Source organism: Homarus americanus, unplaced genomic scaffold (assembly GCF_018991925.1).
Source record: "Homarus americanus isolate GMGI-L3 unplaced genomic scaffold, GMGI_Hamer_2.0 scaffold36426, whole genome shotgun sequence".
NCBI lineage: Eukaryota > Metazoa > Arthropoda > Malacostraca > Decapoda > Nephropidae > Homarus > Homarus americanus.
Genome location: NW_024741106.1, coordinates 718,005 through 790,093, shown reverse-complemented (window position 1 = coordinate 790,093; position 72,089 = coordinate 718,005). Strand labels below are relative to the sequence as shown.

Genomic DNA, 72,089 nt, shown 5'->3' with positions numbered 1-72,089 from the left:
ACTTAATTATTATGTACTGTGTTTAATTATCATAAACTACTTAATTATCACATAACTTTTCATTATCACGTACTGTACTTAATTATCACATAACTTTTCATTATCACGTACTGTACTTAATTATCACATACTATATTTACTCCTTCATACATTAATTGTTCGTACACACTCACATTATACGTCTTTATTACCTGGCGACTTTGGTTAAGCTTGTTAGTGAGGTTTATGACTCTATCATCCCTGTACTAACCTTTATTCTTCAACCATTATCTTATTATCAATTACATTATATTTCTCTTGACTTTGTTTTATTCATTCTATTAATATTTTTATCTGTATTCCTCTGCTAGAAGTAAAATATTAAATTGGTGTGTAAACAATGATTCAAATACAGGTAAAGGTACATACATTTACAGTAACTCAAAAAAGTATCTCTACTTGGGGGTGATCGATGAATTTCAGAATGAACACTGCGACTCCTCTTGTCTCGGATGGGTTGCCAAAATCATTCGTGTCATATTTTTTTAACATAATTTAGTATAGATAGTTTCTTTTGAGGTGTTTGTACAGTAACTCCCATAAAAAAGTAGTATTTTTACCTAAACGTGAATATACAAAAAAAAAAAAATTAGAATACACCAAACAATTTTAACGAATAATGGAAAAAATATATTTCTTAAATCTATCTAACTTACAGGTTTTTTGAACACGTCTTAAGATGCGAAAAAGTAGACAAGGCTTCACCGTGTCTATATTTTTCGTTCGGATATATATATATGTTTTTTTTTCGTTCGGATCATAATAGTGTTCGTCTAATGGCTATCGATGCATCAGTTTCTCTCGAGTACGTATTTTTCAAGCCTTATCATCCTCACTTCATCAATTATATACAAAAGGAGATAGTTTAGTGGGTTCGAAGTTGGTACGATGCTGTGTGTGTGTGTGTGTGTAAAATAAAGACAATTAACGTATATTTATGAACCTCTAAAAAACAGTATCAAATGAACTCTAAACCCTTGATGAAGCATTGAAGCCTTGAACTCACCTTCTGGACACAACATTATTAAAAGCTTCGAACCCCCGAATAAGCTCTCTTAATAATGCCACACTCACTTACACTGGAAGGAGTATTATTATCAGTACACCTTTTATAGAAAGACTTATATATATATAGTCTAAAAGTTGCGTGTTAATGGAACTGAACCGGCTGAAGGGTGATTAATAACCCTAGCAGCTGAACCACTTAAGTAACAACAGCAATAATACAACGACAATTACAATAACAACACAACCTCCACCAAAATACAACCACAACAAAACAACAAGTGACAGGTGGATCTTTTAATAGGTAATATAATTTTAATTCAGTATTTTGCTTGAAGAGACTCATGAATCTAACGAATATTGACGGTACTTATTGTCCAGCTGTGTCCTCCACTTGACCTTGTTATCAAATCAACCATGAACATGTTGCTTGTAAGTGAGAGGCTCATGACGGCTTTATCTACACACGTCCATGATAAAGAGAAAATAATAAATTATACCCAACTGGCCTCAAAGGATGGAAAGTAAAAAAAAATAATAATAATATTCCTTTTGTCGTTTTAAAACATTTCAAAACATCGTGGCATCGAATTAGCACTATTGCACATAACAAATATTTAATAAAAACAACTTGGTAACTTATTTAGGTCAGAGCCAATCTGGGTCTCTCATTGTCAAGACGTCATCGGTCTTATCAACGTCCTTTTCTCTAGTATAATAGTTATCATTGGTCAGCCACTCAGCGAGGATGTGGCGAGCTTTCATCACTTATTAGCGGATATTCAATAGCGTCTGAAAGAGCCCAGGTTGAGAGCGTGTGCAAGATCCCCTCTTTTACCCGCCCATGACTCGGCCGCTCACCAAAACAATGGAATGTGATTACGCCAGAGGCTGAGGCAGATGCCCTTTGAGCTGGTAGGAGGAGGAAGACCAGACGAGCGAAATTTTTTGCAAACGAGGTTAATGAATTTGTCCCACTGACCTGTGATCTCTGTCATGATCCGTGACCTCTGCCCTGTGGGTGTTGAGGGATCTTGAGTCTACGGAAAGAGAAAATATATTAAACAAGAAAGTGGCATCAATAATAAAACTGGAATATATTGAAATTTCTCAAAATATTTGGGTAAAATAGTTAGTTTCACAATTTTCGACGCGTGAATCAGCTGTTAAGAGGAAACCAAAATAATCTTTAATGATAAATTCTCAAACCATCTTACATCTTACAGAGAAAACAAGAGATAATAACAACTATTGTACAGCAAGTTTATATACTGTACAGCTGCAAGATCACAATGTAATCTACTGAAGGACATACAGGAACTTTACTCACAACATTAATACTTATTTATTTTAACTAACAATAAACACTACATCACTTCCTCATGTCATGTAGTTGTATATATTATAGAGGTATCGAACCCTGGTCTTTGAGTCCAGTTTAAAGTAATTGTGACGTTTTCATCCACCATGTCATTGTGAGAAAAAAAAATGGTATCTTAGCTCTTGATAACACTACTGACTGTCACCTTCCTATATCATCAACCAACCTTCCACACCGGGTAAGGACTGTCACTAAAATATAATTAGAAATACAAAAACCAATCCACATACATACATACATACATACATACATACATACATACATACATACTCCAGTACAAATACGAATATATAAGTAAAAAAAATAGAGATTTCTTTTAAAATTGACGAACTAGAAGAGGTGTATGTTTTTCCAGACAAATATAAACACCTGCCTGATGGTGGGGTGGCCGTACAGGAGGTTACACATGACCTACTCTTAAACACCATCAACAGCTGCTCCGAGATCACAGGGTTTAGTTAGTTCAGTGTTGTGGAGAAGTTGGCAGTTTTCTATAAGGTGGTGGGGGTCACTTGGGCCAGTCAGGGGTGGGGGGTGGTGGGGGTGGTGGGGGTGGTGGGGGTCACGTGGGCCAGCCGGGGGTGGGGATATAATGAGCCAGTGTGTACAACCGTTTACCAAGAGGGATTAGTTAATGTTTTAAGGTCGACGTTGCACACACACATATATATACACAGTTAATATGCCTCTCTCATTTGTGTCTCAGTTTCCATGTTATTTCTCAGATGTAGAACGATATTACGAGGTGGTATTTCCCATAGTTTAGTGTCGTCTGGTTTACAGTGGCCATTATCATCACTCAGAAGCAGAATCATTAATTTTATCTTTCGTGTGTCTGTGTGTGTGCATGTTGGGGGGGGGGGGGTCATTCAAACTAATACAAATACTTAAGATTCAAAATGGGATACCGTTCATTTTTTTTATATTTCTGATGCGATTTCCGTAACATATGTGAACAAATCCAAATAAGGATGAACACACATTCATTAGGTATTATTAATATAAATATACTTGGGGTTAGGTTGCCAGACACCGCAGGCTACGATACCTTAACACAGGTCAAGTGTCAAAACGTTTTCTCCCGGTAATTTGGTACTGATTTTAAATTCTTTTCTGGCCAAAACTAAACGTCCAGTGAGGTAAACATTACTCACATTTACTGAGACGATTCGATTTATGTTTTTCACTTGAATAGTCAGTGATGAAGTGGGGGGATGCCTTACCTGCCCTCACCTCAAGATGCACCTGTCAGATATACACCTGATAATAGACCACAGTTTAATATTACACAGCTTCAAGTCTGTGATTTTTCTTACATCGTAAACGTAATTAATTGAATTTTCTTCCCCGCAGTCGTGAAGAACAATCATCTTAACTCATACAGGAGAGATAACCTGTGATGGAGATAATATTTAGTAACACACCTTGAATTACTGAACACCAAACACCATGTGCAGGTGTCATCAACACGAAGATGACATCCACCTGTGTGTGTGTGTGTGTGTGTGTGTGTGTGTGTGTGTGTGTGTGTGTGTGTGTGCGTGTGCGTGTGTGTGTGTGTGTGTGTTACAAAATTCGTTCAGTTTAAGGGTGGTTAATCTTTAGGTGAAATAATATGGGGTGCAATTCTTCGGGTGATTCCTTGTGATCAAAAGGTGTTTCTCTTCAGTTCACTCCCCAGGCACGAGTCTTTGATGAAAAAAAGCCGTAATCAATGATATGGCCATTAAGACTCAGAGTCTTGACGATAGTTCTTGAGTCTTTGTACCGAGTTTCTCTCTCCTGGCGAGAAGTACTGTTAGAAAAGTATGATAAACAGGATGGCCACACCGTCTGTTACGTTTATAAGAGAGAAAACGACCCAAATAAATATAACTTAATAAAAAGTAGCCTCGGGTTTTGGGGTCAGTTTATTTATTTATTTTTTTGTTTGATACGCAAACTGTTTGGTGATAGAGTTCGTTGTACATTTACAAAATAGTATGTTTGGTCTCTTCTCATTCTCAGGCAGGCGCTGTGACTTCGTTGAGATGACGAGAAAAAGACCGTCAAGTGTAACTTATCAAATTTGACTTAAAACACGTTAACGCTTAGTGTTGTGTTGCGAGAGTGAAAAAAGTCGGGCTTTTACACTCACACTGGGATTTTAGTCGGGACTTCTCGGGGAAATAACTGGTTATATTACCGCTTCAGTCATGATCGCTGTCGATGATAGCGATATGTACAACACAGAGATGTTATCTACTCTGCCGATAAGAAAAAAAAAGCCACAGGAGGAATACCATCCACGTCGAACACTGGACACGCCGCTGCAAGTCATTTGTTTATGTGATCCAGAGGATTGGCGCGTGCTGGTGTTGACGCTGTTCCACTCAGTGTACACACTCCCTAAAACTGGTATTGCGCAACCACTCACCGCCGCACAACGACGTATGGGTAAACAGTACGTCAGGAACTGGAATAAAAATTACTAAATGGTAAAGTAACAGTAAATACCTTCATGAAACTTGGTAACTTTCATGAGTATAAAATTTCAAGGAGTGCTGAGTTGAAGAATATACGTTCCGACTAAGTGGAGTCTCTCTGTTGTCACTCGGGATATATAAGCGACAAGATGAAGACAATCCACTGATCCTACAAACTACGCTGACAGCCCACAGATAGCGACGGTCAGTATATACGGTCTGTTACTGTCAGGAATGCAGGTGGTGGGAGGCTGTACGATCATGTAATCACAATATTCAGCGGTAAGAGGTAAGTGCCCAGTAACGCCATCTTGCAGGTGAGATGTGAGAGGTCAAATATTAGCGGTGTTTAAGAGTTCTGACTTTTAACACCGAATACTGGAAGTATCTTGGGGTCAGACCCTTACTGCAGAGTGTTGCCAGTACACTAATCTATACTTTCTAACGTCGAGTGTAAACATGACAACGATGCCCGTAACCCTCACTGTTATGACCAGCTCAAACAGGTTCAACAAAAAGCAATATTAAGAAGAGTGAAGACAGAGTCGTAACGTCCAGTGTTTATGAATACAGAGTTGACGATAACCTTAGTAATCAATACTGGCGATAATTAACGGCCAGTATCTAAAGTCGAAAGGGGTGCAGAGACCAAGTGGATACAGCTGTCTCCTCCTGTCCGTAAGATCGCTGGTTGGCGCACAGGGCACCTCATCACCCAGCTGTGAATGAGTAAGAGAATGCTTTTAAGCTCAGTGTCAGTCGCGCTTCCTCTTCTATCACCGAAAAAGTCTTTGTTTACGTACAATGTGCTGGCGAAGTTTTAGAGGTAAGTAAGTTTACATTACGTTTTAACCAACATTAAAATCCAAAATTTACTGTCGAACAATTAAATTCATCGACTGTGCCTTACACGTCGAATACTGAAAAAAAAACGAATGAAAGCCTAACCCTTGTCATCTGGAAATAATTATCAGGCAAACCCATACTGCGAGGAAAACTTTCCAAAGATAAAATCAACTTCCTCCCAACTTTCCTGCAGGTGTTGTTGTATACATGATCACGTTCCCTGCACCTGTGAGTGTTTCGCTCTCAGGTAAACACCTGCTGGCTGGGCTTACCTGCCTGCGATACTTGCTACTTCCACTTAATATTGTTATTGTATGTTGCGAAATATATTTTATCATACCTTCTGATACTCTTTTACTAATAGTATTCATTAAAGTCAACAATTCGTTCCTGCTCATAAACTCGTACCTTTGCCAACATTATTTCCCTGTGGTATACTGTTTGCCAACACTTCCCTGTTGGGATAATTTCTGTTTATCACACCTATTCACCAACTCGACTAAGTTTGTACTGACACTTGCTCACCTGTGTAAATATACTTTCAGGATCGTATATGATAACCAAACAAAATATTTTTCTTGCAGTATCTCACCTGTTAAAAATACTTTCAGTTTATACTTAAGTCATCAAGTTTCCTCATTAATGGATTATTGACTTTTATATGAATACAAAATGATCTTCAAGACGTTCATTCTGCTACTTATGCATCTCTTGAGAGTAGAAATATGAGCGTATTGAGCGAAGAAGGTTAAGTCAACTATATTGAGAAATAGAATCATCATCATAAATAAAAAACGGAGTTGGGCCAAGCGATGAACCCAGCGGGACGCCACAAAGAATCTCAGGTGAACTGGATTGAGTTACACTTTCTATTTGACTATAGTGGCGAGTGAGTCACGAGCTCCTGCCACTCCCGACACACTTTATGACCGTGATGTGTACATTATACTGCATGACCGTGTTATGAGTTACGGTACTGCATGACTGTATTACGTACGGGTCATGATACTGCATGCCTGCATTACATACGGGTCATGGAACTGCATGACCGTATTACGGGTCATGATACTGCATGACTGTATTACGTACGGGTCATGATACTGCATGACTGTATTACGTACCGGTCATGATGCTGCATGCCTGTATTACGTACCGGTCATGATGCTGCATGCCTGTATTACATACGGGTCATGATACTGCATGACTGAATTACGTACTGGTCATGATGCTGCATGCCTGTATTACATACGGGTCATGGAACTGCATGACCGTATTACGGGTCATGATACTGCATGACTGTATTACATACGGGTCATGATACTGCATGACTGTATTACGTACGGGTCATGATGCTGCATGGCTGTATTACGTACGGGTCATGATACTGCATGACTGTATTACGTACTGGTCATGATACTGCATGCCTGTATTACGTACGGGTCATGATACTGCATGACTGTATTACGTACAGGTCATGATGCTGTTTGTTTAACTGTCATGTGGGTATTACATGGTATGACTACTCTTGGTGCCATTAAAGGAGACATAATAATCCACCATAATCCTTCTTCAACAACCAAATTCCTTAAAACAATTCAAGCTCAAGAGAAGGAGTTGTTTGGCCGACACATTTATCAGTCCTGGCTGTAATAACTTTCATGTTTATAGTTTAACGTCAATTAGTTGTTTGTTTGTCTGTCTCTCGCAAATAATAATTATCAATCGGTCAATAAATAAAATATCGAATCGTAAATATGTTGCATCAGAGACAACGATATCTAACACGCTAAAAATTAACACCTCTTAACACGACCATCTCAAGACGATGCCAAGAACACCAAATGTGAAGAACACGGACAGACATACAACCACACACTAAATAACTCCATCTTGGTGTTTATAGAGCCTTTAAAGAACAGGTTTAAGAGTGTTCTGTGTATATTGGTACTGCTAAATACTCCTATAATATCTCTCAAGATTATATCCACATACTGTACTATGTCGATATATAAACCATTATGTACCAGCTTTTAATACACAGTGCACTGATAACACTCTGTAACATGCAATACCCTAATGACCTAATCCCTGGGGCCTAATGGACAACCTATGTGATCTGTGGTTTGTATTTTTTTCTGTTCTACCGTTCACAGGATAAGTATAGAGTGCACAATTAACTAGTTGTTGTCATTTGCAGTATTAAATTCAGTACTATAGACATCAGAACTAATATCTAACACACACACACACACACACACACACACACACACACACACACACACACACACACACACACACACACACACACACACACACACACAGTCACAACCCCACACACATACGTCGTAGTCAAAGCACGACACAATGTTGACACTGATCTCAAGGAGCCAAAACTCTCATCCAGAGGAGCACCACTACAAGGTCGGCGCCTCACCTCACCACCACTCTGCCCTCACACTCGGATATTGTGACCACCAGTGAGAACCTTTACATGCGGACTTATTTTGTGCGTCTCTTCGTTATCTAGATTACGTTGGCATGGGTTGGGTTGGGTTGGGTTGGGTTGGGTTGGGTCAAGGTAGAGTAGGTTTGGCTTGGCTTGGTTTGGTTAAGGTGGGGTCGGGTAGGTTTGAAAAGGTTAAGGTAGCGTAGGGTAGGTTGATGTTAAGGTAAAATTAGGTTAGGTTAATGCTAAGGTTAAATTAAGTTAGGTTAATGCTAAAATTAAATTAAGGTGGGTTTAGTTAGGTTAGGTTAAGTGTATTTTTAAAGTCATTTAAGTCATTTCATTAATCAAAATTATTGGGAAGAGTTACCATATTTAACTGTCTGGGATCTACCAAGCAATTATTTCAATATGATCATCTGAATTATGAGGAATTTGAAGTAAATTTCTCGTCGTGGTTCTTGAAAAGCCTTCAAAAGGTCCATCAACTATATATTAAAACTTACCCCAAAAGTACAAAAGGTGAATAAAATGGCAAAATTTATATTTCCGCAAAGAGAGAGAGCAAATTAAACACCTTATTTTAGCTGTCAGAATGTGCCGTGACGTCAACGTGAATATTTAATTTAGGTACTTATGCCCTTTTGACCCTAGTGGTCCACGGATGTTAGCTAACTCTTCATTTTTCTTTCATAAAAGTAGAAAAAGGGTAAAAAAAAAAGAAAGAATGGGAACTACTGAGTAGTTGTTATAAAAATGTGACACTCTTAAAGAGGTGAAGAGAGGGGTGGAGAGGTGAGGAGAGGGGTGGAGAGGTGAGGAGAGGGGGTGGAAAGGTGAAGAGAGGGGGGGGGGATGTGAGGAGAGGATGAAGATATAAGAAGAGGTGAGGAGAAGTGAGAAGAGGGGTATAGGTCTATACACGTGATGAGATGATATTGGAACTTACTCACCTTTCCCTCTTAATTAACAAAAGTAATAACAACAACAACAATCTAAACACCATCTTGAACTAAGCAAACACACACACACAAAAAAACTGATTTCACTCAAATTGTATTTTTTTTCCTTCGTTCTTTTTCTCTTAACAAAAAAAAAAGAAAGAAAAAGAAAAACCCACCACCAAAGACTGGACACCATCTTGAAGTAACCACAAAAATGTTACAACTTCCAGGAGGCGAGAAGAGGGATAAAGGTTCTCAGGTAGAGTCTTGAAGGTAACTCTTAGACGGTAAGAAAGATACAGGAGTTTGGTAAGTCAAGAGCAATGCTTACATTGACATTGGCCGGGTCAATATTTGGCACCCCCACTATTTTATCCCTTCGAGTGCTCAAAAATCCGCTCAAGTCTCATCGAATTAGGAATGAATAGGGTTAATTTGTGTATCCTATTCTGTGGGAGGGAGACGGCACAGGTAACCAGACACTTACCTGTACCTAATCAAGTGGTTAAATAAGTAGGTTGGTTTTATACTGAAACTTGAAGGCCTAGGTAAATATTTCGTGTTGTTTTTTCAATGTTGGTGTTTTGGTTTGAATGACTATTGTTCAGTGTGTTTCTGTATGTGTGTTTGTGTGAGTATTGTGACCTTTGGCAGAATTCAATTTGGTGTTATAAACATGATCTACTGATTATATTATATATACTGTAGAGAGAGGAGTAATGTTGCTCCAGAATGACAAAGGATGACAGGCACTCACCCAGACGAACACCTGTACAGACAGCTCCTCACTACACTACGTCAGCTGTCAACAGACATTAAAAAATCAGCAGAGCGTTAAAAACTGTCATCTCGATCCTGTGTTGAATCTTTAAAGAAACGCTTCGACTAAATTCCTCGAAGCGTTTGTTATCTTTAATCGACGGCTGAGGACAGCAGAATGACAGACTGACGGAGAGTTACGTAGACGGTAAAGAGCAGAGACAGACTGACAGAATTAAGTAGAGACAGGATGACAGAAAGTTCCGTAGAAGGTAGCGGCAGAGACAGGCTGACAAAGCTACGCAGACGAGAGGCAGATGCGAATTGAAGAACAAGTTGACAGGGATCACACAAACATACTAAAAGGAACCTCCTTGGTGGTGGTGGTGGTGGTGGTGGTGGTGGTAATGGTGGGTTGGTGGTGGTGGTGCTGGTAGTGGTGGTGGTGGTGGTGGTGGTGTGGTGGTGGGGTGGTGGTTGTGAGTGGTGGTGGTGGTGGTGGTGGTACTGGAGTGGTATGGGTGGTGATGGTGGTGGTGGTACTGGTGGTGGTGGGGTGGTGGTGGTGGTGGTGGTGGTGGTGGTGGTGGTGGTAGTGGTGGTGGTGGTGGTGGTGGTAGTATCGGATCACCAACAGCTGAAGACACACAAACACACTATCGTAATCTAAGAATCGTTGAAGTCTACTTGATGATGAACGAAAAAAATAAATAAAAATAAAAATTAAAAAAAAATTCAACAGGAAGAACCCAATATATAACTAACAACACGAACACATAATATACAAGACAAAATAAAATGAACCCAAAAGAAACACAAAAATGGGAAATACCAATAAAAAGAGAATGTAATGTAAGATAATTAAAATGAATAAAAAATGTAGAATCAATACTGTTTCATCATCTTCTTCATCATCCTGCTATCTTGTTCCTCTAGTTCACATTTCTTCTCTTCCTCGTTCTCCTCTACCTCTTTCTCCCTCTTTTCCCACTCCTTCACTTCATCCTGCACCTCCTAATCTTCCTCTCTACCCCTTCTTCTCTTACTCTTCCTTTTCTTTCCCTACCCACCCCTCCCTTATCTCCTTCTTTACCTCCTCCTCTAGCTCCTACACTTCTTCCTCTTTCTACTTCCCCTCCTCTACCTTTTATCCTTACTTCACCCCCCCCTCTTCCTCCTCCACCACCTACTCCACTTCCTTAATATCCCATTCTCCTTCACCCAATCTTCCTCCTCCTTCCCCCCATTACACTATCCATCCACCTCTTCCTACACCTTCTCCTCCTTCCCCCAACCCACTAACTCCCCCCCACCACCCTACCCCCCTCACTCCACCCCTACCCCCCCACTCCACCCTACCCCCCCACTCCACCTTCCTTCTCCTTCCCCTCCCCCCCCCTTCTACCTCTTCCTCCCACACCACCTCCTCCTCAAACGACGTCTTCACCACCGCTCTAAGTCTGGAAATAATCACCTCAAATTAGAGTAACAAGGCGATGCTTATTTTGGTAGAGCTGTCCATCAGTGGTGATCGTCAAAGGGTTCAAATCAACTGTATCATTCTACAATTTGCATGGCGGACTGACTCAGCAATCCTCCCCATGAAAAAAAAATGAAGCGGGAGAGCTGCAGCATCACGTAAGAGGGGGGTCTGAAGAGGAGGTGGGAGGAAGGTAGAGGATGAGGAAGAGATGGAGGTGAGGAGAAGAATAGAAAGAAGAGAGGGGGAGTTCATCTATGTTGTTACGGGGTGGCAGATTTCTTCTTCTTCTTCTTCTTCTCGACTTCATCCTCTCTTTCCTTCTTCAGTTTATCTTTACTCTTTCCCCCTCTTCATACCCTTCTTTCTTCTTCTCGCCCTCACCCTTGTGCGTCTCTTTTCCTATTCCGTCTACTTCTTCTCATATCCTCCTCCCCTTTCACCTTGTCCTTGTCTTCTTCCTCCTCCTATTCTCCTCTTCTTTAACCTCCTTCTCTTATCATCCCTTCTTCCTCTTCCTGCTACTCCTATCCTTCTCCTCTTTCACCTCGCTCTCCTCCTCCTCATTCTTCTCTCCCTTGTTGCTTGTTTTCCCAGAGTGTATGGAGACCTACTACAGTACCATAGGAGACAGGGAGAAGCGGAGATCTACAGTCAGTGCTATGTTTGTTTCTTCTCCTAGTGTACACAACAACCATGAGAGAGAGAGAGAGAGAGAGAGTATATGGACAGGAAGGAAATGGTCACGGTAAAAATAACAACATGGTGTAAGTTTAGGACACGACAAACTTGTGCTGTGAGCTTAGGACATGACCAACTTGCGGTGTGAACTTAGGGCCTGTAAAAACTTGTGGTGTGAGCTTAGGACACGACAAACTTGTGGTGTGAACTTAGGGCCTGTAAAAACTTGTGGTGTGAGCTTAGGACACGACAAACTTGTGGTGTGAGCTTAGGACATGGCCAACTTCTGGTATAAGCTTTATATGTGACAGACAAACTTATACTGTGGGCTTGCAACATGACAAAACTTACTGTGCGGGACAAAAGACATGACAGACAAACATTGTTACGTGGGGTTAAGAACATGACATCATTCACTTTACTATATTACCAAAAGACATGACAACCTTCCTCACGTCACAAGATTACGCCACCACTCCTTTAAGACGGTAGTGAAAGTTGACAAGTAAGAAGGAAACAAAAAAATGACAGGAATTTTCAATATAAGTCTTCAGAACAATGCTGTGAGGAAGGACATGAAGGAATGCTGAGTGACGGTCGACAGGTACAAGATCGGATAAAATGAGAGAGGTGGATGAAGGTGGTCTGTCTCTTACACGGAGAAAAGGCCAGAAGGAGGAGGAGAGGATGAGAAGAAGAAGAAGAAGAAGGAGCAGGAGGAGAAGGAGGAGAAGAAGCAGAAGCAGGAGAAGCAGAAGCAGTAGGAGAAGCAGGAGCAGGAGGAGAAGCAGAAGGAGCAGGAGGAGGAGGGAGAGCAGGAGGAGGAGGGAGAGCAGGAGGAGGAGGGAGAGAAGGAGGAGGAGGGAGAGCAGGAGGAGGAGGGAGGAGGAGGAGAAAGGAGTAGGAGAAGGAGGAGGAGAATGAAGAAACGAGACAGGAGGAGAAGCAGAAGCAGAAATAGCAGGAGGAGAGACAGGAGAATGAGAAGAAACCTTGAGAAGGAGGAGGAGGAGGAGGAGGAGGAGGAGAAAGACGAAAAAAACAAAAGGAGGAGGAGGAGAATTTCGTTTATCAAAACAAAATACCTTGTCATCATAGTCACAGCAATGAGTCTATCAAATTAGACTGCCAGAGATCCCACGAGTCACCGGAGAGTTATACTAGTGACCAGCACGAGAGAGAGAGAGAGAGAGCAGCACACCCCCGACTGGACACAGGTACACGGCCTACCCTCCATGTATGACAACAATCAAGCCTGAGTGTCATGTTTTCCTGGATCTGTCCTCGTACCTGAGAGCCGGGGCCGAATGTTGTAAATGTCGACCAGTTTTTGTCCAGGAGTGTAGCATAAGTAATTGTTGTGTCGTGAGGTAATACCATTGACAGATTAGAAAAGCGGCCATAGTCTGATTTACGAGAGAGAGAGAGAGAGAGAGAGAGAGAGAGAGAGAGAGAGAGAGAGAGGGGTACAGTTTTCCCCTCGCTGTCAACGTTTCCATTTATCAGATCTACCGACTTCGTATTCATCATATTACATTGCATTATATTTGATGACTTTTAGATGTATTGTGTAAATAACATTCTTCTTCTACTACTTTCAAATTACTCACGGCACTGAGCTGATAGATTAATTTTACCTCAGTTCCGTCTGGCTCTTATCAGATATTACTGTGCAAAATCTTCCTCGGGTCTTTAAATCGACGAGTAAATCTTTATGCATTAGACAGCAATTATTTTGTATCTAATCTTTGTCTTGTCAATAACACATAATATTTACCTATGAACTTTCCAGCTTGGGAGAAAACAACTTTCATGCGTCAGAAATTACAAACAAAGAACTTCCCTTCTGTATCAAGTTGAAATTTTCCCCCCACCAGACGGCTGTGCTTCCTAATGAGACGTCAAGGTAAGACGACACATTAAGTAATGGACCATTCACCTTGTCACACAGCAGCCCTCAGACGCTGCTTGGTGGTCGTACAAAGCGTTATTAAGGAGCATTCATTAACAGTTGTACATTAAGTAGGAGGTTCTATTAATTTCAATTTCACCAGACAAAACCACAAGTGAAGTAAATGTATTGCTATTGTAGTGAAATTTTCATTCACTGAGCTTCCTGCATTTAATGGATATGTTTACTGTTCCATTTATAAAGCCAAGTAATAGCATGGTAGAAGAACACATTTATAACTACTACTGTTAACTTAAATAAGATTCAGTTAGCTTCTTCCTCTCGGTAAATATTCACATTAGCAAATTTTCACTAACCTCTTATTATAAAACAAGTACATTTTGTTATCGGCATCTTAATTATTTGCAATTTCTAATCTTGTCGCCTCAGGCACTACAAGCGACTGAGGGTTTATTCTGGCATAATCTTCTCTTACTATTCCTTCTCAGGACTTTATCGTCTTCCTATCTTTCGGAATTTAAGTTTTAGTATTTGTAAACTGCCACACAAATCACCCCTTAATCTCTTTGTTACCAATTTGAATTATTTTTTATCAAAGGAAATGACGCGAACAACAGACAGCCTACATAACAGAACCCAAGAGATATGTAAATAGGACAAACTGCAATAGAGAGGAACCACTGCATCCTGTAGTCTGTTAACTGTGAAGCTCAACTGCTGTAAGACTCGATCGAGAGGAAATATGGACTCAGGGTGTTAAAGCCACTTAAGAGCTGTGGTTATGGAGAAAGAAACTGGAGAATCTTTATATTATCTCAACTATTTTTTTTCTTTATCGTTTTTGTTACCGATACATTTATATGGATATTTTGAATTTTATTGTTCTTAACGTGTATTTGATAGCGCTTTTATATTATCTTCCATTAATGAACAACAAACTATCAGTCTATGTTTAAAAGAAGACCATTTTTCTCATCAACAGACCGGGATGTAGTGAACAGGACCTAATGTATACAAATAAAAACCTTCTCTACCCTCACATATACTCCACAAACCACCTCATTGTCTTGCCCTGTTCCTACGGAGCCAAAATTTGTCCATATCTTTTAAATTACTCATAGAAACCTTTCACCGCCTCAGGTCAAGCGGCTCTTCACCTTCACTCTTAACAAGATAAACAGTTGACACCTGTTCTTTCACCTGCATTGTAGACTCCCATTTACAGCTTAAAAAACGATGGATTTTCTTATGAGAATACTTTCATGTGTCACTCTGATGTCAAAGCTTTGGTCCCTACATGTGGTGTTTCCTCTACAAATCCTTCTCGTATCTCTCTCACTCCTCCCGTCATCTCCTTAAACCTCCTCCCCCTCCTCATCACGAACTACCATACACCTCTCGTCCATTAAACAACATGATACCTCTGATTTTTACTGTCATTCTGAACACGTCTGCCTTTATGACAATGCTGCAGAGATTTCTTTCAGTCATTTCTTTGCCAGATTATCCAACTTCCACACTCTGGTACTGCTTGCATGAAGGTATTTGTGAACAACATTGTGTAAGATTTTTTTTGTTCTTATGCTTCACTCTACTTCATCGATTCCTAGAGGTTTATTATCCCAGAGTCTCCTAATTATTTCTTTATCTTCACATTTTTCTTTATCTCCTATATACATTCTCTTACAATCCTTCCCGTATACCCAAAAATCAATAAGTTTGCGTTCTATGTCTTTGTATTTAACATATCTGCAGAATATTTATCTCCTGTTAATATCTCCTGAATCTTGTAACACTTTGCCGTTCATGTAGATTACCGGCGGCTGCGTTGCTTTGTCATTAAACTATCTATGTTATTTACCACTAAGTATGTCGCCCTGCATGCACTAATCTTAGTTATTCTTCCACGCACGAGACATGGTTGAGGTTTTGTCTCCTTGGACCGTAAGATATGCACACCACTGCACTTGTGAACGATGAAGACCACATTCTGTGTTATGTCGACCAATTGCGAGTTCGTTCAGGTTTTTGAAGAATTTAATGATCGGTATCTTACTGAGTTTCATGTACAGTGCAAGGCCAGGGTGAATACAGATGACTGAATGAATTGATTTATCCATTTTGTTGATTAAAATTAAACTGGGTCCGAAAACATGGCCTTGGGGTATTCCAACTTCCGGGTGCTTTCTTTCATTCTCTTACACATACACACACACACACACACACACACACACACCCTCTCTCTCTCTCTCTGTCTCTCTCTCCTTTATGCTTCTCTCTTTCTCACTCTCTCTCTTCCTGTTATATCTTCGTAATAAAGTGACGCTACTTCACCAACGATCTATAATAAAATAATCGTGCACTCGGATGGTCACTCTTGAATGTACTCTTAATGTTTTCACTCTAGTTGATTAACTCACACGAGGAGGACAGATTAGGAGTTCATAATTATAACCCTATGTAATAATTACTCACTCTCTGGGTTTTTCATTAATCTTTATAAAAGAGAGAGAGAGAGAGAGAGAGAGAGAGAGAGAGAGAGAGAGAGAGAGAGAGAGAGAGAGAGAGAGTCCAGTAACCTGTATATCAAAAGCTTACTCCACACACTCGCTGTACAATAGACAGATCCTCTCCCCCAACACCACACCAGTGAGATAAGTCTTTCAATGATGACAATGCACAGTCGTATACACCCTGAGGTTTTTGGTCCAGATTCTCAACCTATAGTACGATAAAGTCTTTACCCTTACAAGGAAATAAGAGAAAGCTTAAGGGTAACTTGACCTGACCTGACCTATTCTAACCTAAACTGACCAAACCTAACATGACCTACTCTAACCTAACCTAAACTGATCTAACTAACCAAACGTAAGCTAACCTAAACCTAACCATCCTTGCCCGAAGTTTTAAACAGCCAGTAAAGTACATTCATCCTGGACCAGTTAAGAAGAAATATTTTTACCTTACGTTCCTTTAAGAATACAGACCAATAGGGTCCTTGTTTTCTCATCACCAGTTAGGAGGAAAATTAAACGTAAGGGCCTTTAAGGCTCCCGGGGTCCTACAGGAGTGGTGGGTCCTGAAGGGGTGGTGGGGTCCTACAGGAGTGGTGGGATTCTGTAGGAGTGGTGGGGTCCTGCAGGCGTGGTGGGGCCCTGCAAGAGTGGTGAGGTCCTGCAGGCGTGGTGGGGTCCTGCAAGAGTAGTGGGGTCCTGCAGGCGTGGTAGGAACTAGACTAGGGTGTTAGTGTCCCAGTAGTGACATGACGCAGCACCTCCGACCAGCTCCTATGTTTGCCAGTCTATATGTGAAAGTTCAGTCAATGATCTGTGTGTGTGTGTGTGTGTGTGTGTGTGTGTGTGTGTGTGTGTGTGTGTGTGTGTGTGTGTGTGTGTGTGTGTGTGTGTGAAATACAGTGCCCTATACTTGTAAATAATACACACTCACAAACCCAATACACCCACAACCCTTCACTCTACACAAACCCAGTACACCCACAACCTTACACTCTACACAAACCCAGTACACCCACCCACCATTACACACGGCTGCAGGCGGCACCACCCACCACCAGCCAACCCTCGCCTCCTCCAGATATGGCAGGACACCAACACACACTATTAGCAGGGATGCATAATTCATAGTGAAGTGCTCTACAGATTACGGTGTAATATCTCTCGTCTATAACAATCTAGAACGCCGCTTCCTGGGTGGCATATCAAGGTCCTTGGCAGGGCTTTGTCTCAAGACCATTATTCTTGAAACCTATGGTCTTCAGGGCCATTTTTCTTGAATAATTTTATTTCTAAGGGCCATTTTCTTGAAGTTTGTGGTATTAAGGGCTAATGTATTATATTTTCTTGCCTATAAGGCCTTTTCTCTTAATGTTTATTGCTTCATAAAGGGCCATTTTTATTATGACTTCTTGTATCATTTTTTTTATAAATTCTACAATAAAAGGTCATTTATCTCAAGACTTCTTACTGCGCCACACGCATTAGACAGTGAATGATATGCATCACAAGTACTGCATCAGACATCATCAACGTGGAGTCATCATGATAAACAGACTCCGTTAGACATACTGATTAAGCTGTTCGTTCGTCCGTCTGACTGCCTGATTGTCTCTATCTGTTTGTCTATCAAATTGTCTCCATCTCTTTATCTATCTGTCCATGTGTTCCATCTCTCTCTCTCTCTCTCTCTCTCTCTCTCTCTCTCTCTCTCTCTCTCTCTCTCTCTCTCTAATTATTTTTCCCACCTCTATTTGTGTCTTGCAAACTCTGTCTATTCGTCAATCTTTTAATTAATCTCAATCCCTCTTTTTATCGTTCTCTCTACATCTCTGTTAATTCATCTTATCTCTTTCCATGTCTATCTACCCAATCATACAGCATTCTCTGTCTCTAACTATGTGTGTGTGTGTGTGTGTGTGTGCACAGATGTCACTCACTAAATACCAGTATCGCTGCTGTCAGTCACTGGTAACATAAATATCTGAGCAGACAAATTAATTCCTCCATGATAACAAAGACGACTGATAGACAATTTAATTTTAGGGAAAAGACGTTCACTGTTGTCAGTCTCCCGCTAAACCCTTCAACTGTTTAGCACCAGGCATCCGTGGCACTAAGGAACCGTGGCACTAGGGAACCATGGCACTCGGGAACCGTGGCACTAGGGAACCGTGGCACCAGACACTCATAGCACCAGACAACCGTGGCACCAGATACCCGTGGCACCAGACACCCGTGGCGCAGACACTCATAGCACCAGACAACTGTGGCACCAGACACCTGTGGCACCAGGCACCTGTAGCACCAGATAAATACCCGTGGCACCAGACACCCGTAGCACCAGACACCAGTGTGGCACCAGACACCTGTGGCACCAGGCACCTGTAGCACCAGGCACCCGTGGCACCAGACACTATAGCACCAGACACCACAGTGGCACCAGACACTCGTGGCACCAGGCACCTGTAGCACCAGGCACCCGTGGCACCAGACACTCATAGCACCAGACACCTTCGTAGCAATTGCAGATACCTGTGGCAACAGACACCCATGGTACCAGACACCTATGGTAACCAGACACCCATGGCATCAGACACCCGTGGCACTAAGGGAACCGTGGCACCAGGCACCCGTGGCACCAGGCACCCGTGGCACCAGACACCCGTAGCACCAGGCACCTGTGGCACCAGACACCCGTGGCACCAGGCACCTGTGTAGCACCAGGCACCCGTGGCACCAGACACTCAGTAGCACCAGGCACCCGTGTTCAGGCACCTGTGGCACCAGGTGCCCGTGGCACCAGACACTCATAGCACCAGACAACCGTAGCACCAGGCACCCGGCACCAGATACCTGGGTGGCACCAGACACCCATGGTACCAGACACCCATGGTACCCAGACACCCATGGTACCAGACACCCATGGCATCAGACACCCGTGGCACTAAGGAACCGTGGCACCAGGCACCTGTGGCACCAGGCACCCGTGGCACCAGACACCTGTAGCACCAGGCACCCGTGGCACCAGACACCCATGGTACCAGACACCCATGGTACCAGACACCCATGGCATCAGACACCCGTGGCACTAAGGAACCGTGGCACCAGGCACCCGTGGCACCAGACACTCATAGCACCAGACAAAGTAGCACCAGATACCCGTGGCACCAGACACCCATGGTACCAGACACCATGGCATCAGACAGTGGCACCAGGCACCCGTGGCACCAGGCACCCGTGGCACCAGGCACTCATAGCACCAGACACCCGTAGCACCAGATACCCGTGGCACCAGACACCCATGGTACCAGACACCCGTGGCACCAGACACCCATGGTACCAGACACCCATGGTACCAGACACCCGTGGCACCAGGCACCCGTGGCACCAGGCACCCGTGGCACCAGACACCCATTGACTATAAAATTAGATGCGGTGTTGTACTGGTTATCGCTGTCGCCTTTTGTCGAGTTTGGCATTAAGGTCTTGTGGTGACTGTACAGGCCCTGAGAATCCATGAAGTCTTATTTCCTCTCATGTTTGCGATCTAAAGGTGACTGGGGCTGGCGTGCCTCAGGGAAATATACTAAATTTGCTTTAATTGAATGTACAACTATGCACATGACGGTGTATACACTCTTGCTCTCTCTACCAGGAAGAAGAAACTCTCTACACTGCTTAACGTCAATCATCCCACAGTGGACCATGACACCAAGATGAAGCAACAACCAGGACGGAAGAGTAGATGAATGGTATTGTGACAGTAAACAACAATGAAGTAGATTTCCTTGGTGTGAAATAAACTTGATAGAGACGACGACGAAGAACAACATGAAGAATCTTAGAAGTACGGTAGCGAGGAAGTTTGCAGTCTTAAGATGCATCTCGCACATATTAAAAAGCAGAACTCTGTACGCACGAAGCACAATCTCACTAATAAACTGAACCTGCTCAGCTTTCCTGGATGGCCGGCTGGTCTCCTGTCATATCTCAGACTCCTGCACAAGAGCGAGGGGCGGGCTGGGAGACTCACCTCAGATTTATGCTAGAGAGATGTACCTTTTACTCGTAATTTTTATGTTTTAATGCCTAAATAATGAATTGAAATAGAATATACGCTTAAGTATCTTAGTTATTGAAGCTAAGTAAAATATTATAGCATCAATAACACAAACTGGTGGGATCTTACACATCAAGAGAGTCTACGTCACCGTGGAGAAACTGAGACCCTTGCTTTTATAGTCAATATTAACACAGGTTGTCCATAAAGTCCTTGTACAACTTGAGGCTTTATTAACTTTCGATATACACATGACAGAAGGAAACTGCCAATGTCATATGCAAGGTTAATAAGTGAATTCTAAACACAAAGCAATTAAAAAATCAAGGATGCAGCGTGACCGCCATCATTCGAGAATTCTTCGTTCAATCCGATTATCCAGATGGCTGAAAATATCCTCCAGATGTTGCTGAATGGTGTCAAGAACTGCATTTGTGATCTTGGCCATAAACTACTCGAAGGAATTGTTTTTGTTTTTTATCTGACTAAACAACGGATATACCACGATCCTCTAAAAAGAAGTTGGATAGGGCCTGGCCAGGTGCACAAAGTGGCCAAGAGAACGAGGTAACCAAGTGAAGCAGGTGGCCAAGTGAACGAGGTAGCAGACCCAATGAGCAACCCACTAGCCAAAGAAGACGTCATCCAGGGACTGTCGAAGTATAGTGACAATGAAGATCGTATAAAAAAATAAAAAAACATAAACCTTACTTCCATACGCCATTTACAATACGCTTCTATCATGTACACATTCAAAGTAAAAAATATATACTTTACTTCAAGTTATAGAAGGACTCGTATACTTCAGCTCCCCCATCTGTATCTCACTCCATGTACAACGAAAAAATGGGATTTACGCCATAAAAAAAAAAACTCGATCAAAGGTACAGTAGATATAACCTGACTTTACCGTTCCCGAGAGCATCACTTCAGCAGCGGTCTTTCATTCCGCGCCTTACCCGGATCTGGAACAGGTTTACACAACAACATAGAAATATCAGTTGAAAGTCCTGCCTGCTGCATAACCCTCGTAGTGAAGTTACCAGTATTAAAAAGGTTGGATTAGGTTAGGTTTAGTATCAGAAAAGTAAAAAAGTAATGTAATTCATATTGAGAGAGAGAGAGAGAGAGAGATCCACTGAACACAAAACTCCATACTAAAATAAAGCTCATATTCCCCCCGACCCCCTACACCGCTACCCTACTACACTACACTTCCCTACACCACCATCTGCCAGACCTCCCCATCTCCACCCATTCACCCCACAAACCCTCCCCACACCCTCATCTGTCAACACCACCTTCACCCACGACCATGAAGACCAACCTACAACCATTATCAAGTCAGTAGCGAGGACCTAACTGACTCGTTCTTCCTGTGACGAGGCCGATGTGACAGGGCCGGTGTGAAGGGGCGGTGTGACAGGGTAGGAGTGATGGACAGACGGGACAAATACCCACTATGAATTGGCGTTCTGTTCCTTCTATTAGTTCCTTTCCCTCCCTTTCCCTTCATTTTTTTTCCTCCTGTAGCGCCTCCAACCTCCTATCCCCATCCCATCATGTAGACGGGAGATCTATCCTGCTTGTTGAAGGTGGGTAACGTGGCGTGTATTTGACCAAAACATTTGCACTTGTGCCCTTTGACCGCTGTAAACACTAGCCCTGGTTACACCCACCGCTCTCTCTCCTCTTTTCGTTCCCCCTATTCATCCTCTCTCTTTCCTCTCCCCTACCCATCCTACCCCTCTTTCTCTCTTGCCCTGTTCATGATATCTTTCCTCATTACTCTCCTTTACCTATCCTGCCCCCCTCTCTGTCTCCTCCCCTATTCATCTTCCCTCGTTCTCCCTCTTCTCTTCAGTCTCCCCTACCCACTCCTCACCTCTCTCCTCCCTTTTGTCCTTTTTATTCTCTCTACCTACCTCCCTTCTTACCTTTCTCCCATCCCTTATCTCTCTTTCTTCTTTTCTCCCCCTTACCCATCCTCCTCACCTTGTATCTCCCCTCTTTCGTTTCACCTACAAACCCCACCCCCCCCTCTCTCTCTCACCTCTCTTCTTTATCATCCATTCACTCTATATCCCTCTACTTCTTTATCAGTCATTATCTCTCTTCATTTCCTCTCCTTCCTCCTCCCCAACACTTAGCACGAAGAGTGAGTGAGTGAATGAAGTGGGTTGTGAAAAATGGATGAATGAAACAGATTGATGGAAAATTTACTACTACTACTACTATTAAACTACTACTACTATTAAAACTACTACTACTGCTACTACTACTACTGTACACACTAATTGCATGTGTGTGGGGGGCGTATTTAAAAAAAAAGAGAGAGAGAGAGAGAGAGAGAGAGAGAGAGAGAGAGAGAGAGAGAGAGAGAGATCCACTAGGTATATACCCATCAACACCTGCGTGAGGCGTCTGACGGTAAGACAGGTCACGTCAGGCAGAGAAGTACCCTGCCTCCGTCTTCCAAGAAGGTCAAGACAGGTCACTCAAGATTTCTAGTTTGTGTTAAGGAGGAATTCAGAGAGGTTAGGAAAGTTCTTTGCTCGGGGCTACAGAGGTCAAGATTTCTTTACGAGGAAGCGAGAGGAAATTTGGAAAGTTAAGGTAACGTTTGCTTCGAATCAAAAGGTCAAAAGAGGTCATTTGAGATAAAATCTGTGTTCTTGTGTGTGTGTAGAAGCGTATAAGGAGTTAATAGTAAATCTTAAAAGAGATTCCCAGGGTAAAGACAAATCACTCTAGTCTCTCCTGATTGTGGAAATTTAGGACTTTTAGGAGTTGTGAAATTTGGTCACCAACATCCAAAGGTCAAAGGTCACCTAGGATGTTATTCCTACTTTGTGGAGATTGAAAGGCATTAAGTTAGGAGTCTTGGCATGGACTACAGAATTTAGAATACATTTTCGTACATATACCTTGTTAAGATGTTGACGAGGTATTGCATTTATACAGTGAAATATGAATTGCTATTATCTTTAAGAAACACTTGCGGTGAAGATATTTACATTGACATTATTGGTGGATTTAACACGTGAATAATACTTCTATATTCAGTTAGAGAGCGAGAGTAAAAAGTATATAAACTCCAACGAGGTCTGTGTCTACTTCAGCCAGCCTCGCTTATTGACGTCATAATGTTTACATCATGGCCGCCAGAATAACGAACATAATTCAGGAAGTGGAAAAAGGAAACGAAAAATTAAGACTGAGACCGAACAGATTCCCCAAATTCCCAGATTATAGTAACCTCTAAAATAATCTACAAAGGAGAAACAATCTAACCAATAGGTGACCGATATTGACTTAACGATCAACAAGAAGGTTATACAAAAACTGTAAAATAATCAAAGTAGCATAACGAGGCGCGTGTTAGACAGAACTTGAAGAAACGTGAGGGAAAACTGGTGAAGAGGAAGAAACCCAGAGTAACACAATTATTACAAGGACCAGGAAGTGAAGGGCGGGGAGCAGGACACACCACATGAGGACGTGACCAGGAGCCACGAAACCTGGACAACACCTGATGGTGATGTCAGGTCCAGAGGCACTCAGAGGGCAGCAAGGGCTCAAGACACAAGAGTGTGGAAGTACAGTATATGAGGAGGCCTCCTTGTAGCAGCGAATAAGAAATCGATATAGGTTGAAATACTACTGTATATACATATAAAATGAGCATGCACATATGCACTATATATATATATATATATATATATATATATATATATATATATATATATATATATATATATATATATATATATATATATATATATATATATATATATATATATATAATGTGTAACATTGTTTATTTCATCAAATCATAAACTAATATAGATTTTTTAAAGGAAAATAATATAGACTAATACCTCAAGGCCTATAGCTGAGGTTTTGAGCAAAATGTATGCCATCACACATGACAACCAGGAGCTCAATCACCATAACTCTTAAGCGATTTATTATTGGCCAGCAATAACAATCGGCAGTTAACATGTAAATATCTACTTCCATCTACATACAATGGCAAGTGAGTATTGGCGTGTATCAGTTTGGTCTACCCGAGCTAGTTGGCTGTCAGGTGTTAACTGAGCACTTTTACAGCCCCTCCTGCGGCCCTCTCAGCCTGATTCCTCTTCCCCCTCTCGAGCCAAGCTCCGCCCCTTTTACTCAGTCCGATGCCCCCGGGGGTGAAGATGCTGCCCAATGAGCGCGTGAGTTATCCAGCACCACGCCCACCTACGGTTCATGACTTACCATTGGTTAAAAGGTGTTACAACTGGTCTTTTCATAGCTATTTTCGCCCTTACGTATTAATACTTTATGCATGTTATTTCACTGTATTTCATTTGGTTGATGTGTCACTGCAGACTCGAGTATGTGATATACACCTGACAGAGGTATCTGAACGATCCACGCAGGTAAACTAGGGATGATAATTGCTTGATGCCACGCCGTGAAGATGGTTCTGAAACGACGAGTTGAGGGTAAAGGTCCAGGCCATGGTAAGGGTGTCGATTCTGACCAACCCCGTTAACATACGTCTCCAGCAACAAACAAACATCCCTCAGTCACCTCCTGTTAGTTTACTTCGTCTGGAGAGACCTTCACGCGGGGAAAGCCCCTTCTTCGGAGAAAATCCCAAATTACGTTAATCTTAAGGCATTTCAGACAGTACTGGAAGCGTGGTGCCTCTTCATTCCGAGCGGCGGAGCCTCCGGTATGACCCTGATCAAGTGGGAAGGTGAGCGGGAAGGCAGCATCATCTCAGTTGTGCGCTCGAAGGCGGGGTGAGCGTACGTCGTCCCAGGAGGTCCCTTGCGTCGCGCTCTTCGCCTCTTGCCCGTGGACGCTACGCCTGGAAGAGCCTGTTTTGAAAACCTTGGAACATTGTGCTGGTGTTTTGACCGCTGGAATTTTGTTCTTATCATTGGCTGGGTGTGAGTGTTTGGACAAGATTCCTATTTTGTGGAAATCGGGAGACTTGTAGATTACTTGAAAGAGCTTCAAGAAACTCGGAGAAATACTCGTGTATTAGGACCATTGACAAAGTGCCACTTTCCCCAACACAAGTGTCTCTTACACTGGAAAAGTAACAACATAAACCTCAAAACTCTAAAGTCCAACCCAATTAGCACTCAAAAAAACTATACCACACAATCCCTCGAGGGCAGGTAGAAGCTACCCTCCATCAGCGCCACCAGCAGTAGGTCGCTACCTCAAGAAGATGTTCTGAGAGGACCCGCGTGACTCCTGGATTGTTTGCCAGTTGGGAGAGTCGGGTCTCGCAACACTGTGAAGAAGCCACCAGTAAGAGGATTAAGCGTGTTATGGATTGGCCAAGAGGAGCTCCTCCAGCCTAAAAATCTCCGCCATCGTTCTAAGAGGACGAGGGCTGAAGGGTGCTGCTGCCGCACACACACACACAACCACCTGTAGAAGTCAATATTAGCCCAAGTAAGTTGTTTCCCTCAGTTAATGAAGCAGGAGATCCTATGAAGTGACGGTGAGAGTTGGTGTAGGTGCCGTCTGGCCCTGCCTCGCTGGGGCACTTGAGGACATCTGTCACGACTGGAAAGTGGGAATGAATGTGAAGTCTTATAGGAGAGAGAATGTGCTAATATTATAAAAAAAACATCACACACAGTTGTAGAAATCACGAACAAAACCTCGTGTATCTATCAATATTCCCTTGTGTAGGTGATATCAACGCTCAAGTAGGTCGTGATCCAGGTGGCAGGTTCAGGTTTAACCCGGGAAAACGGGCTCAGGATAATGGCTAAGGTAAAGTGTTGATAAGCGCGACAGGACAGGCTCAGTGCTGGGGTTGGGCAGGGCGACAGGCTGAGAGCAACGGTGTGGTTGGGCAGAATCAGGTCAACTAGCTGCGCTCAGCATAAGAGAAGGCAGGACAGCCGGCTGGATCAACGTTGGATTAAGGTATGCCGGTAGGCAGTGCTCGTCAGTAAGGAAGGGCGGGAGTATGGCTGGATAATACCTTGGGACTGTTGCTGGCGTAGGGCAAGGATGCAGGCTGGGACCACCACTAGAGAATAGTAGGATGACGGGTTATGACCATCGCAGGGGTAGGGGAGAATGAAACCATGATTGGGGCAGGGCTGGGTGGTAGGCTGGGACCATCAGTGATGTAGGTTAGAGTGGTAGGCTGGGACCATCATTGAGGTAGGATAGGGTGGCAGGCTGAGACCATCATTGACGTAGGTTAGGGTGGCAGGCTAGGATAATCATTGAGGTAGAACAGGCTAGGACCTTCATTGAGGTAGGGCAGGGTGGCAGACTGGGATCATAAATGAGGTGGGGCAGGTTGGGTCCCTGACTGAGGTAGAGCAAAATTGCAGACTGGGATAATCGGTGAGGTATTACAGGGTGGCAGGCTAGGACCATGACTGGGGTAGTGCAAGGTGGCAGGCTGGAATCGTTACCGAGGTAGGGCAGGCTGGGACCATCAGTGAGGTATAGTACAGGGTGGCAGGCTGGGGCTAACGCTGGCCAGACCCACAGGAACAGAACAAACACGCAACAATTGTGGCCTCGCCAGAATGATACACCCCCTCTACTCGTGTCTCCACTCAAAGGAAGATGCAATTCACGAAAATTACTAGTAAGTTTTTCTCGCCGTGACGACGAACACGATCTTGCCATATGCGCTTCTCTGGTCCCGAATTTAACGCAACTCTCACACGACGGTCATCTTGGGGGGGAGGGGGGGGTGGTACTCGCATGCTAGGCTGTGTGAGTCTATAAGTCCTAATCGTATATTTAATGTTACGTATTCAAGCAGCTTCTTGTGAGTAATGGTGATGTTATGAGTGTTTCCTTATGAGAATTGTGAGCTATGATATGTATATGAACATCTTTTGTACTGGTGAGTGTGTGTGAGGAGGGATGGTGTGTGTGCATGAGGGATGGTGTGTGTGTGAGGGATGGTGAGTGTGTATGAGGGATGGTGAGAGCGTATGAGGGATGGTGAGTGCGTATGAGGGATGGTGTATTAGGGAGTGTGTGGAAGAGGTGTGAGAGTGAGAGTGTGTGTGTGTATGTGAGATGGTGAATGCAAGTGAGGAATGGTATAGTGGTAATCAATAGTGTCTTGGTGATGGCTGTTATACACTGGTGATCACTGCAGGTATACTCAAGAGTGATAGCATACTGGTAAACATCAGTATACTCGTATACTCTCTGATCACTGGAAACCTCTTAAGCATATACTAGTGATCCTCGTCATATAACTGAGCTTCTAGGTACGATATTATATAGTTAACTGGTAATATATATCTCAAGAGTAACTGTTTACATCTATAACTGTTTAATATAGCACTATCTAATGACCTAAACAACCGCTATATATATATTCACATGGATTTATAGCGCAGAGTCTAATGTTGCTGTATATAAACGTTATATTTTCACCTGCCAGTATGTTAAAACTATAATGAAGAATTTGTATTGTATGGTAAATTATTCACTATGCATAATATTGTATCTGTTATAGGTAATTATAACAAGAGTATGCTCGATGTGGTAATGTGTAGCAGAAGTATACTAAATATAACAAAACTATACCATACGTAACAGCTCCCCAAAGCAACCCGGTAACAACACTGTATATCCGTTATATAACAGCGATAGAAACGGGAATCAACTTTCGTAAGATGAGAGAAATGAAAATAGGAAGAAACACTTAAGAAATATCCTGAAAATATATGAAAAAAGAGGAAAATGAAGTGAGAAATATCCTTGATGGGAATGACAATGGGAGTGATACAACCTCACTAACAAGAATGATAATAAATGAGGTTAACTAAAGATAACAAAGAGAGAAATAACAATAAAATTAATAGTTATTCGTCTATGTGTGTTATGGTTCTAATTAATGTTATTAGATATTTAAATTAATCTTAACCTTTGTTCTTAGTTCTATGATAATATTTACAATAATTACCATTCGAAAAAAAGATATTGATCTATATGTATTAAATTAAATGGTATATACAATTATTAGAGTCCTATAATTACTGGATATCACTGTCTGTCTGTCTGTCTGTTCACTAAGCCCCGATGCTGAAATTATATAACTGTAAGGAGTAATATCTATCTATCGGTCTGTTTGTCCGTATATCTCTCTATCTTTATCCAACCTACCGCTTTCTACTACCCCACAAGGTTGCCAGTGCAAGACTCTCGGCCCCCCCACCTTAGGCACTCCTATCCTTGCACAACTCCGCCTACACCGCCCACTCTTCCCACTCCGCCCACCGCCCACTCCTCCATACTGACAGCCCTCTCACCAACACGCTCCCCCCCCTCCCCCCATCCCTCCCTCACCCTATCCTTCCACCTTGTCGTGATCAGAAGACACTGCACCGTATATCTCACCCAGTACTTGACCACCTCGCGTCTTAATGGCCCAGAGATCACCTATTGCGGTGTTATGGGGTCGTCTCTTATATTACGCCTCCCACTGGTCTCCCACCTTAGTTTTATCGCTGGTATGATATAGTGGTGTGGTCGGTCGTGTGCTTAAAACAGTTCATCGCCCTATAGTTAAATTCAAAAGCTTTATGTAATACTGTTTTAGGGAGTTGGTGTTACTAGACGTTATCTTCACCGTGTCCAGCTGAAGTGCAACTAACATAAGCAAAAATTAAACTAAAAAAAAAATATTACGAAGTATTTTTAACGTAACAACAAGGAGTCAGGATAGTCTAAGCACAGGTGATGAAATGTAATTGATTTTAATACTGATAGAAAATTTACTCTTATGATCATAACACTACAGGGTGAAATATATAGCTTTCAATATAACTTTCAAATTACAAACAGAAAAAAAATATATTACAACGAATATTTATAATAACACGATGCGTTCAATACTTCAGAAGGGTTCATCTGTACCAGTGAACGTGTGTGAGGGTCGTGGAGGGACCAGTGTGTGTACTAATGGCTGCTTCTATCATTTTGTACCATTTTGCGGGAGAATAGAAGTCAATACAATAGACAGTGGTCGATAGATTGATAGATAGATAAATATACAGTAGGTATCGATAAAGAGATAGATATATATATAGCAACGTAAATTGATATATAAACACAGATCAGAGTCAATGCAATAAATAATGGGTAGAAGATAGATTCAAAGACTTCCAATAATTATACCAAGACTTTAACACAGCCATAGGAGGTGATAATTCCTGATAAGAATCTTAAAAATAATACTAACCAGGTGAACAAAGAATCTCATTATGAAAATTAGCATCACGGGTAACTTTTTTTTTCTACGTTACAAACTTTCTAAAGCAAATCTACGTGGAAGTATGTTACTTTCTCTAAATAAAAGAAAAATTTTACTTTCTCTATACTACACATTCTCTCGAGGGAAACAAACATGTGTGTGATTAATGACAGGTTAATGATATACTAATACATTACTCATATAACTGTTAGTGTTCATAATGATAATGTTTAATCCTGGCTAAATAACCTGTTTCAATATCAACAGGATAATTAACACAGGGAAGATGATTAAACTCCATAAATCAAAGTAATAATTAAAAGTATATTTGGTATTTAAATATAATAATTATGTCCGGTTTCCATACATTATGATTATACGTAAAAAATTAGATTTATGCAAATTACGAACCACTTATCTGGGAGAGGGAGTTGTAATTACTCAGATTACAAGTCACTTATATAAAGGACATACAGTATACTATGTAGATTATAATTTCTCTTAATATGTCAGATTTACACGGAACACAATTTCACCTGACGTGAGTAAATCAGATTTAGGTAAATTGCGAAATCCTTCTGTAGAGATGTCATGAGTGTACAAATCCTTCCAAGTAATTTACGTCCAATTTTCGCGGATTACAGTTTCACCTAACTTAATTATGTCAGATTTACCTACTAAATCCCTACCTATGGGAAGTATCCGATTTACGAGGACTTGAGCTTCTCCCAGATTAAACCAGATTCACCAGAACGAAATTGCTCCTAAGTGAATAAAGATTTACGGACACTTAAAATTTGTGAAGTGAATCAGATTTACACAACCTGTAATTTCTCCTCAACACAGATGAAACAGATTTATGCAAATTACGTCTCTTTCACGAATAAAAAAGAACACTTCTATACAAATCACGATTCTCCCTAATGGCGCACACACACACACACATCCCGCCCGTCACTCTTATTAAAATCATTCGTCTCCGTCAATCCCGCCACCGCCGCGCGCAAGTGTGTGTGTGTGTGTGTGTGTGTGTGTGTGTGTGTGTGTGTGTGTGTGTGTGTGTGTGTGTGTGTCGCTCTGACCGCTCCGAGTCTCATTATACAGGCAGGCCGACACGTCGCTTCATGCCTCGTCACCTTGTATAATACTGCCAGGGATCTGCTTGTGGCTGTCATGCTCACGGTACGCGGCTGGTGTTGATGGGGCTCTCTCTACACCACAGTGAGAGAGAGAGAGAGAGAGTCTTGGGGTATTTACAGCTCGCCAGGGATACAAGAGGGTGATGAATCGTCACTGATCTGTGCTGTGAGTTTTGTCAAGTTCCTCTCTTTCCTTCCCACACCTCACCAGGGATAATGAGAGGAGGGCGAGGGGAGAGTTACCTAAGGCTCTCTGTAACCACCTGAGGGAGGGTAGGTGAGTGGGAAAGGGGAAGAGGAGGAGGAAGGAGGTGTGTGTGTGGGGGGGACTTAGGAAACTCTAACAGCTGGCTAAGAGAAAGTTTTGGGTACAGGTCGTTAAGCAAGCCAGACGGTACAGCGGTGGGTGTGGTGGGGGGTGAGGGAAAGGGAGGCTTGGGATCTCTGCAGCTTGCTTGCTAAGGGGGAAAGTCCTAGCACTGTACATCCTGTCACGGAGAACCAGCCGATACCCTGGAAGCAAGGATGGTATGGAGGGGCATTTAATATTCTCCAGCTAGGTAGAAGGAGGGGAGGAAGGGGGCATGGGGGGGGCATTTAATATTCTCCAGCTAGGTAGAAGGAGGGGAGGAAGGGGGCATGGGGGGGCATTTAATATTCTCCAGCTAGGTAGAAGGAGGGAAGGCCAGCCAACGTCACAGGATAAGCTAAGGGTGAGGGGTAAGGTCTGTGTACTGAGGAACAAGGCTGCCTTACGTCTTATTAAAGGCTTTGTCTGTCTAATGGGGAATGGGACATGCTGTAGAAAAATGGGAAAGGTGGAAAATCAATAGAAAAAAGTTGTATGCCGAACAATGTGATGAACATATAAATAGTGTAGGAAAATAATAATGCCGATAAATGAAGATAAAGAAGAGAAGAAGAAACGACTGATTAAACATAAGCAACACCGAATAAAAGAAATGAACAGGAAAGAGAGAGACAGAAAATAGAATTACATACTTGAAAGAAATGAAGGTTAAAAGACTAAAAAAAATTTTATTTATCAAGGAATGACAGAATGAAGTACAAAAATAACTAAAAGAAAATTAATAAATACGCGTAGATAATAACAGACAAAAACAATAGACCAAAAGAAGAAAAAACATTACTAAAAATTACATCTTCACAATATTTTCCTCAATATCGTTTCATCCATTAACACCACGAACTGATGGACTCTTGGGATGGATGCATATTGGAAGCTGAGATTTTTTGGTTCGGTTTGAAAATTTGAAAATTAAATATTAATCAAACTTAATAAATTAGTTTAAACAACATCACTGACAGTTTAGTTAATAATAACAATAATAATAATAGTAATATCAGTGATACAGCTGTACTCTATATAGAAGACGACCTGTAGAGTCCCCGTGTAGATGCACTGTAGAATATAGAACAACGTGTAGGGGCCCTGTAGAATATAGTGCAACGTGTAGGGGCCCTGTAGAATATAGAGCAACGTGTAGGGGCACTGTAGAATATAGTGCAACGTGTAGGGGCCCTGTAGAATATAGAGCAACATGTAGAGGCACTGTAGAATATAGAGCAACGTGTAGAAGCCCTGTAGAATAAAGAGGAACTGTAGAAACTAAAGGAAGGCAGCAGAATTGTGTTGGTGGGGTGGAGTCAGTGGGCGTGTGTGTAGAAACTAAAGGAAGGCAGCAGGTTGTGTTGGTGGGGTGGAGTCAGTGGGCGTGTGTGTACAGGTTAATGAAAACACGTCACCTGGCGTTAGTGTGGGGAGCTCCTGACCGTGTGGGAGAGATGGAGGGGGAGAAAAGGAGAGAAGGGGTGGGTGGAAGAGAAAGGAGATAAGGGTAATAGGAAAGGAGATAGCCTGGAGAAGGTAAGAGACCAGAGAAAAGGAGGGAAGGGAGGATGAAACAAACGAGAGAGAAAAACAGAGAGAAAGAGGGGGGGAGGGGAGAGGATTACCAAGACAGGAAGGGAGGGAAAAAGGTGAATAAAGGAGAGGAGAGAAGGGGATGGTGGGGGAGAGGAGTGAGCGTATAAGAGGAAAGGATAAAAGAGGAGAAAAGGAAACGAATAATGGTGGAAGTGAGGACAGTTATATGAAAGAAGAGAAGAGCAGAGGTCGAAACAAGCCATTCAAGGTCAAAAGTGGTCATACAAGGTCACAAAAGGTCACGAGAAGTCACAAAAGGTTCATAAAAGGTCATAAGATATTACAAGGTCAAGATTGGCCACAATAGGAAGACACGAGAGGTTATAATAGGTCACTGGAAATGATACGAGGTCAGAAGAAATCACAGCATCGTATACATCAGGTCATCAACAAGTTACAAACAACTAAAAGAGGTCAACCGAGGCCGTGGTGGATCATATAGGTCACGAGAAGTCATTATAGGTCACGAAACGTCAATATAGGTCAGAAAACGTCATTATAGGTCACGAGATAAGAAGACATTATAATAGGTCAAGGAATATCAACCAATCATCTGAAGAGGTGATAAAAGATAACGAGCTTTAAAAATTTTCTCAAAAATCATGAGAAGACAAAAGCTATCACATGAAACATCTCATCATAGGTCACGAAAGGTCACAACAAGAAAGTCAAATTCACGAAAGTCAACAGATCCGATCTCCCCGATTTCTTCTTCACGAAAGACACCCCCCCCCCCTCCAGTGGTCACGACAACTTAAAGACTTTATGACCTAGTAGCCAGGTGGTCACAAGAGGTACAGGCATTAGGGGGCATCAAAGGTCAACACAGGTCACGAGAGGTTAATTCATGCAAGGGTTTTGTAGTCATAAAAGGTCGTAGGAAAGCTGAGGTGGAAGAGACGAGTTTTTGTGGCGGGAAAGGTCAGAGCTTCAATAAATCGTATGGAAGTGACAGGGTCTTTTAACAGGTCACAGGAAGGTCAAGATACGTTAGCTGTAATCACTTATGTTCATTAGAGGTCAATTATAACCTCCCCATGAGGCCAACAGAGGTCGCTATAAGAGGAAACAACTAACGTCAGGGTTGCTAGTCATAAAAGTGAGCAACTGGTCATAAAGAGGTCAGGAGAGGTAGCAAGAGGTCAGGAGAGGTAGCAAGAGGTCAGGAGAGGTAGCAAGAGATCAGGAGAGGTAGCAAGAGGTCAGGAGAGGTCGCAAGAGGTCAGGAGAGGTAGCAAGAGATCAGGAGAGGTAGCAAGAGGTCAGGAGAGGTCGCAAGAGGTCAGGAGAGGTAGCAAGAGGTCAGGAGAGGTCGCAAGAGGTCAGGAGAGGTAGTAAGAGGTCAGGAGAGGTAGTAAGTGGTCAGCAGAGGTAACAAGAGGTCAGGAAAGATAGCAAGAGGTCAGAAGAGGTAGCAAGATAACCTAACCTAACCCCCCAGGGAGCGTTTTAATCATCAAGTGAAATATTTCGAGGTTCATAATCCTCAGGACGCCAGGTCACCCACTAAAGGGCATAAACACTTCCTATGAAAATGTGTTTACGCATTATGGAAGGTCGAACTAGGTCAATGGACACCTCCCCCCAAAAAGGAAAATCTAACTGAATCGAAAAAAAAAGTTTTCTAAAAAAAAAAAAAAGGATACTTCCCATGAACGAAAATCAAGGTCAAATTAACCTCCTTAACCTAACCTAACCTAACCTAACCTAACCTAACCTAACCCCTCTAGGTAACGTTAGGGTGTTTAATCATCATGTGAAATAAGCTGATAAAGGTTAATCTTGAGGTGATCATATTAAAATAAAAGAAAAAGTTGCATCGTAAGGTTAGATTAGGTCACAGAACGTCACCCCCACATAAGCAGACTTCATGGGCACGAAATACTCCTCTCAACAACAGAGTTTCAACCTGTCAACTCAGCCGACTCACTGTACCACGTCAAGTATAAATTAATCCAAATATCCAGATTATGATAATACTTCTTCCGGGGAGGACTTGAAGGCGCCTGGCTCACTGTAAGTTGACGGCAGGTAAACACGGCTGTATGTAGGGGGAAGTCAAGGGTTATTTTACTTGTGGTTGGGACTTGTTGAGTAGAGAGAGATAGATAGAGAGAGAGAGAGAGAGAAAGAAAGAGAGAGAGTCACTATTCTATACCCATAATATCCCATCATTACTCCCCCACAACACACCCATCACCACCACAAACAAACACACACACACACACACACACACACACACACACACACATACACACACACACACACACACACACACACACACACACACACACACACACACACACACACATTAAACGACCCCACTACCAAAAACCTCATTACATAGTTCACACGAATGAACGACCACCTCCACTAACGACCCGACCACACTCACGAAGCAATTATAGCCTCTCGAGTGAATCATTTTGTAAACTCCTTTTGACAAGAGCTGTTATAACTACTCATTATATTCTCTAACAACCGTATCCACTCTACCACAAATTAGACAGGTAACTCTACGTTCAATATACCATAGTTATAATTTGTTTACATTCATATATCAGTGTTGTGTATCTGTTCATATTTCAGAATGTTATATTATTGGTGTAATCATATAAAGAATTGTATACAACAGAGGATTTTTTTTTTCATATTTTTTGTTTTTAATTTTTATTTACGGGGATTTACTTCGGACATGAGAGCACAGGTGTATATCCAAGTACAGGTAAAAATGTTTTGATAAGTTACAGATACAGGTTAAAAGACAGATATAGCTACAAGCACAAGAACAATTACAAGTATAAAGAATACAAAGGGGCAAGAAAGAGTTACAGTCACACACACACACACACACACACGAAGAAACAAACACATACAGATTAAACAAACACACATATACATAGGCCCATAAGCATAAAAAAACACCTATGCACACAAAGCACAAACACTTTACAAACACAAACAACAAACACACATAACAAACAAACACCAACATATACCACGAATACAAACACACTAAAACACAAACAACACAAACACGAAGGTTAAGCGTGGCCAGACAAGTCACTAACAGGCAAATGTAAGGTCAAGAAAGGTCAGGGCTTTAGGGTCAACCAATGTTTTTTTTAGGGCACTTAAATTTACCAGTCGACCCCGATAGTCAACCCCCCTGGCCCCCTCACAGCTCCATTACCCCTGGCCCTCACAGCTCCATGGCCTCACAGCTCCATTACCCCCTGGCCCTCACAGCTCCATTACCCCCCTGGCCCTCACAGCCCATTGCCCCCCCCCAGGCCCTCACAGCTCCACCCCCCTGGCCCTCGCTCCATTACCCCCCTGGCCCTCACAGCTCCATTACCCCCCTGGCCCTCACAGCTCCATTACCCCCTGGCCCTCACAGCTCCATCCCCCAGGCCCTCACAGCTCCATTACCCCCCTGGCCCTCACAGCTCCACAGCCCATACCCCTGGCCTCACAGCCTTACCCCTGGCCCTCACAGCTCCATTGGCCCTCACAGCTCCATTACCCCCTGGCCCTCACAGCTCCACACCCCCCTGGCCCTCACAGCTCCATTACCCCTGGCCCTCACAGCCCTCACAGCTCCATTACCCCCTGGCCCCTCACAGCTCCATTACCCCCCTGGCCCTCACAGCTCCATTACCCCCTGGCCCTCACAGCTCCATTACCCCTGGCCCTCATTGCTCTTATTATTATTATTATTATTATTATTATTATTATTATTATTATTATTATTATTATTATTATTATTACTATTATTATTATTACCATAACTATAATATTATGATGAATACATAAACGAAAGTACAATATAAAAGATCGAAAAAAACACCATTTTATTCAAGATAAGCTCAAATTATAAATAATAACTACCTTTCAATACACAAACAAAAGACGATCAGTTATAATTATAATATAAATAAATATACCCAATAAAAACATAACACATAGACTGTAATTAAAGTATATAACGAGCGGTTCACGACACATTAAAACACTCTCGTAAAAGTAAATATATCACGTTACAAATAAGAGGAAGTGATTAAGAGGCGCTTCATGAAGACTACGTGATACCATCCTGTTAACACCGTGATGCTCTGTTGTTTTGTGTCCTATACTAATTCTCCTTGTCAGTCACGACCACCACAGCTATGTTATGTATGCTGGGGGTATACATTATATTTATACACACGCATGTGGTTATTCAAGCACGCAGTTACGTGTATGTATATGTCATATGCGTATATGGATACTGTATACATCTATGCCAATAAATATATGTTAGGAATCAAACGCACACAAGAACACATATTTCACTACACACACACACACACACACACACGTACTAACTACACCATCAATATAGTTTTCACTTTCCTTGTTCACACATTCTTCTCTTCCTCTTATTACAGTACATTATCTCCCTCTTTCCTTTTCATCATACCTTTCCCTCCCTCCAATCGTGAATTCCTCTTCCCTCCCTCCCCTCCAATCGTGACTTCGGCTTCCCTTTCCTCCCTCCCTAGCACCCATCCACCCTCACTCCCTCCCTCTATTACCAGATACACCGTTCCTCCCTCCCTCCTCAAGACGCATAGTTCCTCTCCCTCCTCCAGACACATTGTTTCTCACTCCCTCCCTCCTCCAGACACATCGTTCCTCACCCTCCCCCTCCTCCAGACACATCGTTCCTCACTCCCTCCCTCCCTCCATCACCCGGCAGACCGTCCCCTTCACCACCTTCTCAGTATAAGGCAAAACGTATTTAAGAACAACTCCCTGAAGACTTCTATTAATTTTTCTAAGTAATTCAGTAAAGATTGATACTGCTCACATGTGCATGGGTCTTCTGAGAGGAATTATGGTTGTGGTCTTTTTTATCCGAACCCCATATTTATTATCCGAGTGATACGGGCGGTTAACTCCGGTTACGCAGGAATGTCCGGTATGTGTGTTTCCGATTATCACCGAGTCGTAAAAGAGTATACAGAGAGATGTGTCTACCCCACTACACACAGGTAATTGAGAAGAGGTCATAGTAAATTAAGAGAACACTATTTTACCTGTTCACACACCGGTACACTACACACCGGGTGTAAAATCATCACCTGATCTATAAATAAGACTACCGGTACAGGATATATTGCAGGGGGCAATAAACATTATAGGAGAAGAATGGAAGGAAACAAAAAACACTAGTGAGAACAGAACGTGGAAGTCTATAAACACATAGGGACCCGAGGCATCACCTTGTTGTATCCCGGGCCGTGAGTCGTGCCGCGCTGAGACCTTGAGGGCACCTCCTGATACAATTTCTTCACGACTCTTGTCTATGGTAAGCGACCCCGATTAGCACAACCCGCTATTAGTACAAGTAACTTCTCCTTACACCAATAAATCTGACACTCTCCCTCCACCTTCCCCGCCAGCTATAGAAAAATTTGCAGCTACGGGAGAGAAATTATAGAGCTCTTGGCGTGGCTGAATGGTATCAATGAACCTCATCTTGTTTACCATCTGACTCAAGAGGTCGTGAGAGGGTTAACAGCGATTGGAATCTGGCAAAAGTGATCCTCTTTTGGGGGTTAAAAATTGGGGTTTCAGGAAAGTCAGGTAGTTTTGGGGGTCACACTAGGCGGGGGTTATTGTTATCATCACTAGTCTGTAGCTGGGGTCCTGGGGGTGGCAGATTACCCCAGTGAAGATGTATGGCCGAGCGGAACTCCCAAAAAGAACCTAAAGATGGGAGGGATAGATAGGCAGATGAGAAGGAGGGAGGGAGGAGGGAGGGAGGCAGGAAGAGGCGGAGGGAGGGAGGGGCAGGAAGAGCGGGAGGAAAGGGAGGTCGCTCGCCCAGATGTTCTCGTAGATAATTTGGCGGGTTATTGATATGTAAATCAATGAGAGAGAAAATTAGTAGCTGATGGTTATAGGTGATAGTTAGGCTGAGTGATTGTGTGGTGAGGGGTGGGCGGGGCCTCGTGACGTCACTTTGTTACCCTCCAACTACTATTGTCTTCGTCAGTCAAGTTATAAAGGACCTGTACGTGAATGGCTGTTATTACGGACCTGTACGTGAATGGCTGTTATTACGGACGCACCATCTGCCCTGTTTTATTATTCTATGGCGTATGTTGGTACTGTTTTCATTTACTTCTTCTTTCATTCTGTCTTTCCTACCTTTTATAAACGTGTTCGTATTTTTTTTATTTACGCGCGCGTGTGTGTGTGTGTGTGTGTGTGTGTGTGATGCTTAATACTGTTCTTAGGATAATAGCATCACCACTATAATTACGATAGCTGCGAAACGTCTATAGTTATCACAATACTGATATCACTCGGCGGTTATCGACGACACAAAAGGATAACTCGGCATGGCTTAACCTCCGACAGTCATCACTACCAAGATAACTTGACATACCAAAGACCCCGACAGTCATCACTACCAAGATAACTTGACATACCAAAGACCCCGACAGTCATCACTACCAAGATAACTCGACATAACAAAAGATCACCGACTCACTTGACATGATAACGTGACATGACACACACTAGGAGGCCACTTAAAACGGGTACATGTAAATGACGTATGGGTGAATATGGTAGCCTGAACACACACACGCACGCACGCACGCACACACACACACACACACACACATACACACACACTTTCCCAGCGTTTTGTGGCTCTAATGTGTTCTTGATGTGAGACTGTATGGTAATGCGCCACCTCTCTCTCTCTCTCTCTCCACCATCACCACCATAATGTCTTTCCTGCCACGATATTGATGTAGGGAAGGAGAAAGAGGGGGGGGGGTGTGCTAGTGTTGGAGAGGCGGAAACGACTCGCTCTTAAAGGTAACAGAGAAACTTGGCCCTACTCTTTAAAAGAAACAGAGTAAGCTATACCTATTAGACACGGGAATAAAGTATCGTGAAAGTAAAGAAAGTAGGTAGCTTACTTTAGAGTAGCACCTGTGTGAAGTGTGTATTAATACCTTGAGTATGATGGCATAACTTTCCGGGTATAGTCTCATCCTATGAATGAAAATAAGGCATCGTATTGAAAAGGTTCAGACATTGTAATTAGTGGATTAAATCATTGTACTCAAGGGGTTAAAATCATAATTCTTTGGGCTGATTCATTGTACTCAGAGGGATGGTATCGTACTCAAGGGTTTATGATATTGATCATATTCTTTGGGCTGATTCATTGTACTCAGAAGGATGGTCTCGTACTCAAGAGGTTAATTACGACCAAAGCAAGGTAGTAGGCAGTGTAGAGTGACTTGATGTTATTTTACTAGTGAACATTTCCTCTGCTCTTCTTCCTCTTCCTTCATCTTCATCTTCCCGTTCCTCTTCCTCTTCTTCTTCCTTCATCTTCATCTCTTCCACATCTTCCTGTTCCTCCTCCCCTTCCTTCATCTCCATTTCTTCTTCATCTTCCTGTTCCTCTTCCCCTTCCTTCATCTCCATCTCTTCCTCATCTTCCTGTTCCTCTTCCCCTTCCTTCATCTCCAGCTCTTCCACATCTTCCAGTTCCTCCTCCTTTTCCTTAACCTCCTTTTTACGACTCTTTTAATCCCACTATTATCACATAGTCATCACTGTTGTCAATCCAAACTTAAATATTACACTGAGACACTAACTACCCCTCATTGGTAATTATCTAAACTTCAATCGTCTGCAGGGAGTCGAACACACGATATACCCCCGAACAACTTTTAGTTTAGGTTACCTGTGTGAGGTGCGCTGGTGATCCCTCTATTAAATGTTTACACTCTTAATAGTTCGTCGGGTCCAAGTCAATAGTGTTTACCAACGACAAAGAGACTTAACTGTTCGTCTGGTCAGAGTTAATATGATTCATTAACAACACATCAACTTATTGTTGTTCTGGTCTAAGTTAATGAAGTTTATTATTGTTTGTGATATAGGAACTTTAACTGGCACGTCTTTGGTATTATTATTATTATTACTTTATCGCTGTTATTATATTTTATTATTATTAGTTTTCTTCTCGTTAACATTTATTTAATGTCGTTAATATATGTTATCTCAATTTCCATACCGAAAGAATGAACAATAAATGACATGATAATCTATAATAATTATTTAGTTTATATTGAGAGTATTTTCTGCTTATTGTCATGTACGTCATGCGGATCAATAAAACAAACCAACGTTTATTATTCCTTGATAAACATTACTTTCGTTTCGTTCTCTCTCTCTCGTTTATTATCTCGTCATCTCCCATTAATTTCCTATTATTCCCCCATGTGTTTATCCCTCTTCTGTGTATCATCCTTCGCCCATGATTTAATAAATGCACGTATCTCTGAGAAACTCATTCTTTCTTTCAAGCTCCGAGAACCACAAGTATTACAAAGGCAAGATTAAAAAAAAAAAAAATAGAAGAAAGAAAACAAGTCGCCTGGTGTGTTTACTTGACCGCGTTCAGATCCTCCGACCATCAGCTCGAACCCCACAAACAAAATCCTTCCAAACAAAAGACAATCAGATACATCTCAAAGGCGGCTGATTTCATGTCACTTATACTTCACCCCGAGAGCTTTGTGATAGATCAACAATGACCGTCTCTTACGTAGTCGTGGCACCAAGCAATACCTCATTAGGGTGGTATTTGACGAGCCGTATTAATCCGATGTAAATTTGGCGCCATGACGAGCCAAACATGACAATTAGGTCAAACAAATGCGGGTTCCGTGTGGAGGCCGCGGCCATTATGAGTCTCCAAACAGGGCAAACACTCGACACAAATCACACCCACACTTTCGGTAATTACAGAGCGAATCCAGGAGCGACATAACGAGGGTGCTCCCGCTGGCCTGGTACCCCCCCGGTGGTACAATAATTGGTAGCAAGAGCGGTACCCTCCGCTACCCTGCCGATTTCAGCACTGTACCAGATGGTATTGCCATTAGACAGTCAATTGTTTTTGCGCTAAATTGGTTTTAATTGCAGTTTTATCTCAATTTGGTCAACGATAAACATACGGCGGTATGCTTACATCCTGTGCCAATTAGATAATTATTTTTTTATCTTCTTTATTTAATTAAAAAAGAAAGGAGAAGAAAGATACATAAACAAGAATTCCCGGGAAGATCCGCGCTCTCCCCGCCGATCAGCTGGTGGCGGGCGGCAGTGCTGCCAACCACATCACAAGCTACTCATTTACAACGCTATTATTACTCATACATGGAATAATATATAAACCAACAAACTAACAACTGTTTTGAAAATAAAAGATAACACAAGGAAGTAACGTTACTCAAACAAAAGCAGTGAAAAGAAACGAAATCAACATCAGTAACTCTGGCTCGTACAACTTAACAAGGCATCGTGGATTTTTACATTGACTCCTATTCCTACCTGTTGGTGTTGTTTTTTTTAAAGGGTGTTGGGTCGTTATTTTTTACGGTGGTGCAGATGTAGTAACAGAGCGTGGAGACCAGAGAGGCTATGAGGAATGTTAAGCGCCAAGCCACTGAGATGACGCGGAAAATTGTTAACCCTTTTTAAACACCCGCGAGAGAGTCCATTTCATCACCTGAATAAGCTCTAAACTACCACCCATTTCTTACCTATTTAATAACCTAACTTTTCCCTGATTTCCCCTACATTAGGTAAAAGTTTACTTCAAGTCTCAAAGTGGAAATTGAAGTTTATTTATACTTAATAGTTACAGAGAATAATAGGCTAACATGTCACAGAAAATTTTAAAATAATGTCTCAAAATCTTAACTAATGTGAAGCCGATTTTTTTTCGGGGTCTTTTCTTATAACCTGGGATCTTGTCGTGGCTATCTCTTGTCTCCCTGAATCCTGTTTCTGCCATAATAATAATAATAATAATAATAATAATTAATTTTCTTTTAATTTCTACGTATTATAACTACAGCACCACTTATACATGTTAAATACTTACACACACACACACACACACACACACACACACACACACACACACACACCATTTACAATTCACTTAGAAAGTAGACCAGAAAAACTCACTAACACAAGAGGCTTTGCGTTACCTAAGCGCCTCACTGCCTTGCCCGCCGTCACTACGATAACTTTACACTAAATAAACAAATTCAGAGTTGACTTACCACTTACACGACACACTACACCATGAACTAGTTTTAATACTTAGGGCCAGCCAGCCAGTCTCAGCTTAAATCATTGATTCTATCTTTAGCGTTAAGTCTTACAATGACTTTTATTATTCTACCTTGAAGTCTAATTTGTATTCTATTGTCTATTGAAATTGTAGAGATAATTTGATTTATTTTTTTATATATTGTATTTGTATTTATATATTTATTTCTCTATACTTTGTTTATTTTTATTATCATATACGTAACCTGATTTCTCAATATTAATTTCTTACTATCAGACAATTAACATCAAACATTCCTACCATTAATCATGACTCATTCTTCACTACACAACTCAGAGTAACATTCTATAGTCATACATAATTCATATAAACTCTCTAAGTGCTCTTCCTAAAACTGCCTGATGTAATACCAAATAATGTAGATCTCTGACCTAAGTGGAATTTCCTTATTAACACGCCCAACAGGTGAGGTTATGAGGGCAGGTGAATGTTTACCTGGAGTCGAGCTGAATTGATCTGATGTTTAATTGATAGATGTTATTGTATTAGTGACTGTCATAATAACCTATATGGAGAAATGTTATTGATATGGGAGGACTATTACAGGTGTAGATTGAGTTGTTTACACAGGAATGTCGGGGTATTTTTTCCAGGTGTGTGACGTTGGTAAATGTGGTTGATTTTGAGTATACAGTATGTTGAGAAGGAGTTGATGATGTAGACGACACATACATACTTATAAACATACATACATAATGGTTGCCCCTCGTGTGTAACGAGGATGGCCGGCTCTAGGGCCACCTAGGTGTGAATTTGTTTAATGTGTAGAAGCTGTCGTCAACACAACAACCACACCCTAAGTTAACGAGCTGCATGATCCAGTGTTGAGGAATAGTCCGAGAAGACCGGACAACTCGCCAACTGCACTGGCTAACTATTACCCTGGAATACGATCCGCAAATCGATTAACATCCAGGTTACCAATTACTGCTGGTAGACAGAAGCAAATGGAGTAAAGAAACTTGCCCATACATACATACATACACACAACACCCCACTCCTACTGTACACACTCCACGGCACACTTAAGAACAATAGGAGGCAGGAAAATAGCAGCAGAGGAGATAAGATAAGAGCCCCGCGGAGAATGTGGCATCCCTGCTCCTCAGACTCACACGAGGAGTATCAACAGGTATCGGGCGGGAGGAGCGATGGTATCACCTGGTTCTAACCTACACAGGTGGGCCACACGACACCCTGATTACTCCCGCCTCTCCCACCTGCTCACTCGTCCGGAAAAAAACACACTCGTCTTTTTTTTTTTTTGGGTGGGGATGGGTTTCAGTTTAGCTTAATTACGTTTTAAATATCGATTTTTTTTTCGTGTGTAGAATAACTTTTGTTTTTTAATATCGTTTTAAATGCTGACGTTGTTAATGTTTGTGTACAGTAACGACGTAATAGTAATGTACACTCTGATTTATGTACTAACGAGAGATATATTACGAATGGCAATGTAATTTTTTTTTATGAATGATGCACTAATATCGAAGGCTCTGATTTTCAATATATAAACGAATAATGTACAAATAACAACGAAAATGTCATTATTTACGCGTGATGAAGAAAATTATATGACACTAAACATAGCTGCTGTGTGTGTGTGTGTGTGTGTGTGTGTGTGTGTGTGTGTGTGTGTGTGTGTCATTATGCATATGAGGGAAATTGGTCGTATTCCCTCGGTCTGCCTCCTTCTGCCTTCCTCTCTCGGTTAAGAGTAGGGTAAGTAAGGTTAAATTAGGTAGGTTAAATTAATTTAGTTTGAGTGAAGTTAACAATGAATTTGGTTGTTAAATTTGGTTAGGAGTAATTTAGTTTGATTAGGTTAAGCTACTTTAGAAATGGCGTAGTATATTTAAAAGTAATTAGGTTAAATTTGGTTATCCGTAGGTTAATATAGGTTGAAGTTAACAGTAGGTTAGTCTAAGTTAAATCAGATAAAATTTACAATACAACTTCGCGTTATGGGGATTTTTTTTTACCAAGTTCTTTTTCATTATAATTTACAGTATTTTTCGTCGCATTAATTCTCCTGTTTGGTAATGTGTTTGGATCTTTATTACCTGTTAATTGTCTCCAGATTTATTCACCTATTGTTCTTACCTGAATTATCATCTTTATTTTTGTTGCACGAAAATACCTGTACTGGGTTGAGACTCCGTGGGTGATAAGACAAATGTTATATAGTACGTGGACTGTATTGTGGTGTTTCAAACTGATACGCTTACTCTATCCGTTCATATAAGCTTACTAATCAATGTAACCAATGAGCTTAGAGCAATTTTATTAATGCATCTGATTGGCTGAAGGAATGAAGTGCGTTGGGTTAATCTAAAATTCTTTATTATTTATTTTCTTTATATTCTGCAATGATTATGATCCTAGAATGATATCCGAGGCCGGGAAAGTAAAAATATTATCATGTGAAATAGATTGATGACGTAGATATCTTAAGTGAAAAAGATTTAAAAATATTCACTGGTGTTGTTATTTCGTCACCTCCCGCGTACCTGTATATCCACCTGACTTAACTCGACCAATCACGAGCTACTTTTAATTTGGACCAGTTGCAAGGTTAGAGTCAAACTTAAACTTACTTAATTAACCAATAAGCTTTTTAGTTACACCTTACGAAACTTAAAACTGGTCAAAATTAAGCTTACCTTCTTTGACTTAATCTATTCTAACTTATCCTAATTTATCGTAACCTGACTCTACATTTAACCTAGGTAAGTCGACCCTAACTTAACCTAACTAATCTTATCATAACATATTTCTGTCTTACGTAAATTACCTTAACTTAGCGTATCAGACACACCTTACCTAACTTTCCTTAACCTGACAGCTTCACAGTCACTAACAGCCGTCAACACCATGAATGATATACTGACAGCTTCACAGTCACTAACAGCCGTCAACACCATGAATGATATACTGACAGCTTCAGTCACTAACAGCCGTCAACACCATGAATGATACACTGACAGCTTCACAGTCACTAACAGCCGTCAGCACCATGAATGATATACTGACAGCTTCACAGTCACTAACAGCCGTCAACACCATGAATGATATACTGACAGCTTCACAGACATGTCGTTATGAACACAGGAATAAAGAATGTATGTGTGTGAATGTTTAAGTTTTCTGTTATAAACACTGGTGGATTGTTCTGTATGTTCATATATCTATTCAGTGTTAAACATCAAGGCTTTTCATGGTTCTTATTTAAATTTTATAGTCATGATGAACATTGTATAAATATATAATTAAAATCGTTCTATATTAGTTCACCTGCAGGTTTTAGTGCAGGTAAAAATTTCACTATTATTTAAAAGAAAACCTTTGATATTATGTCAACTAACTTCTTCATGTTTTTCTCCCCGCCAGGATGAACCAGCTGTGTAAGGTGTGTGGGGAGCCGGCCGCCGGCTTCCACTTCGGCGCCTTCACCTGTGAGGGCTGCAAGGTGAGTCCCGCCTCCTTAGCTAATTTATGTTAAGATTTTTAGGGATTACATTCCTGTGTATGAAGCCGAGAGAAATAGTTCATGTCTGATACAATGTGAAGTAACCACAGATATTGTCTTTGGTGATGAAGCTCCTTTCAATATTCAATAATTAAGTACAACTCCCAATAACATTTCACATCATAGCCACACTAACCACACCTTGTCTACTTCTCCACACCTCAGCCACACTAACCACGCCTTGTCTCCTCCACACCATAGTCACACTAACCACACCTTGTTTCCTCCAACAGTCGTTCTTCGGGCGGACGTACAACAACTTGTCGCAGGTGCACGAGTGTAAGAACGGCGGCCAGTGTGTCATCAACAAGCAGAACAGAACGTCGTGTAAGGCCTGCAGGCTCCGCAAGTGTCTTATGGTCGGCATGTCCAAGAGCGGCTCAAGGTTAGGAGTGAGAAACTGCCGCTTGTTCTACCCGACAGGCATAAACGGTGGCATTAGAGCGAGACAACCACCTTTGTACCCTCCGAGAGACAATAACCCTGATATAGTGTAGGTAGATGATTCCTGAGCTAGAAAGGCGGAGTCTAGGAGGTGTGCAGTATGTTAGGTCTATGACTCCCTGGTCCATGATTTTCATAATGAAGTCAGTCACACCCCAGGGAAAAACACACACATTAAGATAGTGTCAACAACCTGATGATCATACTCTTATGTGACTCTTTCTCCCCGTGCAGGTACGGACGAAGGTCCAACTGGTTCAAGATCCACTGTCTGCTGCAGGAACAAGCGTCGCAGCTCCAAGGAATGGATGGCGGGGGAGGGTGTGGGGGAGGGGCGTTCCCTGGGGCAATGGCGGGGTCTCTCTCCCTCTCCCCGGCCTCCATGCCCGCCCTCTCCCCGTCCAAGTCTGAGGACGAGGCTAAGGTGGAGTCGCCGGTGTTGTCGTCCCCTGAGAGTTGCCTGTCGGAGACCAGCATCGACGTGGAGCCTCGCAGGACCTCATCACCCAAAGAGATGAGTACGGTTGAGGGTATGGTGCGGGGCGACCGGTACAGCGAGGGTGGGCGTGGTGAGGGCGGGAGGCGGGAGATAATGGGCGCGGCGGGACTGTCGCTGTATGGCATCCCTGGCCTCTCCCTCCTGCACGCCTCCCACCTCTACTCCCGCCTCTACCCTCCCATGCTGTACCCCGGCCTGGCTCCCTCCCTTCTGATGCCTCCCCGCGCCCTCCCACCCCCTAGCCCGCCGAAGGAGCTCACCCTCAGCAGCCCCCGCTCCTTCAGCCCCGGCAGGCACAGTCCCCGCCCCACGAGCTCCCCCGGGCGGATCCCACACGACTACCCGTCGCCACTGCCCCCACCTCTCGCCCTGCCCCTCGGTTTCCCTTACTCCTCCAGGAAGCGCCTGGCAGACTCCCCCATCGAGGAGATGAGGACTTCGAGCCTCAGCCCCAGGGCGTGGGAGGCCGCCCCCGCGCCCGAGCAGGACGCACCCATCGACCTCAGCATCAAGCGCCAGCGCCTCCTGCCGCCTCCTCCGTCCCCCGCTACGCCCGTGTCCCCACCCGTGTCGCCCGTACACACGCCCGTGCCCACCTCAACGGCCCCGGTGGACCTCACCACCAAGGCGTGAGGCCTGTGATACCGTCACTATGGTACAAACAGTCGCCCCTCCTCCCTCAGGGTGTGTGGCCACAGTCCCACCCTTTGTCCTCCACTCTCCTCATCTTGCTAATTAATTAACATCTACGTTTGTGTGGCGCTCGTTACACCTTATTGCTGCTGCCCTACACGTGGGTCACAGCCGGACTACACGTGCGCCACAGCCGGGTTACATGTAGGCCACTGCCGGGCTACACGTGGGCCACAGTCGGGTTACACTTAGGCCACCAACCTTCCTCGCAGAAACTAAGGCAGTGGAGGCGGAGTCCGCGGGTGGCGACATCTGCAGCGCCTTGGCCACATATCAGGAACAAGAGCCAAGACCCGGACGGACGGACAGACGGACGGACGCTGGGTCAGGCACCTCCACCTGTTGAGTGATACTTGATAACAGTGCAAATCTCAGACTACAGATGGTTTATCGTGGGTTTAGAGTGAGTCGCCTAGTACTGGGTCAGCTAGTCCTGGGTCACCTAGTCCTGGGTCACCTAGTCCTGGGTCACCTAGTACTGGGTCACCTAGTCCTGGGTCACCTAGTCCTGGGTCACCTAGTCCTACTCTAAACCTAACAACAAAAAGGTGAATTCTGGTGTAGTGATGAACGTGATTGGATGATAAACAATTGACTGTCATACATATATTAACTGAAGGTCACAAGTGATAAAAAAAATAAGTATTACAAACATGACGATTTCAGTGGTGATTTTTTTTTTATGTACCTATTTAGTGCAATTGAATCCCTGACTACATACAATACATTCCAAATGAGTATTAAGTTGATCCAAGTGATTATTATTATTATTATTATTAGTCTATTAATAAATAACCAGAATTCGCCTCATCGAAGAGTATAATTAATACAGATTTACTTTATCCAGATGGAAAATAAATAAATAAATAAGAATTTATTATAAGGCTTCACTGGAATTCGATCTTTTCGAATTCTCAAGTGTAGCGAGTCAGTGTTTTTTTTTTAATTATTTTTCTCCGAGAGTTTAATATATTCCAGAAGGTTCTTGCAGGCCTTATTATCTTAAAACCAATTCCTCCTCAATAATGTTCACCTTCCTAGGTAGTGGATGGTGAGCCTTATAGTCGAGGAGCTCCAGTTGGTTGTGTATAGAGTATATATGTCATTTTTTAATAAGTCTCCCTTCCTTCCCTCAGATAGTGTACTAGTTGCATAGTTCCCGAGTGACTATTACTATTTTTTTTGTGTTTGACGTAGAGAATTGTTTACTTATTTATGTGTGTGTAAATGTGTTGGTGTATATAAAGCCTTGTACATACTGCGAAGGCCAGTTATTGAGATGCTGCTTGTGTCCTAATAAAAAAAATATTAAGGCATTTTGTTGGGGTTTTATTCATCTTTACCTGTGAGTATTATAAGACAATTACCTGGATTTTCCCTATTCTTACCTCTCGATACATCTTTGAGAACGACTCCGAGTTTTACCTGGAGTTAGCACACCTGAGTGACCGTCCTAATTAAGGAAATGAAAGCATGGTATATCTATCTATCACATAACTACCCGGGATTATATTTTAGTCAGTAAATTAATAGTAACGCTGTAGACAAACTCAGGCGTGAAAGTCTACGGCATACACCCACCAGCTTAGAACCAGGAAAATTTTGGAGATCACCTGGGCCCCAGACCTAAAGGACCCCGACACGATTAGGGATCAGGGGCCCATTAAGACTAGTAGCCAATAAGGCAAATATAGGATATTATTCACCAAGATTCCCAAATATGATGACACGAGGTACTGTATTTATACATATATATATATATATATATATATATATATATATATATATATATATATATATATATATATATATATATATATATATATATATACAGTATATATGCAAGTAAATCACTGTAGGTGCGCGTGATCCAGAAACACCTGTTGTGCTTCGCTTGATATGACTGGTGTATTAACAGTGAAATATCCTACAGTGCCTACACAATTCTTCTCACCGTAATAGTGGTAAAACGACACTAGAAAAATTATAAGAGTCTGGCAGAGATTTTTAGACCTATATGGACATTTTCATAAGTATTAGACACATAAATATACCGAGAGTCAGATATATGGTGTGTCATATATTCTAAGATCATAATTTCACAATATAATTATTCCTTGTTGTATCTATATCGTTATATATCTTGTTCTGTTCACAGTAGATATTGGAATGATCAGAGTAAAGATAGGAAGTGCATAATATAGCCAATTTTTACTGTAAGTAGAACAAGGTATATATAATGTAGGTATAACAAGGAATTACTATAGCGTTAATTATTAGAGGTGCACAGGGACTTCTCGATCACCGTGTATAATGAAGTCAACACCTCAAACTGTTGACTGTAAAGGAGGGGAGAGTGGCGCATCCCAAGGCTTCAGCTCCAGGCTCTACGTTGCGTAACACTGCCAATGGGAATCAAATCTGACACATATATATGCGGATACCACCCACCGAGTTCTTGTTTATGGGGAAACTAGAATCTTGTGATTGGTCTATTATCATGATGAATTTTAAAGTTGGTTCTCATTGGTTCATAACCATGACGTAAATTGCCAGGCCGAATAAGAATTTCTCATTAGTTGCGATAAACTGTACTTGAAAAAAAAAAATTACACTAGGAAAAAATCCATCACTCAGATCGTTAAAGGCGAAAATTAAAGTCATTTATAAAATGGGAATGAAAATATTAGGTAATTATTTCTGTAGAAATTATTGGCGTATTAATAAACTGATCATCTTACCTACACCATTAGGACACAGGTGGTATAATGTGCTAATTAATATGTTATTTTAGGGGTTAACCACCTATGTGTGTGGGGGATAGTTCAGGGCTTCAGAGTCGACATGATATTAATTACGGGAACGGATGGACACACACACACACACACACACACACACACACACACACACACACACATATTAATGATGCCCTCAGAGAAACTCCCGCTCGGTGGAAATATGTCGACGACTCCACCAATGGGATCAGTGTGAACAACTCGGCTCCCAACTACTCTGCCCTCCAGAATATAATGAACAGTTTCCAAAATTGGGTCACCAACAACCATGTTACTATCAACTATACCAAGACCTTGTCCCACCTCTCACCATTATTCTGGGCCCCATCACACTCCAGGTTATGGACTCCACTAAGCTCCTCGGCGTCACTGTAGATAACAAACTAAATTGGAAAGTACAAGTCGGATCAATTGTCAAATCTTCCAGTTTTCGTCTCCACCTCCTTCAGAGTTCCCTCGCCCTCCCTCCTCAGTGTTTACTCAACGTTTATATTTCCCAAGCTCACCTGTCCCTCCCCTGCCTGGTCATCCTCCCTAAACGCCCTCAACGAAAATACCTGGAAAAAGTGCAGAAAAGGGCGTGAAAGATTATTTTCTCCCCCTCCTACTCCACATATCAAGAATCGCTCAACAGCCTGACTCTCTCGGTTATCTCTGATCATCACCACGACCTCATCTGCAAATTTGGGGAGAAGCTTCTGAGCCATCCTCGACACCGTCTCCTGCTTCCACCCAAGATCCCTCGTCCGCGAATTGCTGTTCGTCATTGCAGCTGCATCCAGCCCATATGATCATCATCTCAACCATTGTAAACATTATCAACCACTCGTAGTTAACCAGAATGTTCATTTCCTGTCAATATAACTTTTGCACTGTTAATAAGCTGGAATTCCTGTTGAACGACCCTCTCTCCTCCCCTTGTTGTTATATAGTTGTATCACTTATGTTACTTGTATATTATTTGTCAATCAAGTGAAACATCCCCGTCTCTGTTGACTATATTTTTAGCCTTTTGTGCTGCCATGTTCTTTCAATAAACTGGTAATTATTATTATTTGTATTATCATTATTACACACACACACACACACACACACACACACACACACACACACACACACACACACACACACACACACACACCCACAACAAAAACAGTATCACGTGACAGTCTTGACCTTACACCTTTGTCGTAACTTAACATAATAATAACTGAGGGCAGATGTGACTCACCCACACGACGCTCCTTGTGTACATCTTGAGGATAACTGAAATAAGAAAAGACGAATGAGTTTCTTACTAATTGAATAAAGTAAATAAAATGGATGAATAAGGACCAAACCAATACATAAGTAAATGAGGAATAGAAGAGAATAGATAATGGAATAGTTTAACAAAGGGAAGAATAAAACAATTATATACGTATAAATTTCATGTAAATGGGAAAAATAAATAATATTACACAAAAATACAGAATCAATACATAAATAAAATATACTGAAGGGAAGAAAAATAATGAAATAAATACTACCATATCTGTTTACATTATTCATTCCCTTATATCCCGACATTGTAAACAACACTGCATTATTTACCACCACCACTAGTCACGGGTTATGTATTGGCGTTACCTTCAACACTCTCACCAATGTAATTAACAAACAAAAAGGCTGATAGTAGACGATATATGATGTCTACCTTAATGATATATTGTATACTAAATGATATATGAGTCAGTATTTAAGATATACAGGTGATATATCATGGTAGGGTATAATGTTTATGAATCGGTAAGAGATGATGTAGTGATGTTATACCCAGGTCGTCAGGAGGTCACTATATAAGGTAACATTTCTTGTCTTAAGATGTATTAATACCTTAGTTATGTTCTTCAGTGTAAAAAATATGGTATATTTTATTTGTTTACTGTGAAATAAACTAAATTCTTAAAAAAAATAAAAATATATTACTTACCCCCCCAAATTGCTGCTTAAACTAAAAAAGAATAATATTAAGAAATTAAAATTGTAAATAACATATTTTTTACGAATAGAAGAACTGATATGTGAACAAAGTAAATGCCACGCGTAACAAAAGGATATACCATTATAAATTTTTACTTATTATATTATTTAGAGTTTTTAATGAACATATATTTACAGCTACTATATTGTAAATCTTTCTTCTGAGAACTGAGATGTAAATATAGACTATAATGAATCTTAATATACCGTAAATGTATATACTTACACTCGCTAAACACAAAATATATAGAAAAAATAAAATATAATGATCCTATGAAACTCCTGGATTGAGTGAGAAAAAACTAATTTCAAAAGTATTAATATTTTTTTTTATAAATTTTGATCTTTAGTTGATTTTTCTGTTATATAACGCGATTTTTTTTTCATTTAATTTCTAGTTATAAAATTTATAAAGTATCAACAAACTTGCAAACATTATCTATATTTCATTCCGGTAATGAATGAATCTTCCCATAACACACGTGACTCTTGGCAACTCTCTGAACTAATATCTACAGTCTAAAACTCTAATTACATACAGTAACCACAACTACCACCCCCTTCCCCTCCTCGCAACCACAATTACCACACCCTTTCATCACAAAACCCTCTGGCACTAACTACTAACACACACACGACCACAACTACCATCATCCATGACCACAAAACGACAGCTTTAACATCAAGTACAGGTGATAGAGCCACCCACCCATTTCACTATACTTGCTATAACAAACCACACCTGTTGATACTCATTATAATCACTATAATTTTTCATCATTACCTGGAACTTCCTTATTTTCACTGCCACCACCACCACCATTACCACCATCGTCGTCATCCTCACTATCATCACTCTCACTATCTATCGTCATCTTAACCACTCACCCACCAACACTATCATTACCATCATCATAAGCACCATTACCATCATCAACACCAACACCATCACCACTACCATCACCACCATCGCCACAGTCATAACCCCGTCCTATAGGGTGGTGGCGGATGACCAAGGCTAATATGTACCATTATATGTACAGGTGTTGACCAGAGGGAGGAAACTACAGGTGTGTGAGGTGCTCGAGGCGTAAGTATACTCCTCCCCTTTGCCTCACCTCCACTCCACTCCCCCTCCCCTTTGCCTCACCTCCACTCCCCCTTCCCTCTGCCTCACCTCCTTCTGCCTCACCTCCACCCCACCCTCCTACTCTGCCTCACCTCCACCCCACCCTCCTACTCTCCCTCACCTCCCACCCCCTGACCTATCATATACAGTATGTAGTCTTGTTACTCCTGTTCCACAATAAGATCATCATCATCATCATCATCATCATTCTGAATATTTGAAATTACTTTACCATTAATTTTCATTCCTTCATCCCAATACCTACAACTCTCAATGGCAATTTTGGATACTATTTGTTAAACAGTATTGGAGGTCACACACAACCTAACCTAACCTAATCTTACTCCGTCTCATTTTAAACCAACAAAAAAAAAGGTCCATTAATTACAAACACTTTATTTGTTTATTTATTTTTTTAGAATTTTGCTTTTAATGCTTAATTCTTTACCTAGATAGCTAAAAGTTGAATATATTTTACACTACACATACATAACGTCATACTTCTCTTCATAATAATATTTTAACGAATGAATGTTTCCACTGCTTACGTCATCCAAACAGACAGACAGACAGACAGACAGAAACCTTCACTCTTTAACACGAAATTTCTCCCCACCTTTTCACCTCAGTTGATCACACTTTCTTTCTCATTTACATATGCAACAAGATTTGCATAGAGAAATTAACTGCGTGCAATGTTCTTCCTCAACCCGCCAGCTTCACAGTGAGCTAACCAGATGTGTGTGTGTGTGTGTGTGTGTGTGTGTGTGTGAGAGAGAGACAGAGAGAGAGAGAGAGAGAGATAAGAGAAGACGTAACAATTAATTTTTTATCCCCAGCAACTTTACGGAGGAGGAACTGTACTGTTTTGCCAGGATGATTGAGACGATGGTGAACGGGATTAAGTCTCTTGCCTCAGTAATTACGTGTCAATTGGCTTTCAATCACAGCCGCGGTCGAGTAATCTGTGCAGTGGATCGTCCCTATTTAGCCAATTCATCACGGGTCAATTGCATTACGAAATAGGGTGAGGTAATAGGGGAAAATTGGCAGCGGAATGGAGTTACTGTAGGGGTTCTTCAGGTTGGTTTCTGGTGCCGTGTTTATTTCTCAGCCGCGAGAGAGATATCGTCATTATTTCTCAGCCACAGGAGAGATATCGTCATTATTTCTCAGCAACAGGAGATGTATCGTCATTATTTCTCAGCCACGGGAGAGATATCGTCATTATTTCTCAGCCACGGGAGAGATATCGTCATTATTTTTCAGCAACAGGAGATGTATCGTCATTATTTCTCAGCCACGGGAGAGATATCGTCATTATTTCTCAGCCACGGGAGAGATATTGTCATTATTTCTCAGCCACAGGAGATATATCGTCATTATTTCTCAGCCACGGGAGAGATATCGTTATTATTTCTTAGCCACAGGAGAGACATTGCCATTATTTCTCAGCCACGGGAGAGATATCGTTATTATTTCTTAGCCACAGGAGAGACATTGCCATTATTTCTCAGCCACGGGAGAGATATTGTCATTATTTCACAGCAACAGAAGAGATACCGTCATTATTTCACAGCCACAGGAAAGATGTCATCATTATTTATCAGCCAGAGATGTCATCATATTTATCAGCAACAGGACCGAGATATCATCATCGTCACCACCACCACAGCCACAGAACTAAGGCATCATCATCACACAATCATAGCATCAAGACATCATCATCACCATCACCACAACACCAAGGCCTAGTCACCAATGTGTGGCTGAACAACTCCCACATTGCACACGCTATAGACAGACTCATCTCAATTAGTGGTGATGCTGGCAGGGTGTACAGTAGAGGGGGCCCCAGGTGTTCCATATCCACTGTGCAATTTAACTTTTTTATCAGTCTTTCATGAGCAGCTGTTATATTTCAGTTAGTTTCTCGCTTCAGGTGGAGGGCCAGAAGGTAGTGAATGATCATCCCCCTAGGCCACCCGCACCTCCCTACCAAACTTCAGCTCTATCCCATCTAAAATGACCATGTCTACTCCCTTAAAATCACCTATTAACTAATACTAATCCCCGTAAATCAAACACAAGCAATACTCGACCTTATAACCCTCCTACACATCCGAAAGATAAATTACGTTTTTCTTCACTCATAACAGGAATAGACAAGACAGTTCATCTTACTCAAACAACCAGAAAAAACACGAGATAGATCACCCTTCAAAAAAACAAAAACAAAAAACAAACACGAACTGACTGACAGGTGAGCTAAAAACAATATCCTCCAAGTCACCTGTACGGTAATTAGGTTTTTCGTTCCCACTCCCTTAATTAACGAGTTCAGGGTTGTTAACTTAATGAGGTAATAGCCGTCAGCCTCACCCACACCGTTAAAGACTGTGCCATACATTCTTGTGGCGTGAACCTCCGACACTGTCTGTTTATCATCCCCTTCCATGCCCCCATCCCCCTTCCCCACCCTCCTTCCCCTTCCCCACCCTCCTTCCTCTTCTTCCTTACCCTCCCTCCACCTCCTTTCCCACTCTTCCACGCCCTCCTCTCACTTTTTGCCTGGGGTTGATCAGGGAAGACAGGAACCTCAAGAAGGCGAGGAGCAGATGACGGGGAAGAGTGGCGCAAGACGAGTGTAGAAGTCATCTTACAAATGCTGGACCACACACACACACACACACACACACACACACACACACACACACACATATTTCAGACGTGTTACTTGTGCAGTTATAGATTATTATGTATTCTGCCTTAAGAGACACACGTACTTCAGGAGTCCAGACGGAAGTTCACGTCGACACTTGGGCGACAAGGAAAGACAGTTACTGCAGCCATAAGCAAAGGTTAATACCACCATTAGCTTCCACAGTTAACTTCTTGTATATATCTCAAGTCAAGATTAGAATTTCAATATTAGATCACTTTTGGAACTCGAACTGAGCTGTATAGGTGTGAGGGAGTGGAATTCTGATGTACCTGTTAATTGATCTTTATATACATTCCTTATAAAAAAATACATATAACACAAACCGTATATTTACCTAGGGGAAAGTAAAGTTAGTATATATTATCAACTTCCTACAGGTAAATCAGGTGAGGTAATTAGTGGGTTAGTAAAGCAGCAGGAAGAGACCAAAAGGCTAAGAGGCACTAACAGTACTGCTTATATTCCGGCGTTGTGTGTGTTTGAGTTTAACCAATGCATAATGTACAGTTTGCAAGTGACCCCCACACGACATGACTAGGTAAATATGATCACCTGACATGGCTGAATCAACAAGATCACCCGAAATGAATAAAAATAACAAATTCAACTAACATGACTAAGTAAACAAGATCACATGACTCAATAAAACAAAATCACATGGCATGATCCAATAGACAAGCTCACCGGACATAACTAAAGAACACAGGACATGCCGGAGTGTACTGTACATGTCAATGAGATAGATTAGGAATGTTAACGGGGTAATTCCATGCAGCTGATTAGTAGGACCTCGCAACCCCCAGATTCCCCCCCACACACACACCCCCATATCCCCGGCACACACCCCAGATCCCCCCACACACACACCCCCACATACACACCCCAGATCCCCCCCACACACACACACCCCATATCCCCGGCATCCCCCCCACACACACACCCCCATCCCCGGCACACACCCCCAGATCCCCCCCCACACACACACCCCCATATCCCTGCACACCCCCCCAGATCCCCCCACACACACACACCCCATATCCCCAGATCCTACACACACAGGCACACACCCCAGATCCCCCCACACACACACCCCCATATCCCCGGCACACACCCCCAGATCCCCCCCACACACACACCCCATCCCATATCCCCCCACACACACCCCCATATCCCCGGCACACACCCCCAGATCCCCCCACACACACACACCCCATATCCCCGGCACACACCCCAGATCCCCACACACACATATCACACACACCCCCAGATCCCACACACACACCCCCAGACACACCCCAGATCCCCCTCCCACACACACACCCCCAGATCCCCCCCCCACACACACACACCATATCCCAGGCACACACACCCATATCCCCACACACACACACCCACACCCCCCCACACACCCCAGATCCCACACACACCCCCAGATCCCCCACACACCCCCAGATCCCCACACACACCCCCAGATCCCCACACACCCCACATCCCCCACACACACCCCATCCCCATCCCCACACACACCCCAGATCCCCCACACACACCCCCAGATCCCCCACACACCCCCCAGATCCCCCCCACACACCCCCAGATCCCCACACACACCCCCCACATCCCCACACACACCCCCACATCCCCACACACACCCCCAGATTCCCCCCACACACGCTCACCCTATATCCACATCTACATACTCTTCTTTGTGCACTTTTCTATTTATTTAATTATACATTGATACAAATCCATACAGTTACCCATACATCCTCCCTCAATATGCATACTAAGTATACTGAACACTGTAAGTCCTTATAACCTTAACACTGAAACCAGGTAAGGTTGTTAATTGAACCTCAGAGTTAACATGCAACAATGAAACTAAAATAATAGTTTGTCTCTGAATGTAAATAGTGGTGTTAAGTTGTAGACATAGGAAACAAGTGTCCTGAGAGAGAGAGAGAGAGAGAGAGAGAGAGAGAGAGAGAACATTCATTTAGTTACCAAACAACAAGCTTTTTACAACTCAATGTGTCATGAAGTGTCTTGGGGTATTGATATTCCCCCCTTGAGTGTAAATGAACACGTATTACACTAAAGAATCGGCGTATCCAATCGAACAGTATACGTGGTGCGTCTCAAACACACTCAATGGGTCTAAAAGAGTCTTAAGGGCGTCTGCAACTGTCTAAAGGCTCCCAACACACTCTCAGTGCACCTAAAACACATTAAATGACTCTAAAACACTTGGTATGATTTCTACAGTAAAAACAGATGAATTATAACCTGAAAAACAACATGAACAAAACTAGAATTTCGTGTGTTGCAATTAAAACATATATATATATTGCAACAATGAGAACACGCATTGCATCACAGAGCAGAGTTATTGCAAGTAACATGACACACCTGAAAGCCAAAAGTGACATATATAGAACAAGACTCGAGCTGGGTTTAAATATTGTAATACCAAGTTAGGAGTCTCTCTCTCTCTCTCTCTCTCTCTTGCCTGATTAGTGAGTTATAATTCTGTTACTTACATCATCTAGGTCACTAGCCAGATAAAAAGACCTCATTCTAACCTAACCCTCATCGACCATTGACCTAACTCACCCCTAACCTAACCCACCCTTAACCTAACCTAACCCACCCTTAACCTAACCTAACCCACCCTTAACCTAACCTAACCCACCCTTAGCCTAACCTAACCTACCCTTAACCTAACCCAACCCACCGTCAACCTAACCTAACTTACCCCTAAAAATAAAATAACCCATTCCCAACAAACCTAATCTGCCCAACCCTTAACTTAACCTGAACTACCCTAACATAATCTAACCTAATGTAAACTACCATTACTTTAACTTAATTTAACTTAACGCACTCTTAATCTAACCTAACCTAAGCTTAACTTAACCCACTCTTAACCTAACATAACCAAGCTTACGATGTTTATCTACGCTATATATTAAAGGTCAGGTCACTCAAGGTAAAGAAAGCGACAAATATAACTCACTCACGCAGGGAAGTATAAGTAGGTGTATCTATTAACTGGCGACCAACCACACAATGTACAGTCTGTCATGTGGTAGATTTTATTTCCTCGACTGTGTTTAGTTAGCCATGTGTATCCCTTTCTGACCTGTCTGATCTATGTTTTTTCCAGAGAGGGAATTTTGTTGTTTTCAAGGGAGGTTTAAAATAGCTAATTCCGACAGAACAATAATGGACGATTATTCTATCATAGAATTGAAGATCTTTATTAAAAAAAATGATTAATATAACAAATAATATACCCTGATATATGTTTCAGTGTATATAGCGCGTCTCTAGCACAGGTAAAATATAATACCTCGATTACTTTGACAGAAAACCTGTGTGGAAATGCATGTCTTCCTCTCTCTCTCTCTCTCTCTCTCTTTCTGTCGGGGTTAAAATTGCCATTCACAACACAGAGGAAGCGACCCTGATCGGCAGTGTGTGGTGCTCTTGATTGGGTAATCTCCGCTCCATGATGCGGTAGACACCAGCTGAATGGAAAATCATCCTGGGTAGATATGCAAGGAGCCAACCGGGAATAGTTTACATGGGCGACACGTATTTGGGGCGCCGGGTGTGTTGTGAGCCTCATGAGAGATGCCCCAGAGAGCCGTGGATTGGCCCGAGTGTGGGACTTTTAGACCGCATTGGCATCACGGAGCAGTAGAGTGGAGGATGAGAACGAGGTGGGTGGTGAGATAGATTGTTTATGAGTTTTAAATGAGTCTTTGTGTTAAAAGTAAACTGATTGATACTCTACACACACACGTTTCTATCAGTACAATAATCCGCAACAATATACTGTACCCACACAACGTCACATCTACCCATATAACATCACACCACAACACCACACCATACCCACACCAGGTACAAACAAATACATCAGGCCTACAGAAGTCAGTATCAACTTTCTCAATGGCTGATGACAAAAGCAAAGATGATTTACCATTGTTATCATTTAATGGTCCAATTCCAGCCAGATACAGATAAACAGATGATTACATTAAGTATTATCAACCTGTGTATTAACTTGCGTCCAGATATACATTTAAACTATACACAGGGAGTCTACGAGTACATTGTCAAGTGTTGTGAATATATTCTAGCAAGTATAATGTCACATGAATGAATGGAAAAAACATCTACTAATTTATATGTTTTTTCTTTAGTGTACAAACTTATCTTAAAGGTTTTAGACATTGAAGCATTTTGATGCCTAACAATACTGTAATTCGTAATACTTTTGAAGGCACCAATGGGGTCAATATCCGGCACACCTAGTTGACCATCATATTTGTACTGGAACGTGTGTGTGTGTGTGTGTGTGTGTGTGTGTGTGTGTGTGTGTGTGTGCGTGTGTGTGTGTGTCAAACAGAAAATGTTCAACTCTAAACCCCTGATCTGATGCTATTAACGAATCCGTACTCCACGTTACCCAACATCGTCTTTGGCGGTCAGTCATCATAAAGGCGCGCGCACACACACACACACACACACACACACACAGGCCGCTAACAAGGATGCCTCGCTATTAAGGATGTAATAGGTGGGGACAAATGACACATTATTACTTTATGATGAATCTGGTCCTCACCACCATCAATCACCCGTCCATTGATGGATAAAACACACACACACACACACACTGTATACATTTGATCTACTTATGGTTAGCAAACACATTAGCTGTGAGAGGGTGGGCCGTGGTCGCCAACCCTAAGATAAGTGATTTGTACCTTGATTGTGATGAATTGACTGACTTCCTTCTCTATTATGTTTACATTCCCCGCCTCCCTCCTTCATTATTCTGACTCCATTCTCCTTCTTGTGAATCTTTCATCTTTGGTTGTCATCTCCCTCCCTCTCGCTACCTTACGTCTCTCCCTTGCATTATCTCCCTTTTCCTCTCTCTAACTACTTCCTCGTTCCTTCATTTTCCCCTTTTCTGGCTTTTTCATCCTCCCCCTTGTCTCTTCATTCCTCTCTAGTTTGTCTCTACCCTCTGTTTATCCCTCCCCTGCATCTATCCTCCTTCTTACTCCTTTGCCTTTGTTTCTTCCCACCTTTTCTCTTCCCTTCCCTTTCCTCCCCCGTTTTCCTCTCTTTTTCCTTCCCTACCCTTCCTCCCCTTCCTTCCTCTCCTTCCCTCTCCCCATATTCGCTCCTCTTTCCTTCCCTTCCCACCCTTCCTTCCTCAACCCTCCCTATTACTCGCATCCCTTCCCTCACCATCCCTGTATCCCCCCCCACCCGTCAGAGGTTCCCCACAGGTAAGGTAAGTTTAAACTCATGATACCAATGGAACAATCTGCGGTCGACATTCACACCTGTTCTCCAGGCTCCAGTCTCACCTCCTTCCTCCTACTCCTCCTCTTCTTCTTCCTCTTCCTCCTCCTACTGTTCTTCCTCCTCCTTCTTTTAGCCCTCTTCTTTCCGATCCTTTTCCTATTTCTGAGTAGGAGGATGATGATTAGGAGGAGGAAAGAGAGAAGGAGAAGAAGGGAAAGAAGGAGGAATAGAAAGAGGAGAAGGAGAATTAGGAGGAGGAGGAAGAGGAGGAGAAGGATGAGGAAACAAAAAAAAAGAGGTGTTAGAAAAGATTGAATAGGAAGGAGAGAAGAATAAACTCAAATGAAGAAAAAAATAGAAAAAAAGAAAAAAAACCTATTGAAAGAAGGAAAAAAGAAAGATATGGTGAGAATTGACAATAAAGGAAAGAAGAAAAATAAAGAGAGAAAAAAAAGACAGGAAAATAACCAAGTAAGAAAAAGGAATGAAGAAAGATAAATAACAGAGAGAGAGAGAGAGAGAGAGAGAGAGAGAGAGAGAGAGAGAGAGAGAGAGAGAGAGACATTTATACACAGGTGGAGGACGCAGCTACCGTGTCGGACTGGTTCTGTGTTGAGACTACTACTTAGACAGCATTGAAATCACCATGCAGCCAGTCTCTCTCTCTCTTTCTCTCTCTCTTTCAGTCTATTTCTCTTTAATATTTCCCTCTCTTTCATTCTACTATTTTATTTTCGATTTCTCATTATCATGGTCATTCTCTTCCTACTTTTCATTCATCGAGTTTTCCCTCTCTCTATTTCTCCTTATTAATCATTCTCTCTCTATTTCTCTCTCCAATTGTTTCTTTCTTTCTTTTCTCTTTCCTTATTTATCTGTCTCTATTTTTCTTTCTTTGTCTCTCTCTTCCTCTACCCCCCGTAAGCATTATAATTCACCCTGCCATCTTGAATAATCTGCACCCCGACACACTAGTTAACTTCAGAGGCACGCATCTTGCTTGGTTACGCTACAGTAATCATCATCATCATCCTAGGCCACTCTAATCATCATAATTATCATCTTATATAGCTCTAATCATCATAATTATCATCTTATACAGCTCTAATCACAATCATTCTAGGCCACTCTAATCATCATAATTATCATCTTAAATAGCTCTAATCACAATCATTATCATTCTAGGCCACTCTAATCATCATAATTATCATCTTATATAGCTCTAATGACAATCATTATCATCCTAGGCCACTCTAATCATCATAATTATCATATTATATAGCTCTAATCATCATAATTATCATCCTAGGCCACTCTAATCATCATAATTATCATCTTATATAGCTCTAATCACCATTATCAACCTCCCACACCACTACTATAGTAGGCAGTTATCAAACAGGCAGGTACTACTCCTGGGAAGATATTTAAAGCATAATGTAGGTTAGGTTAGGTTAGGTTAGGCTAAGTTAGATTAAGTAAGGTTAGGTAAGGTTTGGTTAGATTAGATTAAGTGAGGTTCGATTAGGTTAAGTTAGGTTAGATTAAGTGAGGTTCGATTAGGTTAGCTTAGGTTATGCTAAAAACTGTATCATGCGCTTGTGAGACCTCACATGGATTATGCAGTTCAGTTTTGGTCACCGTACTACAGAATGGATATAGAATCCCTAGAAAGCACACAGAGGAGGATGACAAGACTTATCTCGGACATTAGGAACCTTGAGTATAGAGACAGATTATAGCATCTGAATTTGTTTTCCATCGAGAGACGCAGAGTGAGGGGCGATACGATCGAGGTGCATAAATAGAAGTCAGGGTTAAACACAGGTGATATAATAAAGGTACTCAAGCTATCCAACCAGGAGTGAACTCTTAGGATTGATTTTAAATTATACAAATTTAGATTTAAGCGCGAGATAGGTAAACACTGGTTTGTAAATAGAGTAGTGGATGAGTGGAACAATTTACCAAACATCATCATTAAGACAGCTTCAAATATAGGTTGGGTGGATATATGAGCGAAAGGTGTTGTGTGTAAATGGGGTTGCCTAGTATGAGTCAATAGGCCCGCTGCAGTTTCCTCCATTCACATCTTATGTTCTTATGTTATATTAGGTTAGGTTAGGTTAATCTTAAAGTGAAATACCCTCATTGCCAAGCTTCAGGTGTTCCCAGAATCTTGTAAGGTATCGCCCAATACACAGATAAGAAAGTACAGTATAAACAAGTCACGTCCACCATGCACACCTTCTGTAACTTCCTCCCATTACTGGTTATTAAAGAACTCACGCACGGAGCCCCGATATCCTCACCCCGATAACCGGTTTGGCTTCTACTTCTAAAAATTCCGGTCGCTGATGGACTTTATTTACGGCATCCGGTTACCGATGTTTGGCGTCTGGTTACCGGTTAACGTTTCGTATACAGAGTCGATGACGTGGCGGATACTCGTGTAATAACCATCATTAATATTATTATTACTGTCATCATTATTATATCCTTAACCTTTAATACTGTCATAACCATTGTCCCCATTATTGTCATTATCAATATTAACATTATATTCTAGAAATTATCATTACGAAAGTCATTGTTAATCATTATCGTCATTATCATAGCAACATCATAATTTTCTTTCTCTTCATTATAACCATCACTCTGGTCACCATTTCATCATCATTATCACAACCACCTCCAACACCATTCATTATAATCACCATTACCACTATGACCCTCACCACTACCATAACAACACCATCACCATTATCACCACTCCTACCTTGACCACCACTATCACCATCATCACTACTACCACGAACACCATCATCACCAAAATCACCATCGTTGTTACTACCATCATCATCATCATCACTACACATAAACATCCATCACTTTCTCCACACTATCTTAGTCAAAATTAGAGTTTGATTCTAGGTACTATTGTGAATACAGATTTTAATACAAATTACAGGTACAAAAAACAAGTAAATTACAGATTTAAGAATAAATTACAGGTACAGTGAAATATTACTTTCACTACTCATCACTTATTCATGTTCTTCATCACTTTACCCCTATTATTCATCACTCCCCTCACACTATTCATTCCTCTTCCGCCTCCCCAATTCTCCTTCCGGCCGCTAAATACAAGTCAGGATTCTCTGCTTACCCTTTGTCGTCTCATCACAGATCGAAGAAGTAGGAGAAATTGGCCAATAGTGGGTCACGAGTCAATCAATCAGCCAGCCAATTGCAGCACGCGTTCCATCACGCCTCGGGGGAAGAATTACAGTCTATATCCGAGGTCGCTGCCGCACATACAGTAATTTATCTCTCACTTTTGGATCTACCTGAAGTGCTAAGCTGTTTTACCTGTGCCAACTCCTGTCCAATGGTGATGAAGTCCAAGGGGAGAGGGGGTATCTATTGAGTCCGGGGTATTTTAGAGTCCAGGTGGGGTACCTAATCTATTGAGTCCAGAGGGATGGGGTATCTATTGAGTCCAGTGGTAGAATATTTGTCTGGCTGTGTAATTATGTCTTCCTGTTTCTCTTTCTCATTTCTACCATCTATCTCTCCCTTATTCGGTTCATTTGATCGTCTCTCTCTCTCTCTCTCTCTCTCTCTCTCTCTCTCTCTCTCTCTCTCTCTCTCTCTCTTTCTCTCTCACCGCCTAACTCCAGCACCAACAACAAACCCCCGTGTACAGTATCGCCCTTTAAGTAATTCATCACATAATCATCACGGTGGTCAGGTTGAATCAATACTGTGAAAAATGAATGATGGATCAAGCGTCTGAGGTCATCATCAATTTGTTCTGCTTTGGTTGTTTGAGATGGTGGTTCAATTTAGTCTGGTAGTTCAGCAAAATGATCACTACAGACCGGACAAAGGTGCCAAATTTTGCTGTTTTGTGCTGACCTTGGGGTGTAGGGCTACATGTTCACTACAACACTAGTACTACTCGTTTACAATGCATCATAGGTAAAAAAACATGGGTTAACACATCATGGGTTAATATAATACATCATGGGTCTTCCTCCTTTTCCACCACCACCGCGACCACCTCCACCATCACCATATCCACTACCACCGCTACCACCACCTCCACCGTGACCACCTCCACCACCACCACCGTGACCACCTCCACCACCACCACCGCGACCACCTCCACCATCACCATATCCACCACCATCGCGACCACCACCACCACCGTCACCACCTCCATCACCTGACCAGGGTACGAAGAGGTAATGGGTATTGCGAGTCTCATCTACTTTAGTTTTCATGTGCACGGGTTCGAAGGTTTGTGCCAATGTAGGAATGAACACACACACACACACACACACACACACACACACTTCCTCCTCCAAACTCCTACTCTTCCTCGAAACTCATCCTCTTCCTATTCCTACCTCTCCAAACTCTTCTTTCTCTTCCTCGAAAATCTTCCTTCTTTTCTTCCTACTCCTCTAAATTATGCCTTTCTCCTCCTCCAAACTCTTCATTTCGTTCTCCGCCTCCTGTTAATATAAGGGTAACTTGATTGGAGAGAGAGAGAGAGAGAGAGAGAGTTATGAGAGAAGACACTCATCTCTTCACGGTAAGTAAATACTTTATCACATTATTTACCTCTCACCTTCGTTCTCCCCCTCCCTCCTTTCTCTCCCTTACCCTCCCTCCATACTCTCTCTCTCCTTCCCATTTCCTTATCCCATCCCTTCCACTCCACTCTCTCTCTCTCCATCACTGCCTCATAAAATCACACACCAGCACAGATGTAATATCATATACAGATACAGTAAAACACCTACAATTATATACCTAAAATCACGGACAGGTACAGATACAGGTGTAAAAGTACAAATACAATAAAAACCCCTTCAGTTATATAGCTAAGAACAAGGACATTTACAGCTACAGGTATAAAGTTTAACCGTGGTCAGTATAAGAGCGACCAGTAGCTAGGTGAAGCCATGCCGAATCATAGTGAGTACCATAAGAATACAGATGGGGAGGTCACTTTGAGAGGTAGCGCCGAGGAGCAGCAGGGTGTGTTAAATTGAAGGAGGTAATACTAAGTGGTGGTACGGGAAGCAGGAGAGAGAGAGAGAGAGGTAGAGTAGGGATGAAGGGAAGAAAGAAGAAGGAAAGAGAGAAAATGAAGGTTGTCAACGAATCTCATCAGCTGTCTCCCCTAGGGTATGTATCATCCACACAAGAACATAAAACGACACACACACACACACACACACACACACACACACACACACACACACACACACACACACCACATCCATCACAGACCACAGGTAAAATGTGACAAGTAATATTCATACTACTTGTTACCTGTCATCGTCTAGCATCACCTGGTTACTTAAGTTATCCTATCACTCTCTCTCTCTCCTCTTCTTCCACCTTTCTGCCTCCTCCATCACACTACCCTTCTCCTTCACACGACCTCTCTCTCCCTCACACTACCACTCTCCCTCACACTACCTCTCCCTCACACCCACCTCTCTCCCTCTCACCATCTCTCTCCCTCACACCACTTTTCTCCCTCTCACCATCTCTCTCCCTCACACCACTTTTCTCCCTCTTACCATCTCTCTCCCTCACACTACCTCTCCCCCTCTCACCACCTCTCTCTCCTCCTCACCACCTCTCTCTCCCTCTCCTCACCTCCTCACCACCTCTCTCCCTCACACCACCTCCCTCCTCACCACCTCTTTCCTCATGCCAGCTCAAAGATTTATTCTACTCATATCCTTCCCCTTCTCATCCCTACACCCCCCAGGTATAATCACCTCCCCCTCCCCCCCCCTCCCCCCCTCACTCCCTCCCACAATAACATCCGCTGATAAAGGCTCTCGTCCGGTACCGTTTGCTTGGTGTTCCCTGGAAACAATCACATGGAGAGCTACCGTCTACTGGCGAACGGCACAACCAACACATAACACACACACAGCCCAGCGACCACCTCTACTCTCTGAGACACTAAGGTCCAATGTGATACTCCCTTAAGACTCATGGGATACGACCCCTCATCCCCGGGAGAGTATCCGTGTTGCATAAATGGGTTCCCAAGTTGGTGTTGTGGGTCAGGTGTTGGAGTAAGTCTTACTCTCTTTGCTTCTGTGTCCCGATTCTTAACAGGTAAAACGTCAAGCTTTCGTCTAACTAGAAATAAGAAAATAATTATCCTGTCTTCTGGTCAATATTCTCACCCTAATATTTCGACTCTCTTTTAACCGTCAGCTTGTTCGTCTGACCGTTCTGTTGTCCTGTTTATGTTTATTAACAGGATAAAACTAAATGCATCTTACGCAGAGAACTGAAATTTTCTGAGCATCTTTATCTCAATTCTTTAATCACCTCAGTGTAGTCAAGCAGATTGATTTTTGTTTCTGTTTAAGACTGTTTAGTGTCTGTGAACTGGTCTTGTGGTCTGTTGGGTAATTGTTAACTGCTCCTATGGTCAGATAAGTGTCTTTTAACTGGTCTTGTGGTCTGTTTAGTGTCTGTGAACTGGTCTTGTGGTCTGTTTAGTGTCTGTGAACTGGTCTTGTGGTCTGTTTAGTGTCTGTGAACTGGTCTTGTGGTCTGTTTAGTGTCTGTGAACTGGTCTTGTGGTCTGTTTAGTGTCTGTGAACTGGTCTTGTGGTCTGTTTAGTGTCTGTGAACTGGTCTGTGGTCTGTTTAGTGTCTGTGAACTGGTCTTGTGGTCTGTTTAGTGTCTGTGAACTGGTCTTGTGGTCTGTTTAGTGTCTGTGAACTGGTCTTGTGGTCTGTTTAGTGTCTGTGAACTGGTCTTGTGGTCTGTTTAGTGTCTGTGAACTGGTCTTGTGGTCTGTTTAGTGTCTGTGAACTGGTCTTGTGGTCTGGTGGGTAATTGTTAACTGCTCCTGTGGTCAGCCAAGTGTCTGTTAACTGATCATGTGGTCTGTAAATTATCTGTAAACTGGTCTAATTCACACCTAAGGAACAGAACACAGAACTTAAAGTAAAAACTCCAGTCGACCCTCGAATTTCAATCAACTTTTCCTCTCAGACACAACAAAGAACCCCCAAGTTTCAAAAAAGAACTTCACTTCCTCCTCCAGGTAGGTCCTTGAGAGAACCGCTCACTCACACCCATAAAGTCCTCAACAGATCAAGAGGTCACCTGAAAATACCAAGATAAGTGTTGATAAAATTATATACTGGTGTCTTACCTTACAGACGAGGCCCTGAGTCTTACCTAGCACTAGACAGACGGACGGACGGACGGACGCACGGACGGATGTAGAGGTAAACAGACAAAAAGAGAGAGAGAGAGAGAGAGAGAGAGAGAGAGAGAGAGAGAGAGAGAGAGAGAGAGAGAGAGAGAGAGAGAGAGAGTTTATTTAATAATATGGTCAGGCAAGTTTACACTGACTCAGCATATACTGTATATAAACAATACAGGTATACAATGTCAACTGACCACCCAAGTATACAAACAATGTACCTAGACACTGGACCCACAGGTGACTTAAAACAGTGTGGGGGGCAGAACACAGCCTTGTCTCACCCCACAGGAAGCAAGACGAGAGGTTTATGGAACGTAATGTATAACCTTCAGCTGCTTAAAATGACGCTAGTTGTCAAACAGAAACACGAATAAAAAACTGAATTACATACACGTAAGTAATAACCACTGAACGATAACTTGCACTACAGGTACCAAGAAAATAGAGGGATAGTGTGTAAAATATGACAACTAGATAGAAAGAAATGGGAACATAAAAGGAGAGAAAAAATAATAACAACCTGTGATACCATTACATAACACAGCTGTACCAAAGGTCATGAAATATCTTCAAAATTCTCACGAAATTAAATTGGAAAACGTAAGCGAAAACACCAGAATAATTATCTGTAATATCCTGCCCTGGGGTACACTATCCTACGCTGGGGTACACTATCCTGCCCTGGGGTACACTATCCTACGCTGGGGTGTACTTTTCCCACCCTGGAGGTGCACTCTTTGAGGTGTACTTTCCTACCCTGAGGTGTACTTTCCTACCCTGAGGTGTACACTGTACTTTCCTACCCTGAGGTGTACTTTCTATCTACCCTGAGGGGTACTTTCCTACCCTGAGGTGTACTCTCCTACTCTGAGGTGTACTCTCCTACCCTGAGGTACACTACCCTACTTGGGGTATACTATCCTACATGGGATATAGTATCCTACCTGAGGTATACTATCCTACATGGGGTATATTACCCTACCCTGGGGTATACTATCCTACCTGGGTATATTAACTATTTACATGACAGCTTAATCTTGCCTACAACACCCCTACCCCACCCCCCCCCCATCCTGCTACTAAACAGCGTCAAATAACACGAAACGACATTTAACCTCACTTCTAATTGGTAACAACAAGGGTAATGCCTCCAAGTGAAGCTGTGTGGCCCCGGTGCTCAAGAGAAGCCTTCATTACGCCACCACAACACACTCTAATTAAGACGTAAGTATGATAATCACCCTAATTTATGCCAGGAATCTACCCTCCCCTCCCCCCCCAGTACCCCTTAATATCCCAGTCTCAATTTTATAGTGGTGTTGACTCTGATGGTCTGGCTACCTCATATCTTGTGGGCTTTTCTTTCTTTTCTCTCTCTATTTAATCCATCTCTCTTTCTTTTATTTTTTCTGCATTTTAATTTTTCTCTTTCTTTCTCCTTTTTTTTCATTATCTCTGTCTTTCTTTGTCTTTCATCTCTCTATCTCTTTCTTTCCTTCCCCATATCTCTCTCTCTCTCTCTCTCTAAATCCTTCCCGATATCCCCCCCCCTCTCTCTCTCTCCCCCTTCTCTCTCTAATATTCTCCTTAACAACAAAAACAAACACCATCGCTATATCCAGGAAAAGTCTAATTAAAGCAGAAGAACCAGCACATACCTTAACATTCTCTTACTCGTTCTTGTGAGACGGTGGTGGAAAAAAAACAACCCACACATTGCTGTAATTTCTCAGTGAACTATTCTGAGTACAGGTCAACTCTTGGCCACACACTACGTCTGTCAGATGTTAACTAATATTACGATTAAAAAAATTGAGAATTTAAATGATGTTGGTGTTTGTGATGTACTGTGTGTGTGTGTATTAAGAGCATAGGGGAATATATCATGGTTTTATTATTCGATTTCATTTTGTTTTTAATAGCAATACTACAGTGAAATGTGGAGTCTTCTGTCTGTCTGTCTGTCTATTTGTCTGTCAGTTTGTCTTTCTGTTCATCTGTTTGTCTATATACCTGTCTGTCTCTCAACAACATTATACATTTTTAACAGGAATTTTACTATAGTATGATAGACCTTTCTCTCTTTCCCCATAAACCCGCCGAAGAAAAATAAAATACAAAAATATCTCGTCAGGAATTATAATGCTTCTCGTGAGAACTCAGCAGACAGGCTAATAATTACCCGCTTTTCGAAATTTCACATAAAATGATAATTAACTTTCCTCCCTCCATGAACGAACGAACACACACACACACACACACACACACACACACACGTCTAATATTTGTAATCTGAAAGCTAATAAAATCTAAAACAACCATTCCTTACTACACACAATGCATAATTTCCCTCAATAAAATAATCAAAATGTACTTAAGTCCGATTGAAATGATGGTACTTAAGGAGATGCACCACGTCAATTGAGCTACCCTGGAATGTTACCAATGGGTACTGGAATCTGCTGAATAAGACGTTAAAATAAAGTAATAAATTCTTCACTTGACACTAAGGAGAGATCTTGTAAGGTTGAGGTACTAAGGGG

General features: G+C 42.0%; 2 protein-coding genes across 2 annotated transcripts; both read left to right on the top strand.

Annotated features, from left to right (window-relative positions):
• Positions 1 to 19,024: 19,024 nt before the first annotated feature.
• Positions 19,025 to 19,892, top strand: LOC121875580. The gene is made up of 2 exons (XM_042380167.1): positions 19,025 to 19,170; positions 19,262 to 19,892. Exons 1-2 carry the CDS (start codon positions 19,025 to 19,027, stop codon positions 19,890 to 19,892), a joined length of 777 nt encoding a protein of 258 aa, XP_042236101.1.
• Positions 19,893 to 25,068: 5,176 nt separating this feature from the next.
• On the top strand, positions 25,069 to 49,593 carry LOC121875578 (knirps-related protein-like). Its single transcript, XM_042380165.1, has 4 exons — positions 25,069 to 26,000; positions 46,502 to 46,580; positions 46,874 to 47,025; positions 47,319 to 49,593. Exons 2-4 carry the CDS (start codon positions 46,503 to 46,505, stop codon positions 48,214 to 48,216), a joined length of 1,128 nt encoding a protein of 375 aa, XP_042236099.1. The 5' UTR covers positions 25,069 to 26,000; position 46,502; the 3' UTR covers positions 48,217 to 49,593.
• The last annotated feature ends 22,496 nt before the right edge of the window (positions 49,594 to 72,089 follow it).

Bases quoted from the DNA above. Each gene is read 5' to 3' on its own strand.
- LOC121875580 (XM_042380167.1), top strand. From the start codon at position 19,025: ATGGTACCAGACACCTATGGTAACCAGACACCCATGGCATCAGACACC. The intron at 19,171-19,261 runs GTGGCACCAGGC...CTGTGGCACCAG, and splicing joins ACCTGTGGCACCAGACACCC to GTGCCCGTGGCACCAGACAC.
- LOC121875578 (XM_042380165.1), top strand. From the start codon at position 46,503: ATGAACCAGCTGTGTAAGGTGTGTGGGGAGCCGGCCGCCGGCTTCCAC. The intron at 46,581-46,873 runs GTGAGTCCCGCC...TTCCTCCAACAG, and splicing joins TCACCTGTGAGGGCTGCAAG to TCGTTCTTCGGGCGGACGTA. The intron at 47,026-47,318 runs GTTAGGAGTGAG...CTCCCCGTGCAG, and splicing joins ATGTCCAAGAGCGGCTCAAG to GTACGGACGAAGGTCCAACT.